This window comes from Taudactylus pleione, unplaced genomic scaffold, assembly GCF_031769625.1.
Source record: "Taudactylus pleione unplaced genomic scaffold, aTauple2 ptg001654l, whole genome shotgun sequence".
NCBI classification, from domain to species: Eukaryota; Metazoa; Chordata; class Amphibia; order Anura; family Myobatrachidae; genus Taudactylus; species Taudactylus pleione.
The window spans coordinates 328,186-400,274 of record NW_028286051.1 but is presented as its reverse complement, the minus strand read 5'-3'; the positions used below and the strand labels follow the sequence as shown (position 1 = coordinate 400,274).

The window sequence follows — 72,089 nt, the reverse complement described above, 5'->3', positions numbered from 1 at the left end:
CCCTAACCCTGCTCCCACTCCCCATACACACTACCCTACCCCTAACCATGCTCCTGCTCCCCGCACACAATACACTACCCCTAATCCTGCTGTCGCTCCCCGCACACACTTCACTAACCCTAACCCTGATCACTCTCCCCGCACACACTACATTACCCCTACCCTTGATCCCACTCCCCGCAAACCCTACACTACCCCTAACCCTCCTCCCACTCCCCGCACGCACTACACTACCCCTAACCATGCTACTGCTCCCCACACACTACACTACCCCTAAACCTGCTCCCACTCCCCTCACACACTACACTACCCCTAACCATGCCACTGCTCCCCAAACAGTACACTACCCCTAAACCTGCTCCCACTCCCCTCACACACTACACTACCCATAACCATGCTACTGCTCCCCAAACACTACACTACCCCTAAACGTGCTCCCACTCCCCTCACACACTACCCTACCCCTAACCCTGCTCCCACTCCACTCACACACTACACTACCCCTAACCCTGCTACTGCTCCCTGCACACACTACACTACTCCTAACCCTGCTCCCGCTCCCCGCACACACTACACTACCCCTAACTCTGCTCCTGGTCCCCACACACACTACACTACCCCTAATCCTACTCCCACCCCCCGCACACACTACACTACCCCTAACCCTGCTCCCACTCCCCTCACACACTATACTACCCCTAACCATGCTACTGCTCCCTGCACACACTACACTACCCTTAACCATGCTACTGCTCCCTGCACACACTACACTACCCCTAACCATGCTACTGCTCCCTGCACACACTACACTACCCCTAACCATGCTACTGCTCCCCACACACTACACTAACCCTTACCCTGCTCCTACTCCCAGTACACACTTCACTACCCCTAACCCTGCTCCCACTCCACTCACACACTACACTACCCCTAACCATGCTACTGCTCCCCATACACACTACACTACCCCTAACCCTCCTCCCACTCCCCGCACACACTACACTACCCCCTAACCATGCTACAGCTCCCCACACACTACACTACCCCTAACCTTGCTCCCACTCCCCGCACACACTACACTACCCCTAACTCTGCTCCCCGCACACACTACACTACCCCTAACTCTGCTCCTGGTCCCCACACACACTACACTACCGCTAACCTTCCACTCCCCACACACACTACACTACCCCTAACTCTGCTCCCACTCCCCGCACACACTACACTACCCCTAACCCTGCTCCAGCTCCCCGCTACACTACACTACCCCTAACCCAACTCCCTCTCCACGCACACACTACACTACCCCTAACTCTGCTCCTGCTCCCTGCACACACTACACTACCCCTAACTCTGCACTGGTCCTCTCACGCACTACACTACCCCTAACCCTGCTGCCGCTCCCCGCACACTCTACACTACCCTTAACTCTGCTCCTGCTCCACACACACACTGCACTACCCCTAACCCTGCTGCCACTCCCCGTACACACTACAATACCCCTAACCCTGCTGCCACTCCCCGCACACACTACACTACCCCTAGCCCTGCTGCCTCTCCCCGTACACACTACACTACCCCTAACCCTGCTGCCACTGCCCGCACACCCTGCACTACCCCTAATGCTGATGCTGCTTCCCACATGCACTACATTACCCCTAACCCTGCTCCCACTCCCCATACACACTACCCTACCCCTAACCATGCTCCTGCTCCCCGCACACACTTCACTAACCCTAACCCAGATCCCTCTACACGCACACACTACATTACCCCTAAACTTGATCCCACTCCCTGAAAACACTACACTACCCCTAACACTTTCGCCATTCCCCGCACACACTACACTACCCCTAACCCTGCTCCCACTCCCCTCACACACTACCCCTAACCATGCTACTGCTCCCCACACACTACACTACCCCTAACCCTGCTCCCACTCCCAGCACACACTACACTACCCCTAACCCTGCTCCCACTCCCCTCCCACACTACACTACCCCTAACCATGCTATTGCTCCCCACACACTACACTACGCCTAACCCTCCTCCCACTGCCCGCACACACTACACTACCCCTAAGCATGCTACTGCTCCCCACACACTACACTACCCCTAACCCTGCTCCTGCTCCCCGCACACACTACACTACCCCTATCTCTGCTCCTGGTCCCCACACACACTACACTACCCCTAACTCTGCTCCCACTCCCCGCACACAATACACTACCCGTAACCCTGCTCCCGCTCCCCGAACACACTACACTACCCATAACTCTGCTGCCGCTCCCCGCTACACTACATTACCCCTAACTCTGCTCTTGCTCCCCACATACACTACACTACCCCTAACCCTGCTGCCACTCCCCGTACACACTACACTACCCCTAACCCTGCTGCCACTCCCAGCACACACTACACTACTCCTAACCCTGCTCCTGCTCCCCGCACACACTACACTACCCCTAACTCTGCTCCTGCTCGACACACACTACACTACCCCTAACCCTGCTGCCACTCCCCGTACACACTACACTACCCCTAACCCTGCTGCCGCTCCCCGCACACACTACACTACCCCTAACCCTGTTGCCACTCCCCGTACACACTACACTACCCCTAGCCCTGCTGCCTCTCCCCGTACACTCTACACTACCCCTAACCCTGTTGCCACTCCACGTACACACTACACTCCCCTAGCCCTGCTGCCACTCCCCGCACACCCTGCACTACCCCTAATGCTGATGCTGCTTCCCACATGCCTGACATTACCTCTAACCCTGCTCCCACTCCCCATACACACTACCCTACCGCTAACCATGCTCCTGCGCCCCGCACACAATACACTACCCCTAATCCTGCTGTCGCTCCCCGCACACACTTCACTGACCCTAACCCTGATCCCTCTCCCCGCACACACTACATTACTCCTAACCTTTATCCCACTCCCCGCACACACTACACTACCCCTAACCCACCTCCCTCTCCCCGCACACACTACACTACCCCTAACTCTGCTCCTGTTCCCCGCACACACTACACTACCCATAACTCTGCTCCTGGTCCCCACATGCACTACACTACCCCTAACCCTGCTGCCGCTGCCCGCACACACTACACTACCCATAAGTCTGCTCTTGCTCCACACACACACTACACTACCCCTAACCCTGCTGCCACTCCCCGCACACACTACACTACCCCTAACCCTGCTGCCACTCCCCGCACACACTACACTACCCCTAACCCTGTTGCCAATCCCCGCACACCCTGCACTACCCCTAATGCTGATGCTGCTTCAAGTTCCCACATGCCTGACATTACCTCTAACCCTGCTCCCACTCCGCATACACACTACCCTACCGCTAACCATGCTCCTGCGCCCTGCACACAATACACTACCCCTAATCCTGCTGTCGCTCCCCGCACACACTTCACTAACCCTAACCCTGATCCCTCTCCCCGCACACACTTCATTACCTCTAACCTTGATCCCACTCTCCACAAAAACTACACTACCCCTAACACTGTTGCCGTTCCCCGCACACACTACACTACCCCTAACCCTCCTCCCACTCCCTGCACACACTACACTACCCCTAACCCTGCTCCCACTCCACTCACACACTACACTACCCCTAGCCCTGCTCCCATTCCCAGCACACACTACACTACCCATAACTCTGCCTCTGCTCCCCACACACTACACTACCCCTAACCCTCTTCCCACTCCCCGCACACACTACACTACCCCTAACCATGCTACTGCTCCCCACACACTACACTACCCCTAACCCTGCTCCCACTCCCCGCACACACTACACTACCCCTAACTCTGCTCCTGCTCCCCGAACACACTACACTACCCCTAACTCTGCACTGGTCCCCACACGCACTACACTACCCCTAACCCTGCTCCCGCTCCCCGCACACACTACACTACCCCTAACTCTGCTCCCACTCCCCGCACACACTACACTACCCCTAATCCTGCTCCTTCTCCCCGAACACACTACACTACCCCTAACTCTGCACTGGTCCCCACACGCACTACACTACCCCTAAGCCTGCTGCCGCTCCCCGCACACTCTACACTACCCCTAACTCTGCTCCTGCTCCACACACACACTAAACTACCCCTAACCCTGCTTCCGCTCCATGCGCACATTACACTACCCCTAACTCTGCTCCTGATCCCCACACACACTACACTACCGCTAACCTTCCACTCCCCACACACACTACACTACCCCTAACCCAGCTCCCGCTCCCCGCACACACTACACTACCCCTAACCCAGCTCCCGCTCCCCGCACACACTACACTACCCATAACCCTGATGCCGCTCCCCGCTACACTACACTACCCCTAACCCAGCTCCCTATCCCCGCACACACTACACTACCCCTAACTCTGCTCCTGCTCCCCGCACACACTACACTACGCCTAACTCTGCACTGGTCCCCACACGCACTACACTACCCCTAAGCCTGCTGCCGCTCCCCGCACACTCTACACTACCCCTAACTCTGCTCCTGCTCCACACATACACTACACTACCCCTAACCCTGCTTCCACTCCCCGTACACACTACATTATCCCTAACCTTGATCCCACTCCCCGCAAACACTACACAAGCCCTAACCCTCCTCCCACTCCCCGCACACACTACACTACCCCTAACCATGCTACTGCTCCCCACACTCTACACTACCCCTAAACCTGCTCCCACTCCTCTCACACACTACACTACCCCTAACCATGCTACTGCTCCCCAAACACTACACTACCCCTAAACGTGCTCCCACTCCCCTCACACACTACACTACCCCTAACCCTGCTCCCACTCCACTCACACACTACACTACCCCTAACTGCTCCCTGCACACACTACACTACTCTTAAACGTGCTCCCACTCCCCTCACACACTACACTACCCCTAACCCTGCTCCCACTCCACTCACACACGACACTACCCCTAACCCTGCTACTGCTCCCTGCACACACTACACTACTCTTAACCATGCTACTGCTCCCCACACACTACACTACCCCTAACCCTGCTCCCGCTCCCCGCACACACTACACTACCCCTAACTCTGCTCCTGCTCCCCACACACATTACACTACCCCTAATCCTACTCCCACCCCCCGCACACACTACACTACCCCTAACCATGCTACTGCTCCCTGCACACACTACACTACCCCTAACCATGCTACTGCTCCCCACACACTACACTAACGCTAACCCTGCTCCCACTCCCAGTACACACTACACTACAGCTAACCCTGCTCCCACTCCACTCACACACTACACTAACCCTAACCATGCTACTGCTCCCCACACACACTACACTACCCCTAACCCTCCTCCCACTCCCCGCACACACTACACTACCCCTAACCATGCTACTACTCCCCACACACTACACTACCCCTAAACTTGCTCCCACTCCCCGCACACACTACACTACCCCTAACTCTGCTCCTGCTCCCCGCACACACTACACTACTACACTACCCCTAACTCTGCTCCTGCTCCACGTACACACTACACTACCCCTAACCCTGCTGCCACTCCCCGCTACACTACACTACCCCTAGCCCTGCTGCCTCTCCCCGTACACACTACACTACCCCTAACCCTGCTGCCACTCCCCGCACACCCTGCTCTACCCCTAATGCAGATGCTCCTTCCCACATGCACTACATTACCCCTAACCATTCTCCCACTCCCCATACACACTACCCTACCCCTAACCATGCTCCTGCTCCCCGCACACACTTAAGTAACCCTAACCCTGATCCCTCTACACGCACACACTACATTACCCTTAATCTTGATCGCACTCCCTGAAAACACTACACTACCCCTAACACTTTTGCCGTTCCCCGCACACACTACACTACCCCTAACCCTGCTCCCACTCCCCTCACACACTACACTACCCCTAACCATGCTACTGCTCCCCACACACTACACTACCCCTAACCCTGCTCCCACTCCCAGCACACACTACACTACCGCTAACCCTGCTCCCACTCCACTCACACACTACACTACCCCTAACCATGCTACTGCTCCCCACACACACTACACTACCCCTAACCCTCCTCCCACTCTCCGCACACACTACACTATCCCTAACCATGCTACTGCTCCCCACACACTACACTACCCCTAACCCTGCTCCCACTCCCCTCACACACTATACTACCCCTAACCATGCTACTGCTCCCTGCACACACTACACTACCCCTAACCATGCTACTGCTCCCCACACACTACACTAACCCTAACCCTGCTCCCACTCCCAGTACACACTACACTACCGCTAACCCTGCTCCCACTCCACTCACACACTACACTACCCCTAACCATGCTACTGCTCCCCACACACTCTACACTACCCCTAACCCTCCTCCCACTCCCCGCACACACTACACTACCCCTAACCATGCTACTGCTCCCCACACACTCCACTACCCCTAACCCTGCTCCCACTCCCCGCACACACTACACTACCGCTAACTCTGCTCCTGCTCCCCGCACACACTACACTACCCCTAACTCTGCTCCTGGTCCCCACACACACTACACTACCCCTAACCCTGCTCCCACTCCCCACACACACTACACTACCCCTAACCCTGCTCCCGCTCCCCGCACACACTACACTACCCCTAACTGTGCTCCTGCTCCCCACACACACTACACTACCCCTAATCCTACTCCCACCCCCCGCACACACTACACTACCCCTAACCCTGCTCCCACTCCCCTCACACACTATACTACCCCTAACCATGCTACTGCTCCCCACACACTACACTAACCCTAACCCTGCTCCCACTCCCCGCACACACTACACTACCCCTAACCATGCTACTGCTCCCCACACACACTACACTACCCCTAACCCTCCTCCCACTCCCCGCACACACTACACTACCCCTAACCATGCTACTGCTCCCCACACACTACACTACCCCTAACCTTGCTCCCACTCCCCGCACACACTACACTAACCCTAACTCTGCTCCTGCTCCCCTCACACACTACACTACCCCTAACTCTGCTCCTGGTCCCCACACACACTACACTACCGCTAACCTTCCACTCCTCACACACACTACACTACCCCTAACTCTGCTCCCACTCCCCGCACACACTACACTACCCCTAACCCTGCTCCCGCTCCCCGCACACACTACACTACCCATAACCCTGCTGCCGCTCCCCGCTACACTACACTACCCCTAACCCAGCTCCCTCTCCCCGCACACACTACACTACCCCTAACTCTGCTCCTGCTCCACACACACTACACTACCCCTAACCCTGCTGCCACTCCCCGTACACACTACCCTACCCCTAACCCTGCTGCCACTCCCCGCACACACTACACTACCCCTAGCCCTGCTGCCTCTCCCCGTACACACACTACACTACCCCTAACCCTGCTGCCACTCCCCGCACACCCTGCACTACCCCTAATGCAGATGCTGCTTCCCACATGCACTACATTACCCCTAACCATTCTCCCACTCCCCATACACACTACCCTACCCCTATTCATGCTCCTGCTCTCCGCACACAATAAACTACCCCTAATCCTGCTGTCGCTCCCCGCACACACTTCACTAACCCTAACCCTGATCACTCTCCCCGCACACACTACATTACCCCTAACCTTGATCCCTCTCCCCGCAAACACTACACTACCCCTAACCCTGCTCCCATTCCCCTCACACACTACACTACCCCTAACCATGCTACTGCACCCCACACACTACACTACCCCTAACCCTGCTCCCACTCCCAGCACACACTACACTACCCCTAACCCTGCTCCCTCTCCCCTCACACACTACACTACCCCTAACCATGCTACTGCTCCCCACACACTACACTACCCCTAACCCTGCTCCCACTCCCCTCACACACTATACTACCCCTAACCATGCTACTGCTCCCTGCACACTCTACAATACCCCTAACCATGCTACTGCTCCCCACACACTACACTAACCCTAACCCTGCTCCCACTCCCAGTACACACTACACTACCGCTAACCCTGCTCCCACTCTACTCACACACTACACTACCCCTAACCATGCTACTGCCCCCCACACACACCACACTACCCCTAACCCTCCTCCCACTCCCCGCACACACTACACTACCCCTAACCATGCTACTACTCCCCACACTCTACACTACCCCTAACCTTGCTCCCACTCCCCGCACACACTACACTACCCCTAACTCTGCTCCTGCTCCCCGCACACACTACACTACCCCTACCTCTGCTCCTGGTCCCCACACACACTACACTACTGCTAACCTTCCATTCCTCACACACACTACACTACCCCTAACTCTGCTCCCACACCCCGCACACACTACACTACCCCTAACCCTGCTCCCACTCCCCTCACACACTATACTACCCCTAACCATGCTACTGCTCCCCACACACTACACTGACCCTAACCCTGCTCCCACTCCCAGTATACTCTACACTACCGCTAACCCTGCTCCCACTCCACTCACACACTACACTACCCCTAACCATGCTACTGCTCCCCACACACACTACACTACCCCTAACCCTCCTCCCACTCCCCGCACACACTACTCTACCCCTAACCATGCTACTGCTCCCCACACACTACACTACCCCTAACCTTGCTCCCACTCCCCGCACACACTACACTACCCCTAACTCTGCTCCTGGTCCCCACATACACTACACTACCGCTAACCTTCCACTCCTCACACACACTACACTACCCCTAACTCTGCTCCCACTCCCCGCACACACTACACTACCCCTAACCCTGCTCCCGCTCCCCGCACACACTACACTACCCATAACCCTGCTGCCGCTCCCCGCTACACTACACTACCCCTAACCCAGCTCCCTCTCCCCGCACACACTACACTACCCCTAACTCTGCTCCTGCTCCACACACACACTACACTACCCCTAACCCTGCTGCCACTCCCCGTACACACTACACTACCCCTAACCCTGCTGCCGCTCACTGCACACACTACACTACCCCTAGCCCTGCTGCCTCTCCCCGTACACACTACACTACCCCTAACCCTGCTGCCACTCCCCGCACACACTACACTACCCCTAGCCCTGCTGCCTCTCCCCGTACACACTACACTACCCCTAACCCTGCTGCCACTCCCCGCACACCCTGCTCTACCCCTAATGCAGATGCTGCTTCCCACATGCACTACATTACCCCTAACCATTCTCCCACTCCCCATACACACTACCCTACCCCTAACCATGCTCCTGCTCCCCGCACACACGTCACTAACCCTAACCCTGATCCCTCTACACGCACACACTACATTACCCTTAATCTTGATCCCACTCCCTGAAAACACTACACTACCCCTAACACTTTTGCCGTTCCCCGCACACACTACACTACCCCTAACCCTGCTCCCACTCCCCTCACACACTACACTACCCCTAACCATGCTACTGCTCCCCACACACTACACTACCCCTAACCCTGCTCCCACTCCTAGCACACACTACACTACCCCTAACCCTGCTCCCACTCCCCTCACACACTACACTACCCCTAACCATGCTACTGCTCCCCACACACTACACTACCCCTAACCCTGCTCCCACTCCCCTCACACACTATACTACCCCTAACCATGCTACTGCTCCCTGCACACACTACAATACCCCAAACCATGCTACCGCTCCCCACACTACACTAACCCTAACCCTGCTCCCTCTCCCAGTACACACTACACTACCGCTAACCCTGCTCCCACTCCACTCACACACTACACTACCCCTAACCATGCTACTGCTCCCCACACACACTACACTACCCCTAACCCTCCTCCCACTCCCCGCACACACTACACTACCCCTAACCATGCTACTGCTCCCCACACACTACACTACCCCTAACCTTGCTCCCACTTCCCGCACACAATACACTACCCCTAACTCTACTCCTGCTCCCCGCACACTCTACACTACCCCTAGCTCTGCTCCTGGTCCCCACACACACTACACTACCGCTAACCTTCCACTCCTCACACACACTACACTACCCCTAACTCTGCTCCCACACCCCGCACACACTACACTACCCCTAACCCTGCTCCCACTTCCCTCACACACTATACTACCCCTAACAATGCTACTGCTCCCTGCACACACTACACTACCCCTAACCATGCTACTGCTCCCCACACACTACACTAACCCTAACCCTGCTCCCACTCCCAGTACACACTACACTACCGCTAACCCTGCTCCCACTCCACTCACACACTACACTACCCCTAACCATGCTACTGCTCCCCACACACACTACACTACCCCTAACCCTCCTCCCACTCCCTGGACACACTACACTACCCCTAACCATGCTACTGCTCCCCACACACTACACTACCCCTAACCTTGCTCCCACTCCCCGCACACACTACACTACCCCTAACTCTGCTCCTGGTCCCCACACACACTACACTACCGCTAACCTTCCACTCCTCACACACACTACACTATCCCTAACCCTGCTCCCGCTCCCCGCACACACTACACTACCCATAACCCTGCTGCCGCTCCCCGCTACACTACACTACCCCTAACCCAGCTCCCTCTCCCCGCACACACTACACTACCCCTAACTCTGCTCCTGCTCCCCGTACACACTACACTACCCCTAACTCTGCACTGGTCCCCACACGCACTACACTACCCCTAACCCTGCTGTCGCTCCCCGCACACTCTACACTACCCCTAACCCTGCTGCCACTCCCTGCACACACTACACTTCCCCTAGCCCTGCTGCCTCTCCCCGTACACACTACACTACCCCTAACCCTGCTGCCACTCCCCGCACACCCTGCACTACCCCTAATGCAGATGCTGCTTCCCACATGCACTACATTACCTGTAACCATTATCCCACTCCCCATACACACTACCCTACCTCTAACCATGCTCCTGCTCCCCGCACACACTTCACTAACCCTAACCCTGATCCCTCTACACGCACACACTACATTACCCTTAATCTTGATCCCACTCCCTGAAAACACTACACTACCCCTAACACTTTTGCCGTTCCCCGCACACACTACACTACCCCTAACCCTGCTCCCACTCCCCTCACACACTGCACTACCCCTAACCATGCTACTGCTCCCCACACACTACACTACCCCTAACCCTGCTCCCACTCCCAGCACACACTACACTACACCTAACCCTGCTCCCACTCACCTCACACACTACACTACCCCTTATCATGCTACTGCTCCCCACACACTCCACTACCCCTAACCCTGCACCCACTCCCCGCCCACACTACACTACCGCTAACTCTGCTCCTGCTCCCCGCACACACTACACTACCCCTAACTATGCTCCTGGTCCCCACACACACTACACTACCCCTCACCCTGCTCCCACTCCCCACACACACTACACTACCCCTAACTCTGCTCCCACTCCCCGCACACACTACACTACCCCTAACCCTGCTCCCACTCCCCGCACACACTACACTACCCATAACCCTGCTGCTGCTCCCCGCTACACTACACTACCCCTAATGCTGATGTTGCTTCCCACATGCACTACATTACCCCTAGCCCTGCTCCCACTCCCCGAACACACTACACTACCCCTAACCATGCTCCCGCTCCATGCACACACTACACTACCCCTAACTCTGCTCCTGCTCCACACACACACTACACTACCCCTAACCCTGCTGCCACTCCCCGTACACACTACACTACCCCTAACCCTGCTGACGCTCACTTAACACACTACACTACCCCTAGCCCTGCTGCCTCTCCCCGTACACACTACACTACCCCTAACCCTGCTGCCACTCCCCGCACACACTACACTACCCCTAGCCCTGCTGCCTCTCCCCGTACACACTACACTACCCCTAACCCTGCTGCCACTCCCCGCACACCCTGCACTACTCTGCTCCTGGTCCCCACACACACTACACTACCGCTAACCTTCCACTCCTCACACACACTACACTACCCCTTACTCTGCTCCCACACCCCGCACACACTACACTACCCCTAACCCTGCTCCCTCTCCCCTCACACACTCTACTACCCCTAACCATGCTACTGCTCCCTGCACACACTACACTACCCCTAACCATGCTACTGCTCCCCACACACTACACTAACCCTAACCCTGCTCCCACTCCCAGTACACACTACACTACCGCTAACCCTGCTCCCACTCCACTCACACATTACACTACCCCTAACCATGCTACTTCTCCCCACACACACTACACTACCCCTAACCCTCCTCCCACTCCCCGCACACACTACACTACCCCTAACCATGCTACTGCTCCCCACACACTACACTACCCCTAACCTTGCTCCCACTCCCCGCACACACTACGCTACCCCTAACTCTGCTCCTGGTCCCCACACACACTACACTACCCATAACCCTGCTGCCGCTCCCCGCTACACTACACTACCCCTAACCCAGCTCCCTCTCCCCGCACACACTACACTACCCCTAACTCTGCTCCTGCTCCACACACACACTACACTACCCCTAACCCTGCCGCCACTCCCCGTACACACTACACTACCCCTAACCCTGCTGCCACTCCCCGCACACACTACACTACCCCTAGCCCTGCTGCCTCTCCCCGTACACACTACACTACCCCTAACCCTGCTGCCACTCCCCGCACACCCTGCACTACCCCTAATGCAGATGCTGCTTCCCACATGCACTACATTACCCCTAACCATTCTCCCTCTCCCCATACACACTACCCTACCCCTAACCATGCTCCTGCTCCCCGCACACACTTCACTAACCCTAACCCTGATCCCTCTACACGCACACACTACATTACCTTTAAACTTGATCCCACTCCCTGAAAACACTACACTACCCCTAACACTTTTGCCGTTCCCCGCACACACTACACTACCCCTAACCCTGCTCCCACTCCCCTCACACACTACACTACCCCTAACCATGCTACTGCTCCCCACACACTACACTACCCTTAACCCTGCTCCCACTCCCAGCACACACTACACTACCCCTAACCCTGCTCCCACTCCCCTCACACACTACACTACCCCTAACCATGCTACTGCTCCCCACACACTACACTACCCCTAACCTTGCTCCCATTCCCCTCACACACTATACTACCCCTAACCATGCTACTGCTCCCTGCACACACTACAACACCCCTAACCATGCTACTGCTCCCCACACACTACAATAACCCTAACCCTGCTCCCACTCCCAGTACACACTACACTACCGCTAACCCTGCTCCCACTCCACTCACACACTACACTACCCCTAACCATGCTACTGCTCCCCACACACACTACACTACCCCTAACCCTCCTCCCACTCCCCGCACACACTACACTACCCCTAACCATGCTACTGCTCCCCACACACTACACTACTCCTAACCTTGCTCCCACTCCCCGCACACACTACACTACCCCTAACCATGCTACTGCTCCCCACACAATACACTACTCCTAACCTTGCTCCCACTCCCCGCACACACTACACTACCCCTAACTCTGCTCCTGCTCCCCGCACACACTACACTACCCCTAACTCTGCTCCTGGTCCCCACACACACTACACTACCGCTAACCTTCCACTCCTCACACACACTACACTACCCCTAACTCTGCTCCCACTCCCCGCACACACTACACTACCCCTAACCCTGCTCCCGCTCCCCGCACACACTACACTACCCATAACTCTGCTGCCGCTCCCCGCTACACTACACTACCCCTAACCCAGCTCCCTCTCCCCGCACACACTACACTACCCCTAACTCTGCTCCTGCTCCACACACACACTACACTACCCCTAACCCTGCTGCCACTCCCCGTACACACTACACTACCCCTAACCCTGCTGACGCTCACTGCACACACTACACTACCCCTAACCCTGCTGCCTCTCCCCGTACACACTACACTACCCCTAACCCTGCTGCCACTCCCCGCACACACTACACTACCCCTAGCCCTGCTGCCTCTCCCCGTACACACTACACTACCCCTAACCCTGCTGCCACTCCCCGCACACCCTGCACTACTCTGCTCCTGGTCCCCACACACACTACACTACCGCTAACCTTCCACTCCTCACACACACTACACTACCCCTTACTCTGCTCCCACACCCCGCACACACTACACTACCCCTAACCCTGCTCCCTCTCCCCTCACACACTCTACTACCCCTAACCATGCTACTGCTCCCTGCACACACTACACTACCCCTAACCATGCTACTGCTCCCCACACACTACACTAACCCTAACCCTGCTCCCACTCCCAGTACACACTACACTACCGCTAATCCTGCTCCCACTCCACTCACACACTACACTACCCCTAACCATGCTACTTCTCCCCACACACACTACACTACCCCTAACCCTCCTCCCACTCCCCGCACACACTACACTAACCCTAACCATGCTACTGCTCCCCACACACTACACTACCCCTAACCTTGCTCCCACTCCCCGCACACACTACGCTACCCCTAACTCTGCTCCTGGTCACCACACACACTACACTACCCATAACCCTGCTGCCGCTCCCCGCTACACTACACTACCCCTAACCCAGCTCCCTCTCCCCGCACACACTACACTACCCCTAACTCTGCTCCTGCTCCACACACACACTACACTACCCCTAACCCTGCTGCCACTCCCCGTACACACTACACTACCCCTAACCCTGCTGCCACTCCCCGCACACACTACACTACCCCTAGCCCTGCTGCCTCTCCCCGTACACACTACACTACCCCTAACCCTGCTGCCACTCCCCGCACACCCTGCACTACCCCTAATGCAGATGCTGCTTCCCACATGCACTACATTACCCCTAACCATTCTCCCTCTCCCCATACACACTACCCTACCCCTAACCATGCTCCTGCTCCCCGCACACACTTCACTAACCCTAACCCTGATCCCTCTACACGCACACACTACATTACCTTTAAACTTGATCCCACTCCCTGAAAACACTACACTACCCCTAACACTTTTGCCGTTCCCCGCACACACTACACTACCCCTAACCCTGCTCCCACTCCCCTCACACACTACACTACCCCTAACCATGCTACTGCTCCCCACACACTACACTACCCCTAACCCTGCTCCCACTCCCAGCACACACTACACTACCCCTAACCCTGCTCCCACTCCCCTCACACACTACACTACCCCTAACCATGCTACTGCTCCCCACACACTACACTACCCCTAACCTTGCTCCCATTCCCCTCACACACTATACTACCCCTAACCATGCTACTGCTCCCTGCACACACTACAACACCCCTAACCATGCTACTGCTCCCCACACACTACACTAACCCTAACCCTGCTCCCACTCCCAGTACACACTACACTACCGCTAACCCTGCTCCCACTCCACTCACACACTACACTACCCCTAACCATGCTACTGCTCCCCACACACACTACACTACCCCTAACCCTCCTCCCACTCCCCGCACACACTACACTACCCCTAACCATGCTACTGCTCCCCACACACTACACTACTCCTAACCTTGCTCCCACTCCCCGCACACACTACACTACCCCTAACCATGCTACTGCTCCCCACACACTACACTACTCCTAACCTTGCTCCCACTCCCCGCACACACTACACTACCCCTAACTCTGCTCCTGCTCCCCGCACACACTACACTACCCCTAACACTGCTCCTGGTCCCCACACACACTACACTACCGCTAACCTTCCACTCCTCACACACACTACACTACCCCTAACTCTGCTCCCACACCCCGTACACACTACACTACCCCTAACCCTGCTCCCACTCCCCTCACATACTATACTACCCCTAACCATGCTACTGCTCCCTGCACACACTACACTACCCCTAACCATGCTACTACTAGCCACACACTACACTACCCCTAACCTTGCTCCCACTCCACGCACACACTACACTACCCCTAACTCTGCTTCTGGTCCCCACACACACTACAATACCCCTAACCATGCTACTGCTCCCCACACACACTACACTACCCCTAACCCTCCTCCCACTCCCCGCACACACTACACTACCCCTAACCATGCTACTGCTCCCCACACACTACACTACCCCTAACCTTGCTCCCACTCCACGCACACACTACACTACCCCTAACTGTGCTTCTGGTCCCCACACACACTACACTACCGCTAACCTTCCACTCCTCACACACACTACACTACCCCTAACTCTGCTCCCACTCCCTGCACACACTACACTACCCCTAACCCTGCTCCCGCTCCCCGCACACACTACACTACCCATAACCCTGCTGCCGCTCCCCGCTACACTACACTACCCCTAACCCAGCTCCCTCTCCCCGCACACACTACACTACCCCTAACTCTGCTCCTGCTCCACACACACACTACACTACCACTAACCCTGCTGCCACTCCCCGTACACACTACACTACCCCTAACCCTGCTGCCGCTCACTGCACACACTACACTACCCCTAGCCCTGCTGCCTCTCCCCGTACACACTACACTACCCCTAACCCTACTGCCACTCCCCGCACACACTACACTACCCCTAGCCCTGCTGCCTCTCCCCGTACACACTACACTACCCCTAACCCTGCTGCCTCTCCCCGCACACCCTGCACTACCCCTAATGCAGATGCTGCTTCCCACATGCACTACATTACCCCTAACCATTCTCCCACTCCCCATACACACTACCCTACCCCTAACCATGCTCCTGCTCCCCGCACACACTTCACTAACCCTAACCCTGATCCCTCTACACGCACACACTACATTACCCTTAATCTTGATCCCACTCCCTGAAAACACTACACTACCCCTAACACTTTTGCCGTTCCCCGCACACACTACACTACCCCTAACCCTGCTCCCACTCCCCTCACACACTATACTACCCCTAACCATGCTACTGCTCCCCACACACTACACTACCCCTAACCCTGCTCCCACTCCTAGCACACACTACACTACCCCTAACCCTGCTCCCACTCCCCTCACACACTACACTACCCCTAACCATGCTACTGCTCCCCACACACTACACTACCCCTAACCCTGCTCCCACTCCCCTCACACACTATACTACCCCTAACCATGCTACTGCTCCCTGCACACACTACAATACCCCTAACCATGCTACTGCTCCCCACACTACACTAACCCTAACCCTGCTCCCACTCCCAGTACACACTACACTACCGCTAACCCTGCTCCCACTCCACTCACACACTACACTACCCCTAACCATGCTACTGCTCCCCACACACACTACACTACCCCTAACCCTCCTCCCACTCCCCGCACACACTACACTACCCCTAACCATGCTACTGCTCCCCACACACTACACTACCCCTAACCTTGCTCCCACTTCCCGCACACAATACACTACCCCTAACTCTACTCCTGCTCCCCGCACACTCTACACTACCCCTAGCTCTGCTCCTGGTCCCCACACACACTACACTACCGCTAACCTTCCACTCCTCACACACACTACACTACCCCTAACTCTGCTCCCACACCCCGCACACACTACACTACCCCTAACCCTGCTCCCACTTCCCTCACACACTATACTACCCCTAACAATGCTACTGCTCCCTGCACACACTACACTACCCCTAACCATGCTACTGCTCCCCACACACTACACTAACCATAACCCTGCTCCCACTCCCAGTACACACTACACTACCGCTAACCCTGCTCCCACTCCACTCACACACTACACTACCCCTAACCATGCTACTGCTCCCCACACACACTACACTACCCCTAACCCTCCTCCCACTCCCTGCACACACTACACTACCCCTAACCATGCTACTGCTCCCCACACACTACACTACCCCTAACCTTGCTCCCACTCCCCGCACACACTACACTACCCCTAACTCTGCTCCTGGTCCCCACACACACTACACTACCGCTAACCTTCCACTCCTCACACACACTACACTACCCCTAACTCTGCTCCAACTCCCCGCACACACTACACTACCCCTAACCCTGCTCCCGCACCCCGCACACACTACACTACCCATAACCCTGCTGCCGCTCCCCGCTACACTACACTACCCCTAACCCAGCTCCCTCTCCCCGCACACACTACACTACCCCTAACTCTGCTCCTGCTCCCCGCACACACTACACTACCCCTAACTCTGCCCTGGTCCCCACACGCACTACACTACCCCTAACCCTGCTGCCTCTCCCCGCACACTCTACACTACCCCTAACCCTGCTGCACTCCCTGCACACACTACACTACCCCTAGCCCTGCTGCCTCTCCCCGTACACACTACACTACCCCTAACCCTGCTGCCACTCCCCGCACACCCTGCACTACCCCTAATGCAGATGCTGCTTCCCACATGCACTACATTACCTGTAACCATTATCCCACTCCCCATACACACTACCCTACCCCTAACCATGCTCCTGCTCCCCGCACACACTTCACTAACCCTAACCCTGATCCCTCTACACGCACACACTACATTACCCTTAATCTTGATCCCACTCCCTGAAAACACTACACTACCCCTAACACTTTTGCCGTTCCCCGCACACACTACACTACCCCTAACCCTGCTCCCACTCCCCTCACACACTACACTACCCCTTATCATGCTACTGCTCCCCACACACTCCACTACCCCTAACCCTGCACCCACTCCCCGCACACACTACACTACAGCTAACTCTGCTCCTGCTCCCCGCACACACTACACTACCCCTAACTATGCTCCTGGTCCCCACACACACTACACTACCCCTCACCCTGCTCCCACTCCCCACACACACTACACTACCCCTAACTCTGCTCCCACTCCCCGCACACACTACACTACCCCTAACCCTGCTCCCACTCCCCGCACACACTACACTACCTATAACCCTGCTGCCGCTCCCCGCTACACTACACTACCCCTAATGCTGATGTTGCTTCCCACATGCACTACATTACCCCTAGCCCTGCTCCCACTCCCCATACACACTACCCTACCCCTAACCATGCTCCTGCTCCGCACACACAATACACTCCCCCTAATCCTGGTGTCGCTCCCCGCACACACTTCACTAACCCTAACCCTATCCCTGATCCCTCTCCCGCACACACTACATTACCCCTAACACTGATCCCACTCCCCGCAAACACTACACTACCCCTAACACTGTTGCCGTTCCCCTCACACACTACACTACCCCTAACTCTGCTCCCGCTTCCGCACACACTACACTACCCCTAACCCTACTGCCACTCCCCATACACACTACACTACCCCTAACCATGCTACTGCTCCCTGCACACACTACAACACCCCTAACCATGCTACTGCTCCCCACACACTACAATAACCCTAACCCTGCTCCCACTCCCAGTACACACTACACTACCGCTAACCCTGCTCCCACTCCACTCACACACTACACTACCCCTAACCATGCTACTGCTCCCCACACACACTACACTACCCCTAACCCTCCTCCCACTCCCCGCACACACTACACTACCCCTAACCATGCTACTGCTCCCCACACACTACACTACTCCTAACCTTGCTCCCACTCCCCGCACACACTACACTACCCCTAACCATGCTACTGCTCCCCACACACTACACTACTCCTAACCTTGCTCCCACTCCCCGCACACACTACACTACCCCTAACTCTGCTCCTGCTCCCCGCACACACTACACTACCCCTAACTCTGCTCCTGGTCCCCACACACACTACATTACTGCTAACCTTCCACTCCTCACACACACTACACTACCCCTAACTCTGCTCCCACTCCCCGCACACACTACACTACCCCTAACCCTGCTCCCGCTCCCCGCACACACTACACTACCCATAACTCTGCTGCCGCTCCCCGCTACACTACACTACCCCTAACCCAGCTCCCTCTCCCCGCACACACTACACTACCCCTAACTCTGCTCCTGCTCCACACACACACTACACTACCCCTAACCCTGCTGCCACTCCCCGTACACACTACACTACCCCTAACCCTGCTGACGCTCACTGCACACACTACACTACCCCTCGCCCTGCTACCTCTCCCCGTACACACTACACTACCCCTAACCCTGCTGCCACTCCCCGCACACACTACACTACCCCTAGCCCTGCTGCCTCTCCCCGTACACACTACACTACCCCTAACCCTGCTGCCACTCCCCACACACCCTGCACTACTCTGCTCCTGGTCCCCACACACACTACACTACCGCTAACCTTCCACTCCTCACACACACTACACTACCCCTTACTCTGCTCCCACACCCCGCACACACTACACTACCCCTAACCCTGCTCCCTCTCCCCTCACACACTCTACTACCCCTAACCATGCTACTGCTCCCTGCACACACTACACTACCCCTAACCATGCTACTGCTCCCCACACACTACACTAACCCTAACCCTGCTCCCACTCCCAGTACACACTACACTACCGCTAACCCTGCTCCCACTCCACTCACACACTACACTACCCCTAACCATGCTACTTCTCCCCACACACACTACACTACCCCTAACCCTCCTCCCACTCCCCGCACACACTACACTAACCCTAACCATGCTACTGCTCCCCACACACTACACTACCCCTAACCTTGCTCCCACTCCCCGCACACACTACGCTACCCCTAACTCTGCTCCTGGTCCCCACACACACTACACTACCCATAACCCTGCTGCCGCTCCCCGCTACACTACACTACCCCTAACCCAGCTCCCTCTCCCCGCACACACTACACTACCCCTAACTCTGCTCCTGCTCCACACACACACTACACTACCCCTAACCCTGCTGCCACTCCCCGTACACACTACACTACCCCTAACCCTGCTGCCACTCCCCGCACACACTACACTACCCCTAGCCCTGCTGCCTCTCCCCGTACACACTACACTACCCCTAACCCTGCTGCCACTCCCCGCACACCCTGCACTACCCCTAATGCAGATGCTGCTTCCCACATGCACTACATTACCCCTAACCATTCTCCCTCTCCCCATACACACTACCCTACCCCTAACCATGCTCCTGCTCCCCGCACACACTTCACTAACCCTAACCCTGATCCCTCTACACGCACACACTACATTACCTTTAAACTTGATCCCACTTTCTGAAAACACTACACTACCCCTAACACTTTTGCCGTTCCCCGCACACACTACACTACCCCTAACCCTGCTCCCACTCCCCTCACACACTACACTACCCCTAACCATGCTACTGCTCCCCACACACTACACTACCCCTAACCCTGCTCCCACTCCCAGCACACACTACACTACCCCTAACCCTGCTCCCACTCCCCTCACACACTACACTACCCCTAACCATGCTACTGCTCCCCACACACTACACTACCCCTAACCTTGCTCCCATTCCCCTCACACACTATACTACCCCTAACCATGCTACTGCTCCCTGCACACACTACAACACCCCTAACCATGCTACTGCTCCCCACACACTACACTAACCCTAACCCTGCTCCCACTCCCAGTACACACTACACTACCGCTAACCCTGCTCCCACTCCACTCACACACTACACTACCCCTAACCATGCTACTGCTCCCCACACACACTACACTACCCCTAACCCTCCTCCCACTCCCCGCACACACTACACTACCCCTAACCATGCTACTGCTCCCCACACATTACACTACTCCTAACCTTGCTCCCACTCCCCGCACACACTACACTACCCCTAACCATGCTACTGCTCCCCACACACTACACTACTCCTAACCTTGCTCCCACTCCCCGCACACACTACACTACCCCTAACTCTGCTCCTGCTCCCCGCACACACTACACTACCCCTAACTCTGCTCCTGGTCCCCACACACACTACACTACCGCTAACCTTCCACTCCTCACACACACTACACTACCCCTAACTCTGCTCCCACACCCCGTACACACTACACTACCCCTAACCCTGCTCCCACTCCCCTCACATACTATACTACCCCTAACCATGCTACTGCTCCCTGCACACACTACACTACCCCTAACCATGCTACTACTAGCCACACACTACACTACCCCTAACCTTGCTCCCACTCCACGCACACACTACACTACCCCTAACTCTGCTTCTGGTCCCCACACACACTACAATACCCCTAACCATGCTACTGCTCCCCACACACACTACACTACCCCTAACCCTCCTCCCACTCCCCGCACACACTACACTACCCCTAACCATGCTACTGCTCCCCACACACTACACTACCCCTAACCTTGCTCCCACTCCACGCACACACTACACTACCCCTAACTCTGCTTCTGGTCCCCACACACACTACACTACCGCTAACCTTCCACTCCTCACACACACTACACTACCCCTAACTCTGCTCCCACTCCCTGCACACACTACACTACCCCTAACCCTGCTCCCGCTCCCCGCACACACTACACTACCCATAACCCTGCTGCCGCTCCCCGCTACACTACACTACCCCTAACCCAGCTCCCTCTCCCCGCACACACTACACTACCCCTAACTCTGCTCCTGCTCCACACACACACTACACTACCACTAACCCTGCTGCCACTCCCCGTACACACTACACTACCCCTAACCCTGCTGCCGCTCACTGCACACACTACACTACCCCTAGCCCTGCTGCCTCTCCCCGTACACACTACACTACCCCTAACCCTACTGCCACTCCCCGCACACACTACACTACCCCTAGCCCTGCTGCCTCTCCCCGTACACACTACACTACCCCTAACCCTGCTGCCTCTCCCCGCACACCCTGCACTACCCCTAATGCAGATGCTGCTTCCCACATGCACTACATTACCCCTAACCATTCTCCCACTCCCCATACACACTACCCTACCCCTAACCATGCTCCTGCTCCCCGCACACACTTCACTAACCCTAACCCTGATCCCTCTACACGCACACACTACATTACCCTTAATCTTGATCCCACTCCCTGAAAACACTACACTACCCCTAACACTTTTGCCGTTCCCCGCACACACTACACTACCCCTAACCCTGCTCCCACTCCCCTCACACACTATACTACCCCTAACCATGCTACTGCTCCCCACACACTATACTACCCCTAACCCTGCTCCCACTCCTAGCACACACTACACTACCCCTAACCCTGCTCCCACTCCCCTCACACACTACACTACCCCTAACCATGCTACTGCTCCCCACACACTACACTACCCCTAACCCTGCTCCCACTCCCCTCACACACTATACTACCCCTAACCATGCTACTGCTCCCTGCACACACTACAATACCCCTAACCATGCTACTGCTCCCCACACTACACTAACCCTAACCCTGCTCCCACTCCCAGTACACACTACACTACCGCTAACCCTGCTCCCACTCCACTCACACACTACACTACCCCTAACCATGCTACTGCTCCCCACACACACTACACTACCCCTAACCCTCCTCCCACTCCCCGCACACACTACACTACCCCTAACCATGCTACTGCTCCCCACACACTACACTACCCCTAACCTTGCTCCCACTTCCCGCACACAATACACTACCCCTAACTCTACTCCTGCTCCCCGCACACTCTACACTACCCCTAGCTCTGCTCCTGGTCCCCACACACACTACACTACCGCTAACCTTCCACTCCTCACACACACTACACTACCCCTAACTCTGCTCCCACACCCCGCACACACTACACTACCCCTAACCCTGCTCCCACTTCCCTCACACACTATACTACCCCTAACAATGCTACTGCTCCCCGCACACACTACACTACCCCTAACCATGCTACTGCTCCCCACACACTACACTACCCCTAACCTTGCTCCCACTTCCCGCACACAATACACTACCCCTAACTCTACTCCTGCTCCCCGCACACTCTACACTACCCCTAGCTCTGCTCCTGGTCCCCACACACACTACACTACCGCTAACCTTCCACTCCTCACACACACTACACTACCCCTAACTCTGCTCCCACACCCCGCACACACTACACTACCCCTAACCCTGCTCCCACTTCCCTCACACACTATACTACCCCTAACAATGCTACTGCTCCCTGCACACACTACACTACCCCTAACCATGCTACTGCTCCCCACACACTACACTAACCATAACCCTGCTCCCACTCCCAGTACACACTACACTACCGCTAACCCTGCTCCCACTCCACTCACACACTACACTACCCCTAACCATGCTACTGCTCCCCACACACACTACACTACCCCTAACCCTCCTCCCACTCCCTGCACACACTACACTACCCCTAACCATGCTACTGCTCCCCACACACTACACTACCCCTAACCATGCTACTGCTCCCCACACACTACACTACCCCTAACCTTGCTCCCACTCCCCGCACACACTACACTACCCCTAACTCTGCTCCTGGTCCCCACACACACTACACTACCGCTAACCTTCCACTCCTCACACACACTACACTACCCCTAACTCTGCTCCAACTCCCCGCACACACTACACTACCCCTAACCCTGCTCCCGCACCCCGCACACACTACACTACCCATAACCCTGCTGCCGCTCCCCGCTACACTACACTACCCCTAACCCAGCTCCCTCTCCCCGCACACACTACACTACCCCTAACTCTGCTCCTGCTCCCCGCACACACTACACTACCCCTAACTCTGCCCTGGTCCCCACACGCACTACACTACCCCTAACCCTGCTGCCTCTCCCCGCACACTCTACACTACCCCTAACCCTGCTGCACTCCCTGCACACACTACACTACCCCTAGCCCTGCTGCCTCTCCCCGTACACACTACACTACCCCTAACCCTGCTGCCACTCCCCGCACACCTTGCACTACCCCTAATGCAGATGCTGCTTCACACATGCACTACATTACCTGTAACCATTATCCCACTCCCCATACACACTACCCTACCCCTAACCATGCTCCTGCTCCCCGCACACACTTCACTAACCCTAACCCTGATCCCTCTACACGCACACACTACATTACCCTTAATCTTGATCCCACTCCCTGAAAACACTACACTACCCCTAACACTTTTGCCGTTCCCCGCACACACTACACTACCCCTAACCCTGCTCCCACTCCCCTCACACACTACACTACCCCTAACCATGCTACTGCTCCCCACACACTACACTACCCCTAACCCTGCTCCCACTCCCAGCACACACTACACTACCCCTAACCCTGCTCCCACTCACCTCACACACTACACTACCCCTTATCTTGCTACTGCTCCCCACACACTCCACTACCCCTAACCCTGCACCCACTCCCCGCACACACGACACTACCGCTAACTCTGCTCCTGCTCCCCGCACACACTACACTACCCCTAACTATGCTCCTGGTCCCCACACACACTACACTACCCCTCACCCTGCTCCCACTCCCCACACACACTACACTACCCCTAACCCTGCTCCCACTCACCTCACACACTACACTACCCCTTATCATGCTACTGCTCCCCACACACTCCACTACCCCTAACCCTGCACCCACTCCCCGCACACACTACACTACCGCTAACTCTGCTCCTGCTCCCCGCACACACTACACTACCCCTAACTATGCTCCTGGTCCCCACACACACTACACTACCCCTCACCCTGCTCCCACTCCCCACACACACTACACTACCCCTAACTCTGCTCCCACTCCCCGCACACACTACACTACCCCTAACCCTGCTCCCACTCCCCGCACACACTACACTACCTATAACCCTGCTGCCGCTCCCCGCTACACTACACTACCCCTAATGCTGATGTTGCTTCCCACATGCACTACATTACCCCTAGCCCTGCTCCCACTCCCCATACACACTACCCTACCCCTAACCATGCTCCTGCTCCGCACACACAATACACTCCCCCTAATCCTGGTGTCGCTCCCCGCACACACTTCACTAACCCTAACCCTATCCCTGATCCCTCTCCCGCACACACTACATTACCCCTAACACTGATCCCACTCCCCGCAAACACTACACTACCCCTAACACTGTTGCCGTTCCCCTCACACACTACACTACCCCTAACTCTGCTCCCGCTTCCGCACACACTACACTACCCCTAACCCTACTGCCACTCCCCATACACACTACACTACCCCTAACCCTGCTGCCGCTCACTGCACACACTACACTACCCCTAACCCTGCTGCCACTCCCCGTACACCCTGCACTACCCCTAATGCTGATGCTGCTTCCCACATGCACTACATTACCCCTAACCCTGGTCCCACTTCCCATACACACTACACTACCCCTAACCATGCTCCTGCTCCCCGCACACAATAAACTACCCCTAATCCTGCTGTCGCTCCCCGCACACACTTCACTAACCCTGATCACTCTCCCCGCACACACTACATTACCCCTAACCTTGATCCCACTCCCCGCAAACACTACACTACCCCTAACCCTGCTCCCACTCCCCTCACACAATACATTACCCCTAACCATGCTACTGCTCCCCACACACTACAGTACCCCTAACCCTGCTCCCTCTCCCAGCACTCACTATACTACCCCTAACCCTGCTCCCACTCCCCTCACACACTACACTACCCCTAACCATGCTACTGCTCCCCACACACTACATTACCCCTAACCTTCCTCCCACTCCCCGCACACACAACACTACCCCTAACTCTGCTCCCGCTCCCCGCACACACTACACTACCCCTAACTCTGCTCCTGGTCCCCACACACACTACCCTTAACCCTGCTCCCACTCCCCACACGCACTACCATACCCCTAACTCTGCTCCCACTCCCCCGCACACACTACACTACCCCTAACCCTGCTCCCGCTCCCCGCACACACTACGCTATCCATAACCCTGCTCCCGCTCCCCGCACACACTACACTACTCATAACCCTGCTGCCGCTCCCCACTACACTACACTACCCCTAACCCAGCTCCCTCTCCCCGCACACACTACACTACCCCTAACTCTGCTCCTGCTCCCCGCAAACACTACACTACCCCTAACTCTGGTCCTGGTCCCCACATGCACTACACTACCCCAAACCCTGCTGCCGCTCCCCGCTCACACTACACTACCCCTAACCCTGCTGCCACTCCCCGCACACACTACACTACTCCTAACCCTGTTGCCACTCCCTGTACGCACTACACTACCCCTAGCCCTGCTGCCTCTCCCCGTAAACACCACACTACCCCTAACCCTGCTCTCTCTCCCCGCACACACTACACTACGCCTAACCCTGCTCCCACTCCCCGCTCACCCTGCACTACCCCTAATGCTGATGCTGCTTCCCACATGCACTACATTACCCCTAGCCCTGCTCCCACTCCCCATACACACTACCCTACCCTTAACCATGCTCCTGCTCCCCGCACACAATACACTACCCCTAATCCTGCTGCCGCTACCCGCGCACACTTCACTAACCCTAACCCCGATCCCTCACCCCGCACACACTACATTACCCCTAACCCTGATCCCACTCCCCTCAAACACTACACTACCCCTAACACTGTTGCCGTTCCCCGCACACACTACACTACTCCTAACTCTGCTCCCGCTTCCGCACACACTACACTACCCCTAATGCTGATGCTGCTTCCCACATGCACTACACTACCCCTAACTCTGCTCCTGCTCCCCGCACACACTACACTGTTCCCCTAACCATGCTCCCGCTCCATGCACACAACACACTACCCCTAACCCTGCTGCCGCTCCCCACACACACTACACTACCCCAAACCCTGCTGCTGCTCCTTGCACACACTACACTACCCCAAACTTTGCTCCTGCTCCCCACACACACTACACTACACCTAACCCTGCTGCCACTCCCCGCACACACTACACTACCCCTAACCCTGCTGCCACCCCCCGCACACACTACACTACCCCTAACCCTGCTGCTACCCCCCATACACACTACACTACACCTAACCCTGCTGCCACTCACTGCATACACTACACTACCCCTAACCCTGCTGCCGCTCCCCATACACACTACACTACCCCTAACCCTGCTGCTGCTCACTGCACACACTACACTACCCCTAACCCTGCTGCCACTCTCCAGACACACTACACTACCCCTAACCCTGCTGCCGCTCCCTGCACACACTACACTAACCCTAACTCTGCTCCCGCTCCCCGAACACACTACACTACCCCTAACCATGCTCCCTCTCCATGCACACACTACACTACCCCTACACACTACACTACCCCTAACCCTGCTGCCACTCCCCGTACACACTACACTACCTCTAACCCTGCTCCCACTCCCCGCACACACTACACTACCCCTAACTCTGCTCCTGCTCCCCGCTCACACTACACTACCCCTAACTCTGCTCCTGCTCCTCGCACACACTACAATACCCCTAACTCTGCTCCTGCTCCCCGCACGCACTACACTACCCCTAACTCTGCTCCTGGTCCCCACACGCACTACACTACCCCTAACCCTCTTGCCGCTCCCCGCACATACTACACTACCCCTAATTCTGGTTCTGCTCCCCGCACACACTACACTACCCCTAACTCTGCTCCTGTTCCCCACACACTACACTACCCCTAACCCTGCTCCCGCTCCCCATACACACTATACTACCCCTAACTCTGCTCCTGCTCCCAGCACACACTACACTACCCCTAACCATGCTCCCGCTCCTTGCACACACTACACTACCCCTAACCCTGCTGCCGCTCCCCTCACACACTACACTACCCCTAACCCTGCTGCCGCTCCCCGCACACACTACACTACCTCTAACTCTGCTTCTGCTCCCCACACACACTACACTACCCCTAACCCTGCTGCCACTCCCCGTACACACTACACTACCCCTAACCCTGCTGCCACTCCCCGCACACACTACAGTACCCCTAACCCTTCTCCCGCACACAATACACTACCCCTAACCCGGCTGCCATTCCCCGTACACACTACACTACCCCTAACCCTGCTGCCTCTCCCCGTACACCCTACACTACCCCTAACCCTGCTGCCACTCCCCGCACACCCTACACTACCCCTAATGCTAATGCTGATGCTGCTTCCCACATGCACTACATTACCCCTAACCCTGCTCCCACTCCCCATGCACACTACCCTACCCCTAACCATGCTCCTGCTCCCCGCACACAATACACTACCCCTAATCCTGCTGTCGCTCCCCTCACACACACTTAACAAACCCTAACCCTGATCCCACTTCCCGCACACACTACACTACCCCTAACTCCGCTCCAGCTTCCCGCACACACTACTCTACCCCTATACTTGCTGCCACTCCCCATACACACTACACTTCCCCTAACCCTGCTGCCGCTCACTGCACACACTACACTACCCCTATCTCTGCTCCCTCTCTCCGCACACACTACATTACCCCTAATGCTGATGCTGCTTCCCACATGCACTACATTACCCCTAACCCTGCTCCCACTCCCCATACACACTACCCTACCCCTAACCATGCTCCTTCTCCCCGCACACAATACACTACCCCTATCCCTGATCCCACTCCCCGCACACACTACACTTCCCTTAACCCTGCTGCCTTTCCCCGCACACACTTCACTAACCCTAACCTTGATCCCACTACCCGCACACACTACACTACCCCTAACTCTGCTCCTGCTCCCCGCACACACTACACAACCCCTAACTCTGCTCCTGCTCCCCGCACACACTACACTACCCCTAACCGTGCTCCCACTCCCCGCACACACTACACTACCCCTAACTCTGCTCCTGATCCCCGCACACACTGCACTACCCATAACCCTGCTCCTGTTACCCGCGCAAACTACACTACCCCTAACCCTGCTCCCACTCCTAACTCTGCTGCTGGTCCCCACACGCACTACACTACCCCTAACCCTGCTGCCGCTCCCCGCACACACTACACTACCCCTAACTCTGCTCCTGCTCCCCGCACACACTACACTACCCCTAACCGTGCTCCCACTCCCCGCACACGCTAAACTACCCCACCCCTAACTCTGCTCCTGCTCCCCGCACACACTACACTACCCCTAACTCTGCTCCTGCTCCCCGCACACACTACATTACCCCTAACTCTGCTGCTGCTCTCCGCACACACTACACTGCCTCTAACCTTGGTCCCGCTCCTAGCACACACTACACTACTCCTAACTCTGCTCCTGGTCCCCACACAAACTACACTACCCCTAACCCTGCTGCCGCTCCCCACACACACTACACTACACCTAACTCTGCTCCTGCTCCCCGCACACACTACACTACCCCTAACCCTGCTGCCGCTCCCCACACACACTACACTACCCCTAACTCTGCTCCTGCTCCCCGCACACACTAAACTACTCCTAACCATGCTTCCGCTCCATGCACACACTACACTACCCCTAACCCTGCTGCCGCTCCCCGCATACACTACACTACCCCTAACCCTGCTCCCACTCCCAGCACACACTACACTACCCCTAACCCTGCTCTCGCTCCATGCACTCACTAACCTACCCCTAACCCTGCTGCCGCTCCCCGCACACACTACACTACCTCTAACTCTGCTTCTGCTCCCCACACACACTACACTACCCCTAATCCTGCTGCCACTCCCCGTACACACTACACTACCCCTAACCCTGCTGCCACTCCCCGCACACACTACAGTACCCCTAACCCTTCTCCCGCACACACTACACTACCCCTAACCCTGCTGCCATTTCCCGTACACACTACACTACCCCTAACCCTGCTGCCTCTCCCCGTACACCCTACACTACCCCTAACCCTGCTGCCACTCCCCGCACACCCTACACTACCCCTAATGCTAATGCTGATGCTGCTTCCCACATGCACTACATTACCCCTAACCCTGCTCCCACTCCCCATGCACACTACCCTACCCCTAACCATGCTCCTGCTCCCCGCACACAATACACTACCCCTAATCCTGCTGTCGCTCCCCTCACACACACTTAACAAACCCTAACCCTGATCCCACTTCCCGCACACACTACACTACCCCTATACTTGCTGCCACTTCCCATACACACTACTCTTCCCCTAACCCTGCTGCCGCTCACTGCACACACTACACTACCCCTATCTCTGCTCCCTCTCCCCGCACACATTACATTACCCCTAATGCTGATGCTGCTTCCCACATGCACTACATTACCCCTAACCCTGCTCCCACTCCCCATACACACTACCCTACCCCTAACCATTCTCCTTCTCCCCGCACACAATACACTACCCTTAACCCTGCTGCCTTTCCCCGCACACACTTCACTAACCCTAACCTTGATCCCACTCCCCGCACACACTACACTACTCCCAACCCTGCTCCTGGTCCCCACACGCACTACACTACCCCTAACCCTGCTGCCGCTCCCCGCACACACTACACTACCCCTAACTCTGCTCCTGCTCCTCGCACACACTACACTACCCCTAACCATGCTCCCGCTCCATGCACACATTACACTACCCCTAACCCTGCTCCCACTACCCGCACACACTACACTACCCCTAACTCTGCTCCTGCTCCCCGCACACACTACACAACCCCTAACTCTGCTCCTGCTCCCCGCACACACTACACTACCCCTAACCGTGCTCCCACTCCCCGCACACACTACACTACCCCTAACCCTGCTCCCACTCCTAACTCTGCTGCTGGTCCCCACACGCACTACACTACCCCTAACCCTGCTGCCGCTCCCCGCACACACTGCACTACCCCTAACTCTGCTCCTGCTCCCCGCACACACAACACTACCCCTAACCGTGCTCCCACTCCCCGCACACGCTAAACTACCCCACCCCTAACTCTGCTCCTGCTCCCCGCACACACTACACTACCTCTAACTCTGCTCCTGCTCCCCGCACACACTACATTATACCCTAACCCTGCTGCCACTCCCCGTACACACTACACTATCCCTAACTCTTCTGCCACTCCCCGCACACACTACACTACCTCAAACCCTGCTGCCGCTCACTGCACACACTACACTACCCCTAACCCTGCTGCCACTCCCCATCCACACTACACTACCTCTAACCCTTCTGCCGCTCACTGCACACAATACACTACCCCTAACTCTGCTCCTGCTCCTCGCACACACTACACTACCCCTAACCGTGCTCCCACTCCCCGCACACACTACACTACCCCTAACTCTGCTCCTGCTTCCTGCACACACTACACTACCCATAACCATGCTCCTGCTCCCCGCGCAAACTACACTGACCCTAACCCTGCTCCCACTCCCCGCACACACTACACTAACCCTAACTCTGCTCCTGCTCCCCGCACACACTACATTACCCCTATCTCTGCTCCTGCTCCCCGCATATACTACACACTACCCCTAACCATGCTCCCGCTCCTAGCACACTCTTCACTACTCCTAACTCTACTCCTGGTCCCAACATGCACTACACTACCCCTAACCCTGTTGCCGCTCCCCACACACACTACACTACCTCTAACTCTGCTTCTGCTCCCCACACACACTACACTACCCCTAACCCTGCTGCCACTCCCCGTACACACTACACTACCCCTAACCCTGCTGCCACTCCCGCAGACACTACTGTACCCCTAACCCTTCTCCCGCACACACTACACTACCCCTAACCCTGCTGCCATTCCCCGTACACACTACACTACCCCTAACCCTGCTGCCTCTCCCCGTACACCCTACACTACCCCTAACCCTGCTGCCACTCCCCGCACACCCTATACTACCCCTAATGGTATTGCTGATGCTGCTTCCCACATGCACTACATTACCCCTAACCCTGCTCCCACTCCCCATGCACACTACCCTACCCCTAACCATGCTCCTGCTCCCCGCACACAATACACTACCCCTAATCCTGCTGTCGCTCCCCTCACACACACTTCACAAACCCTAATCCTGATCCCACTTCCCGCACACACTACACTACCCCTAACTCCGTTCCCGCTTCCCGCACACACTACACTACCCCTATACTAGCTGCCACTCCCCATACACACTACACTTCCCCTAACCCTGCTGCCGCTCACTGCACACACTACACTACCCCTAACTCTGCTCCCTCTCCCCGCATACACTACATTACCCCTAATGCTGATGCTGCTTCCCACATGCACTACATTACCCCTAACCCTGCTCCCACTCCCCATACACACTACCCTACCCCTGACCATGCTCCTTCTCCCCGCACACAATATACTACCCCTATCCCTGATCCCTCTCCCCGCACACACTACACTACCCTTAACCCTGCTGCCTTTCCCCGCACACACTTCACTAACCCTAACCTTGATCCCACTCCCCACACACACTACACTACTCCTAACCCTGCTCCTGGTCCCCACACGCACTTCACTACCCCTAACTCTGCTGCCGCTCCCCGCACACACTACACTACCCCTAACTCTGCTCCTGCTCCTCGCACACACTACACTACCCCTAACCATGCTCCCGCTCCATGCACACATTACACTACCCCTAACCCTGCTCCCACTACCCGCACACACTACACTACCCCTAACTCTGCTCCTGTTCCCCGCACACACTACACTACCCCTAACTCTGCTCCAGCTCCCCGCACACACTACACTACCCCTAACCGTGCTCCCACTCCCCGCACAATCTACACTACCCCTAACTCTGCTCCTGATCCCCGCACACACTGCACTACCCTTAACCCTGCTCCTGTTACCCGCGCAAACTACACTACCCCTAACCCTGCTCCCACTCCTAACTCTGCTGCTGGTCCCCACACGCACTACACTACCCCTAACCCTGCTGCCGCTCCCCGCACACACTACACTACCCCTAACTCTGCTCCTGCTCCCCGCACACACTACACTACCCCTAACCGTGCTCCCACTCCCCGCACACGCTAAACTACCCCACCCCTAACTCTGCTCATGCTCCCCGCACACACTACACTACCCCTAACTCTGCTCCTGCTCCCCGCACACACTACATTACCCCTAACTCTGCTCCTGCTCACCGCACACACTACACTACCCCAAACTCTGCTCCTGCTCCCCGCACACACTACACTACCCCTAACCGTGCTCCCTCTCCCCGCACACACTACACTACCCCTAACTCTGCTCCTGCTCCCCGCACACACTGCACTACCCCTAACCGTGCTCCCACTCCCCGCACACGCTAAACTACCCCACCCCTAACTCTGCTCCTGCTCCCCGCACACACTACACTACCCCTAGCTCTGCTCCTGCTCCCCGCACACACTACATTACCCCTAACTCTGCTGCTGCTCTCCGCACACACTACACTGCCTCTAACCCTGGTCCAGCTCCTAGCACACACTACACTACTCCTAACTCTGCTCCTGGTCCCCACACAAACTACACTATCCCTAACCCTGCTGCCGCTCCCCACACACACTACACTACCCCTAACTCTGCTCCTGCTCCCCGCACACACTACACTACTCCTAACCATGCTTCCGCCGCTCCATGCACACACTACACTACCTCTAACCCTGCTGCCGCTCCACGCACACACTACACTACCCCTAACCCTGCTTCCACTCCCAGCACACACTACACTATCCCTAACCCTGCTCTCGCTCCATGCACACACTAACCTACCCCTAACCCTGCTGCCGCTTCCTGCACACACTACAGTGCCCCTAACTCTGTTCCTGCTCCCCACACACACACTACACTACCCCTAACTCTGCTCTTGCTCCCCACACACACTACACTACCCCTAACCCTGCTGCCACTCCCCGTACACACTACACTACCTCTAACCCTGCTCCGGCTCTCCGCACACACTGCACTACCCCTAACACTGCTGCCACTCCCTATACACACTACACTACCCCTAACACTGCTCCCACTTCCCTCACACACTACACTACCCCTAAGCCTGTTGCCGCTCCCCACACACACTACACTAACCCTATCTCTGCTCCTGCTCCCCGCACACACTACACTACTCCTAAAATTGCTCCCGCTCCATGCACACACTACACTACCCCTAACCCTGCTGCCGCTCCCCGACACACTACACTACCCCTAACTCTGTTCCTGCTCCCCACACACACTACACTACCCCTAACTCTGCTCTTGCTCCCCACACACACTACACTACCCCTAACCCTGCTGCCACTCCCCGTACACACTACACTACCTCTAACCCTGCTCCGGCTCTCCGCACACACTACACTACCCCTAACTCTGCTGCCACTCCCTATACACACTACACTACCCCTAACACTGCTCCCACTCCCCTCACACACTACACTACCCCTAACCCTGCTCCCACTCCCCGCACACACTACACTACCCCTAACCCTGCTCCCACTCCCCGCACACACTACACTACCTCTAACCATGCTCCCGCTCCCCGCACACACTACACTACCCCTAACTCTGCTGCCACTCTCCATACACACTACCCTACCCCTAACCATGCTCCTGCTCCCCGCACACACTACACTACCCCTAACCCTGCTGCCACTCCCCTCACACACTACACTACCCCTAATGCTGATGCTTCTTCCCAAATGCACTACATTACCCCTATCCCTGCTCCCATTCCCCATACACACTACCCTACCCCTAACCATGCTCCTGCTCCCCGCACACACTACACTACCCCTAACCCTGCTGCCGCTCCCCGCACACACTACTCTACCCATATCTCTGCTCCTGGTCCCAGCACACACTCCACTATACCCGTAATCATGCTACCGCTCCATGCACACACACACTGCACTACCCCTAACCCTGCTGCCGCTCCCCACTCACACTACACTACCTTTAACCCTGCTGCCGCTCCCCGCACACACTACACTACCCCTAACTCTGCTTCTGCTCCGCACACACACTACACTACCCCAAACCCTGCTGCCACTCCCTGCACACACTACACTACCCCTAACCCTGCTCCCTCTCCCCGCACACACTTCACTACCCCTAACCCTGCTCCCACTCCCCGCACACACTACACTACCGCTAACCCTGCTCCCACTCCCGACACACACTACTCTACCTCTAACTCTGCTGCCACTCCCCATACACACTACACTACCCCTAACTCTTCTCTTGCTCCCCACACACACTACACTACCCCTAACCCTGCTGCCACTCCCCGTACACACTACACTACCCCTAACCCTGCTGCCACTCCCCGCACACACTACACTACCTCTATCCCTACTCCAGCTCCCCGCACACACTACACTGCCCCTAACCCTGCTCCCACTCCCAGCACACACTACACTACCCCTAACCCTGCTCCCACTCTCAGCACACACTACACTACGCTTAACTCTGCTGCCACTCCCCATACACACTACACTACCCCTAACCCTGCTCCCACTCCCCTCACACACTACACTACCCCTAACCCTTCTCCAACTCCCCGCACACACTACACTGCCCCTAACCCTGCTGCCACTCCCCTCACACACTACACTACCCCTAATGCTGATGCTTCTTCCCAAATGCACTACATTACCCCTATCCCTGCTCCCACTCCCCATACACACTACCCTACCCCTAACCATGCTCCTGCTCCCCGCACACACTACACTACCCCTAATCCTCCTGTCGCTCCCCGCACACACTACACTACCCCTAACCCTGCTGCCGCTCCCCGCACACACTACTCTACCCATATCTCTGCTCCTGGTCCCAGCACACACTCCACTATACCCGTAATCATGCTACCGCTCCATGCACACACACACTGCACTACCCCTAACCCTGCTGCCGCTCCCCACTCACACTACACTACCTTTAACCCTGCTGCCGCTCCCCGCACACACTACACTACCCCTAACTCTGCTTCTGCTCCACACACACACTACACTACCCCTAACCCTGCTGCCACTCCCCGCACACACTACACTACCCCTAACCCTGCTCCCGCTCCCCGTACACACTACCCCTAACCCTGCTCCCACTCCCCCATACACTACACTACCCCTATCACTGCTTACTCTCCCCACACGCACTACACTACCCCTAACCCTGCTGCCACTCCCCGTACACACTACACTACCCCTAACCCTGCTGCCACTCCCCGCACACACTACACTACCTCTATCCCTACTCCAGCTCCCCGCACACACTACACTGCCCCTAACCCTGCTCCCACTCCCAGCACACACTACACTACCCCTAACCCTGCTCCCACTCTCAGCACACACTACACTACGCTTAACTCTGCTGCCACTCCCCATACACACTACACTACCCCTAACCCTGCTCCCGCTCCCCTCACACACTACACTACCCCTAACCCTTCTCCAACTCCCCGCACACACTACACTGCCCCAAACCCTGCTGCCACTCCCCTCACACACTACACTACCCCTAATGCTGATGCTTCTTCCCAAATGCACTACATTACCCTTATCCCTGCTCCCACTCCCCATACACACTACCCTACCCCTAACCATGCTCCTGCTCCCCGCACACACTACACTACCCCTAACCCTGCTGCCGCTCCCCGCACACACTACTCTACCCATATCTCTGCTCCTGGTCCCAGCACACACTCCACTATACCCGTAATCATGCTACCGCTCCATGCACACACACACTGCACTACCCCTAACCCTGCTGCCGCTCCCCACTCACACTACACTACCTTTAACCCTGCTGCCGCTCCCCGCACACACTACACTACCCCTAACTCTGCTTCTGCTCCGCACACACACTACACTACCCCTAACCCTGCTGCCACTCCCCGCACACACTACACTACCCCTAACCCTGCTCCCGCTCCCCGTACACACTACCCCTAACCCCGCTCCCACTCCCCCATACACTACACTACCCCTATCACTGCTTACTCTCCCCACACGCACTACACTACCCCTAACCCTGCTGCCTCTCCCCGTACACACTACACTACCCATAGCCCTGCTCCCACTCCCTGAACACACTACCCCCCCTAACCCTGCTCCCACTCCCCGCACACACTACACTACCCCTAACCCTGCTCCCACTCCCCGCACACACTACACTACCCCTAACCCTGCTCCCACTCCCCAAACACACTACACTACTCTTAACCCTGTCTCTCCCCGCACACAATACACTACCCCTAACCCTGCTCCCACTCCCCGCACACACTACACTACTTCCAACTCTGCTGCCACTCCCCGAACACAGTACACTACCCCTAACCCTGCTGCCGCCCCCCACACACACTACACAACCCCTAAACCTGCTCCCACTCCCCACACGCACTACACTACCCCTAACCCTGCTGCTGCTCCCCGCACACACTCCACTACCCATAACCCTGCTGCCGCTCCCCGCTACACTACTGTACCCCTAACTCTGCTCTTGCTCCCCACATACACTACACTACCCCTAACCCTGCTGCCACTCCCCATACACACTACACTACCCCTAACCGTGCTGCCACTCCCCGTACACACTACACTACCCCTAACCCTGCTGCCACTCCTCGCACACACTACACTACCCCTAACCCTGTTGCCACTCCCCGTACACACTACACTTCCCCTACCGCCACTCCCCGCACACCCTGCACTACCCCTAATGCTGATGCTGCTTCCCACATGCACTACATTACCCCTAACCCTGCTCCTACTCCCCATACACACTACCCTACCCCTATCCATGCTCCTGCTCCCCGCACACAATACACTACCCCTAATCCTGCTGTCGCTCCCCTCACACACTACATTACCCCTAACCTTGATCCCACTCCCCGCAAACACTACACTACCCCTAACCCTCCTCCCACTCCCCGCACTTATCTGGTTTCGTTATGAACATCAAATCCTGACCAATATTCATTTATATATTTTTCTTAAATTTAATAATGCCGTGTAGTACTGTTTCCATGAGTCAACATTAAGTAAATTAATTGATTATAGTAGGGACGGTTTGTGTTGCTATGTTTTCTTTATAGACACTAAACCAGCCCTCAGATGTGTTATTTACTGCGCTATTGGAACATTACTTCCGCAGTTGGCATTGGAGGATTACTCTGTCTATCAGAGCATCCTATCCAATCATGAGATGGCCGGTGGGATTTATTTCCGGCCACAACATCAACACGTGAGCCCTCTTGACAAAGTCTCTCAGGCGAAACGCGCGTCGGGGGCCGGGAGTCCCTGTGCACACAGGCACTCTGGATCACACGGACGGCAGCTCAGGCATTATTTTTCTCTTCCTCTCCCCGCTGATTGCGCTACCAGGTATTTTCTGTACTATCCTCCTTTCACCAGACTCTCATCAGTTGCCAGCTATGTTGTTCCCACCCTGCAATACTGCGGCAACAGGGGGATCCCACTGCCTGCACTGACAGCAGAGAGAGTGCTTTCTATATTTCACTGTGCTTTGGGACGGGGACTCTCATTCCCAGTCCTATGCTTATGTAAGGCTGGCAATAGGAGATCCACAATTCCCTGTAAATGCACAGATACTTTCTTTCTTTTCAATTTCAGCAGGAAGGCCATGTAGATGAAATATGTGTTGGACAAACAACTGTGCCAGGTCAGGGGCAGAAGGTAACTTCTTCAACGGTATATAGTGGACCATCTTAGAAAATCGGTCTATTACAACCCAGATAGTGTTGAAACCTTGAGAGACTGGCAGGTCTGTGACGAAATCCATGGAGAGATGCGTCCATGGACGTGATGGGGTAGGTAATGGAAGCAATTCCCCAGCTGGAGCTTGTCGTGATGATTTATGCTGGGCACAGGAGGAGCAGGAAGAGATAAACTCCATTACATCTGCCTTCATAGAAGGCCACCAATAGTGTCTTTTCAGGAACTCCAAGGTCTTCTGAGTGCCCTGCGAAGCGAGAGGAATGTGCCCAAGTGAGAAGCTGCTTCCTTAATTCCGGGGCCACAAATGATTTTCCCGAAAGAGGCTTTGATTTTTAGATTGATCATCACAGAGGAGATATCTCGATAGGGCATCAGCCTTCTGATTAAGTGCTCCAGACCGGAAGGTCAGGGTGAACTGAAACCTGGCAAAGAATATTGCCCAGCGGGCCAAACGAGGACTCACACATTGGAGGTTTTTGAGAAATAGGTGATTTCTATGGTCCGTAAATATAGTAAATGGAAACTTAGCGCCTTCTAGCAAATATCTCCATTCCTTCAACGCCAACTTTACAGCTAGTAGTTCTTGCTCATCTATGGCGTAGTTCCTTTCGGCAGCAGAGAATTTTTTAGAAAAGAACCCACACGGATGGACTCGGTTGTCCTCATAATGTTGAGACAAGACTGCTCCCACAGCTTCAGATGATGCGTCTACTTCCAACAAAAAAGGCCTGTCCAGATCGGGTTGTCGAAGAACTGGTGCTGAGATAAAGGCCTGTTTTAGAAGATGAAAGGCAGACTCTGCCTCAGGTGACCATTGGGCAGGATTAGCACCTTTGCGGGTCAAGGCTGTAATGGGAGCCAGCAGTGTAGAAAATCCCTTAATGAAGCGTCTATAATAATTTGCGAAGCCCAACAATCTCTGGATGGCCTTCAGTGTCTGAGGTCGGGTCCAATCCAGAATTGCCTGTACCTTCTTGGGGTCCATTTCTAAACTGGAGCCAGATATTACATAGCCGAGAAAAGGTACACTGGGCACTCCAAAGACGCACTTCTCCAGTTTGCAGTAAAGGTGGTTTTCTCTCAAACGGGTCAGAACTTCTTTAACATGTTCTTGATGTTTAGCCACAGAGGGTGAAAAAATCAGTATGTCATCCAGATAGACAACAACAGAAACATATAACAGATCCCGGAAAATCTCATTAACGAAACTTTGAAAGACAGCAGGGGCGTTACACAATCCAAAAGGCATTACTAAATACTCGAAATGTCCATCTCTGGTATTAAAAGCGGTCTTCCATTCATCGCCAGCTCGGATACGAATGAGGTTGTAAGCCCCTCTTAGATCTAATTTAGAAAAAATGACAGAGCCCTTGACCCTATCAAACAACTCAGTAATCAGGGGAAGAGGGTATCGATTCTTTACAGTAATGTCATTAAGGCCTCGATAATCGATACATGGTCTTAGACCACCGTCCTTCTTGCCAACGAAGAAAAACCCAGCTCCGGCAGGTGAAGTAGAGGGGCGAATGAACCCCTTTGCCAGGTTGTCCCGGATGTATTCGGTCATGGCTTGAGTCTCAGGCAAGGACAGCGGATAGGTACGACCACGAGGTGGTATCTTATCAGGTATCAATTCAATTGGACAGTCCCATTCCCTATGAGGGGGTAAGATATTTGCTTGTTGTTCAGAGAAAACATCGGCGAACATCTGATATTCCTTGGGAATGGCAGAAGAAACTAATGGAACTGTCTTTCTCACAGGTCGAATTTTTGGAAGACAGGATCTCTGACAGTCCATACCCCATGACAGAATCTGCATAGAACTCCAATCAATCCTGGGATTATGTTGACGTAACCAGGGTAGACCAAGAACAATTTCTTGAGAGGCCTCTGATATAACCTGGAATTTTAAGGACTCAGAATGAAGTGCCCCAATTCGGACCAATACTGGTTGAGGCTCTTTGGTGACTATCCCGTTAGTTAGTGGGCGTCCGTCTATAGAGGTCAGAGAGATGGCATGGTTGAGAGACAAACAAGGAATCTGAAATTTATCTATGAAACTAGACGTTATGAAATTTCCGGCTGCTCCCGAGTCAAGTAGAGCAGTAGGAAAGACAGGTTTGGGTTTAAGATCCAAGGCTAGGGTAATCGTGAAATCTTTAATCTTTGGAGACGGGTTCATAACTCCTAACTTGATGTCTCCAGGGTCAGTTAGGATTTGGCATTTCCCGGTTTACGGGGGCAGGAGATCAGCACGTGACCGGACTCTCCGCAGTACAGACAGAGGTTCTTTTGCATTCTTCTCTGATGTTCTTCTTTAGAGAGGTGTGTATGATTCACCTGCATAGGCTCCTCTTCAGTAGGGGAAGGAATGGGACGGGTAGAAATGGAGGGGGTAAATGACCTTTGCCGGTCAGTTCTGTTTTTTTCAGCCTGACGTTCCCTGAAGCGTAGGTCAACTTTGATACACAACGAAATCATGTCGTTCAGATTAGTAGGAAGCTCTCGAGTGACTAGATCATCCTTTAGTCGGTCTGACAACCCATGCCAGAAGGTCGAGGTGAGGGCTTCCTCATTCCATTTGAGCTCTGATGCTAAAATTTGAAATTGCACGGCATATTGACTGACAGGACGGACCCCTTGTCTCAGTGTCATGATGTTTGATGATGCTGATACAGTACGCCCAGGTTCATCGAAAATCCTCCTGAAGGATGATGCAAAGCCTGCGTAATTATCCAGCAGCGGATCTGAGCGCTCCCAGAGTGGGGAAGCCCATTCCAAGGCCTGGCCGGATAACAGAGAGACTATATAAGCCACTTTAGTTCTTGCAGTTAGAAAGTTGTCAGGCTGCAGGGTAAAATGTATGTCACACTGATTTAGGAATCCTCGGCAGAGTTTAGGGTTGCCATCAAATTTACTTGGTAAAGGAAGATGTAAGCGGGGAGATGATCTGCCTCCTGTATTCCCAGACGCTAAAGCGGATGTAGATGCTGGTACTCCAGGGGTAGAAAAGGAAGTTTGCAAACTATCCTGTCGCTTGGACATCTCTTGCAGAAATTGAGCCATCTGATGCTACATGTTTTCCAGATTTTCTAAATGACCAGAAATGCACCTGAACAAATCCACTCCTGACTCCTGATCCGTGGCCGGCTCCATGGGGCCAGTGCAAACTGTGATGTTCTGGGTTGTTAGTGGAGCCGGGGTGGTAGCAGGAGTGATCACAGAAGCAAATTTAAAAATAAAACTAGAATTTTTAATAAGTGCTTGAGTAGACAGATAATGGCAGTAAATAAAAGTCCAGGAATATATAATGTGCACAAGAGTTCTGTGGTGGGAGTAAAAGGGTTAATGTCCAAGTAGAAACAATTAAAGCTGTCCAGGTGTGCAGGTAGTGAAACTGAAAATAATCAAGCCAGGTTTGCAGGTAGTGAGCTGAAAATAAACAAGCCAGGTATACAAGTAGTGAACTGAAGCACAGGATATCTGCAGGCTCAGGCACTCAGGTATGGGCAAGGGTGATGGAGGAAGCGGGGTAGTCCAGTGGGAGCTAGGAGCTGACAGGCAGACTGGCAGACAGCGAATTCACAGGAACAGGAAAGCACAGAGAACTCCCTCTCAGCTAGGCTGAGATACACGTTGCACTGGCAAAGAAGGAAGGCACTGACCCTTCCTAAATACCCCATGCCGTGCTGTTACTGGCCGGAGGGAACATGTGACTCACCAGGATTGGCCAGCTGCATCACATGGCCAGAAGGCAAGATGGCGGCGCCCATGCCAAATGGAACGGAGACACCGCCAGGCCTCACCAGCGCAGAGTGACAACAGGGCCGCACAACAACGCGTGCTGCCAAAACCCCCTGCCAGACACCAGCTCCGCCACCAGACAGCCCGCGCCACAACGACCTCACAGGTAACACCTGCCTAGCGCCATGCTGATATACCCTGGCCGTGACATCGGGATCCCGTACCCAACCCACTGTGAGTGACTGTCTACGTCTATCAATGGCCAGCCTGCTGATTGGCTCAGAGATAGTCATTCAAAGCCAATCAAAGGTCTGTTTCCTTCTGCAGCAGCCGTTGATTGGCTGGCGGGGCTCCAAGTGCAGGAACACACTCGTGTCACATTCGGCATCAGTACTGTATGTATAGTATGTACATATATAGCTCTGCTATGTCCGTCTGTTAGGTTTGTTATTTTCTTACCTAAGGATGCTACTTAAGAGGACTAATCTTCACCTAGGATGCTACTGGACAAGGGGACGAACCAACACAAGAGACAAGTTAAGTATGTAGTGTGAGTGCGAGCGAGTGAATGAGTGACTGCATGTATAATAAAAGAATAAAATATTTAGTATGTGTACAGTATACTGTCATTATTTTTATATTTCTCTTACATGGAGACTATAGGTACCAGCGGGCCCTTAATGCCCCTCATGTTGTGCACTTGTGGTTCTATGAAGTACCGGCATGCAGGGGAGGCTGTGGCATTACCCACTCACTAGTGGAGCCTGGTGTTGGTTCTAAAAATACGGGACCCCTGCTCAAAGTTTTCTGCATATTTTTAGGACGAGGGCCAGATCCAAGAGCCCGGTGCTGGGTCAATAAATACGGGGGACCCCTGCACATTTTTTTCACTGTATTTTTTGAACCAAGGCTGGCTTAAAAGAGCCTTGGACTTGTTAGGCTTGGGAGAGGGGACCCAACATCATTATTTTTTTAATTAACACTTTAAAGGCTTTTTTTACACAGAGAAGCATACACGGATCTCAGTAATCTATATTTGCTTCTGATAAACACGCTACTGGAATTTGTGAATTCATGTGTGATTATGGGTCAATACAAGTGAAGTCGCACACACCAGAACATGGTGAGTATCACCATCAAATGCCAGCCAAATACACTCTTTAGTAAATTTGTGATTTACTGTGGAAAATGTTCAGATGAAGAGATGTGATTAGAGATCACACACCAATATGAATCTTAGTATATTTCCCCCTTAGTATAAGATCTGAGTGGACTTTGCAGTCTGAGTCAGATGCTGCTATAAGAGGACCTTCCAAAGCAAGGGATAAATGGCCTGCTTCGTTACGGATTGCAACTGCAATTGCAATAGCGATTACTCGATAGTATGCTAATCCACTGCGATCGCTATGTGGATGCAGCACAACATAAGTACCGTATCTGGACGGCAGTGTGCCCTGTGCTGCACTGCCACCCCTCGCATTCCCCTCCACCCCCTCCTCCCTCTGAGTGCTTACCTATTTCCACCTGGGGTTGGGTGGAGGGTGGGTAACTTCTTCGGCGTCGCTCTGCGAGTTCCAAGCAGCACTGCAGGAGGTCTCTCTACAGACCTCCGGAGCCGGACAGGTTGCGGCTGGTGACATTGGATGCTACCGCCCTGTGCGGAGGTACCAGCCGCAGCACCCTCCCTACGGCTGTGATAAGTACAGCCACTTTACCTTACACACATTCATAATCCTTAGCAAGACCGCAAAACCATTTATAACATCGAGTACCATCGCAGCCTCACGCACTGACCAGTGAGGAGCGCAGAACCGAAGCTGTGTAGGTGGTAAAAGCAGGAGTCAGTAGGATAAGAAAACAAGTGCCAACTAAATCCTAAGTGAAGTTCTGTGACAGTGCACTCAAAGTGAAACATGGGGGGGGTTTGGGACACACGGGGAGGGAGTTGTGTGCAGCTGTGTTTGGAGGTGTCCAGCCTCTCTACTTGTCATAGATAGAAGGAGTGAATCAGCACTGTAATGCGGGGGGGGGGGGAGGGGGGGGTGATTGAAATACTGGTGGTGTTTAATGTGTGTAGAGAGAGAAAAATATATAAAAGAGGGCCTATCACCACCCCCATTGCAGTGCTATCCCACTCCTTCTATATAGATCCTCAGTGGGATTTAAATATTCCTCTCCCTTACCCTGGTGTGTCTGGTTGAAAAGTGGATATGTTCTCCATATACATTTGTGGTCCAGTAATCGGGGCAGAGTGTAAAGATATTTCTTCAGTGTTACAGCCAGTGCAGCACAGACATTTCTTTACTACTCTACACAAAGGCCTGCTTGTTCTGCATCTGTACCCATTGTTGTAATTGCATGCTCAACAAGTGACCTTTGTGTGTGTGTGTGTGTGTGTGTGTGTGTGTGTGTGTGTGTGTGTATAAGGTACAGTATGTGTGATGTGTACGTGTGTGTATGTGCAAATATGTATGTATGTGTATATATGTGTGCTATATTTCTCTGTATATATATATATATATATATATATATATAAGCATGTGTGTGTGTGAATATGTAATTGAGGAGGTGGGGACTGAATTGCCCAAAGTCAGAGATGAAATAAGACTGTTTAATAGCAGCCATCTTGATACCTTGACCACTGATAATACTGAGAGTTCGTTGGTGAAATTGCAAGAACAGACTAACAGTTATCAGAGGAACCTTATTACGTTTAAACATAAAAAAATAGCTACTGTTAATTCTGACTATACTAACCCCCAAGTCTTTCGGTGGCTTAGGGGCGATAATTTTTCTAGATGCCCAGGTGGCACCCCAAAATATACGGTTCCTGCTAGATTTGATATGTCACCTTCCCAATCAAATTCTGAAAGTGAATCGAGTAACCAACGTCCTCCTAGTGGAGTTGTTTTAGGCAGAGGCCAAGGCCTAGGTTCCAGACGGGCCCCCGATACCCAAGCAGGTGCAGGGGTACACAAGAAAATGGGGAAGGGGGCGACAGAAGAACTAGAGCCTATTTATAATCTCTCTAGTAGATCACTTACTCAGGCTGAAACAGAGGTCCTCTCACTTGGTCTTTCTTTTGTACCTACGGTACAACACGATAAATTTAATTGGTCTATAGAACATTATAAATTTGGACGTAAATTACATCTTCGTGAATATTTCTCAAACTCTAGTGAAATGAACACCATTAGCAAATTTAAAAATCCCAGCTCGTTTGATCCTCAGTCAAGTAACGCCAGTATCAAGACTTTTTTACGACTAGTGGAACATGATATGTCCATCTCCGATGTTTCCAAAAGATATGACAATTTGACTTATGTACGAGACAAGCATTACATGGATTGATACATGATGAGTCACTGGTGATACGTCAGGCTGATAAGGGTGGGGCCGTTGTGGTACAAGACTGGTACGACTATGACCGGGTGTGCTTCGCCAGTTGAGTGATACACATACTTAGACCAAGGTGGCTACCAATCCAATGTATAAGATCAAAGGTAGGGTTGATCGGGTAGTTAGTAGGGCAGTGCAAAATAGGTGGATTGATGAAAGTGTGGCAGCCTATTTAACAGTTCCACATCCTATATGCCCGATTATCTACCTACTACCCAAAATACACAAGACATTGGTCGACCCGCCAGGGCGTCCAATTATATCTGCTAGGGGCTCTGCGCTTCAGCCCCTAGCGATTTTTGTTGATGGGTTTCTCCAACCGCGTGTAGTTGCAATGGAGAGTTATTTACGTGATACAACTGATTTGCTTGACAAAATTTTGTTACTGAATGATCTTACTGATGTGATGTGGTTGGCCACCTTGGATGTATCATCCCTTTATATCGTGATACCACACCAGGATGGTATTGAGGCGGTCAGAACCAGTCTTGGTAGTGGTACGCATGTGGGACCTCCAATTGAGTTCCTATGTGAGCTAATTGATCTTGTACTTGGTTCTAATAATTTTTTCTACTGTGGTGATTATTATATTCAATTGTTGGGCACGGCGATGGGGTTGAATCTGGACCCATCGTATGCCAATCTGTACATGCAGCAGTATGAAAATAAATATATTTTGGGCCATTTTGGCCCAAAGATTGTTTGTTATGAAAGGTATATTGACAATCTGTTTTTGATTTGGAGGGGTACCGATGTTGAATTTTTCAACATGGTTTCTGCCCTCAATGCAATCGATGGCCCCATACGCTTCACCACTAATTTAGATAAATATACTATAAATTTCCTTGACGTGACCATTTCACATCATGGTACAGGTGTGAGCTCAACCCTATATCGCAAATCTACAGGCCGTAATACATTGCTGCATGCATCTTGCCATCACATAAGCAACCTGTAGGAGTCACTCCCCATATCACAATTTCTACGTGTTCTAAGAAATAATACATCTCAGGATGTGTCTGAAATACAATTGTTGGAGATGCGTGACAGATTCCTCGCACGAGGGTACTCACCGACAGTAGTAAATAGATGTTTGTCAAAGGCACGCCAGCGTCATTTACAAATTACCACCAAAAGAAATATTAACCCGTCAAGAATGATATACCCTGCTACCTACGATTTGGCTGCTAAGGCTACAAATAAGGCCATCAGATGTCATTGGTCCATTATCACCACTGATCCAGCTCTTAAAAGTATTAACAAACAACCACCCTTGATGGCGTACCGCCGTGGTCCCAATTTGCGCCAACTACTATGCAATAACCGAAGGTGACAGAGACACATTGGTTGTCTATTCGTCGACCCAGCTGCTACAGGTGTCCTTACTGTATTACGTGTCGATCCATGGCCACGGGGACTCATTTCTCCCATCCCCACAGTGGGAAGAATATAGCAATTTGCCATCAGTTATATTGCACTTTGGACTTTGTTATCTATATTTTGATGTGCCCGTGCGGTCTCTATTATGTCAGGATGACAACAAGACCGTTTAGGGACCATATGGCTAACCACCGATCGACAATTCGAGCTGCTTTACAAACAAAGCACTCTGATAAGCCAGTGGCCAAACACTTTGCGGCACTTGGTCACCCTGCGGCTTCATTGAATTGCATGCTAATAGATCATGTACCCCCACCGAGTCGTGGTGGTGATAGGGAGCTTCTCCTGAAGAAAATGAAGGCCAGATGGATATTCAAGTTGGACACTGTGGCACCAAGAGGCCTGAATGAATATCACCCTTATAGCATTTTTTTGTGGTGAAGTGCATGTATATGTGGGTACATGTGTATTCGTGTACATGTATGTGCATATATATGTTTTCCATGATGATGAGTTCTCTATGATATGTACATGCACAAATATGTGATATTCGTGTACATGTGGAATACTTAGCTATGCTGGCACACATTGTTTATTTATTTTTCTGGGTTTTTGTGTTTTTTCAAACAGTTATTTATTATGATTATTGTAATATATGTTTAGTGTATGTTCTTGTCAATAGGTATATCCTTGTCCTTTATTACCTATTTGTGTAGTCACTTATGGATGTCAGGATTAGATCTACATCAGCTCTATTTCCAGTGTTGTTTCAGCAGTCAGATCTGTGGCTGTGTTGTTGCTATTTGACAGTACTAGCAGCGTTTGTGCGTTGCCTAGCAACTGTGCATGGCTAGCCGCGTAATTTCCAGTTGGGATGTGTTCCAATCTGTGGAGCGCAAGGCTCTCCGGTTTGCGGCGCCATTTACAGTATGCTTTATGGTTACTATGTACTAGAGTGCTGCTGCTGACACTCTTGTTGATGGCCATAGATTTCTGATTGTTAACACTAGCAGTATTGGCTTTAGCACGCTGTCTAGCAACCAAGTGTGGCTGGCCGCGTCACTTCCAGTTGGGGTGCGTTCCACGCGGTTCCACGCAGTGGAACGCATGGCACTTCCGGTTCGTAGCGCCACGTGCTTTGCATGTTTGGGGACAGTATGAGCCACAGACACTATGTGTCAGAGCTGCTGCCGATAAAACTTGATGGTGGCCATGCATTTTTGATTGTAAGTACTGGCATTAGCCACAACTGATTTGTTGTATTATGTATATGCTCCTACTTCCGGGTATTGTGTTGGGGGTGGTGCTTAACTAATTGGGGTGGCTATTTAGGTGACTGGAGGGTCATTGGGCTATGGACTTCTTTGGTTAAGGTAGCATTGTGGTGGTTCACTTGTCTTGACAAAGGTCCTTTGGGGACCGAAATGTTGACTAAAGTCATGTACTTTGTAAGTGATAAATTGGAGATTTTTTCTACTGATTGGTGAGTGCCCATTTTTTTTATTTGCACTTTGGACTTTGCGGCCTGTAGTGGAGCACCCTGGATAATACACTCTGAATTGTGAGTGCAGCATACTGGACTATGTGTATATAACTATGTGTATATATATATTATATATATATATATATATATATATATATAGGATAATGAAAAAAAAAGCACTCAGAGTCAGTAGTCACCAAAATCCACATATATATAGTCAAACGTTTTTGGGGTCACAGCCCCGTCCTCAGGACAAAATACATACAACAATATTTTATAATTTATTGTTGTATGTATTTTGTTCTGAGGACGGGCCTATGACCCCGAAAACATTTGACTATATATACGTGGATTTTGGTGACTATTGACTCTAAGTGACAGTTTTTTCATTATCCTGGATTTTCTGTTACTTGTGCACTGGAGCAAGTTGTTTGGTTTATTTGAGTGCTATATATATACAGTGTATATATATTTTTTTATATTACATTGTGGTGAGAGGGGTGGTCTCTCACCTGAGTTGCCCACATTCTGGTGGGATCAGCAGGGAAATATATACTAAAGTGCGGGTTTTCTGAATTGGAGATGTTGCCCATAGCAACCAATCAGATTCTACTTACCATTTATCTAGCAGCGTCTAGAAGATAATAGCTAGAATCTGACTGGTTGCTATGGGCAATATCTCCACTTCTAAAAACCCACACTTTAGTTAATATACCCCTAAGGGAGAAGAAAACAAGACCAGCATATTCTGCAGCTACAGCAGCAGTTTGGAACTTCGGGTTTTCACGGCTGCACAGCTCAAAGTGGAAATATGGAATTCCGGGTTTTCTATGTCACCCAGAGCCAGCATGAAATCAGCAGCAGAGGAGGATTCTGAACCCCCCATTCACCTAGTCTTCCATGCACTGATGCCGGCAAGCAGCCAATTAGTAGGCCTAAGTGGCTGTAGTGCCAGGGACAAAGGGCTATGCTGCGAGAGCATGGCTGATTGTTGCTGCAAGCCACTGCAGTGGACTGACAAGCAAGAGGAGTGCTGGGATCTTTTATGTTCATTTGATTATTTTCTGTATGTACCTGTGCTTCCTTCTTCAAGAAGTCTGTTACCCGGATAAAACGCGTTGGAGACTTCTCTCACCTTTCATGAACTTACCATTGTTTTACCTGATAAGCCATTTTTATATACTTCATGTGATGTGTTATGTACAGTATATTATTAATTTATTTATTTTTTTAACCACTTAACGGGCAAATTCTTTTCCCAAAAACAGCTCCGAAATTGTCGGGTTTTTTATGATTGAATTAGGTCAAAAACATCTAGTTAAAACTTATTCAACACAATTTTATGAAAGAAAATCTTTTTTTTCTGTTTTTTTTTTCTATTTTGAAACATAGGGCCTGATTCAGAACCGGACGCAATTAGCGCTCGCTCGTCCAGAAAATAGGGGTGGCTATTCAAATGAACCGTTCGCTGTTTGCGGTCTGTTCACGCCTCTAGGTCTGAACGAGCGTACAAAACTTGCAGTCGTTTTTTGGGAAACTACGCCCCCTGGCCGCTCGCATCCTACGTCCTGTCCGCTATTTATTAGATTAATCGAGTACATCGAACAGGGTATGAACTGCTCGCTATTCTTGTGGTTGGTTTTTGCTACCACAATTTTGCGAGCAGTTCTGGCTTAAAAAAAACCCAGTGACGTGGTCAATGACGCTGCTGTTTTAAATATGCACACCCCTAAAACGCCCGTTTTGACCTTTAAGCACGCCTGCGATCGGATCTCCACTCCCCATTTTCAAGCACCTTCCCCTGTTACCACCCACATACGCCTCTTTCTGTCACTCAAATTAGCAGGCATTCGCTATTTTGCGAGCACATGAATTTCGGCCGCACTGACTGGTTCGCGCATGCGTATAACGATCCATACGCATGCGCAGTTGGGCAAACATCGCTCAGAGCGAACGAGCTGCCGCTTACGAGTGGCTCTGAATCAGGCCCATAGTACACTGTATACCATAAAATAGCTATTTTTTTTCAAATTCATGAACTTGAACTTTAAACACTTTTAAACTATTTAAGACTTATATAAAACTCATGTAACAGTAGTTTTCAGTGTAATGGAACATTTAGACATTTTTTTCAGTATGAAAGACTTTGAAACAAGGCACAGCACAAAGTCCAACGTCGCACTCTATGCAGTAGAATCGTGTCTCTTTGCGTATTTTTTTGCCACTTTCATCTCTCTTAGAGCAGCAAACAGCACATTTTCTGGCTGCATTGTCTTTTTCTGTAGTAGGGACATACTCTGGGAAGTGCCTCTCTGTTAGCTGTAAGCGGTTTGGGCTAGGTGGTGGCCGGCCATGTTTTGTTGTGCAGGTCTCTGCTGTGTGGTGATTCTCTATTAGCTCCAGTCTAAATTATAGGTGGATTTTACCACCTCCATTTTTTTTAAACAGGATGTAAACATTCCAAATTGCTTGGTCTAATAGGTGGGTAAATATTTTGATATAAAATTTCTTACCCCTTTTACGGCTTATGGGATAATTAGTAATGTGCTGGTCTGCACGGTCTTCCCCACCTATTGTCAAATTATAATCAATAACAGCCTGTGGTTTGATTTTGGTTGTGTAGGATTTTTCAATTTCTACAAGTTCTATGTTGTGGACTGTAGATATGATACAGACATCTTTTTTTTATCTCTCCACCTCATCACACACACTTTTCCCCGTTGAAAGCCTACAATATCTCCCTTTTGCAGTTTTTTCTTCTTCAGTGCTTCAGGGGCATCTTTTCAGGTCAGTCCGATAGGTCAGCAATATATCGGCCAATAGAGGGGATGTATAAAAATTGTCTGTTGTGAAGCAATATCCCTTATTGAGTAAGGGTTTCAATAGACTCATTACTGTTTGCACAGATAATGGTAAACCTTGGTATTATGTGTCCACTATAGTCCCTTTGCCTTTATATATAATGCTGGTGGCAAATGTATCCTGATTTTGCTTCACACAGCATGTACATTTTTATTCCAAATCTGGATATTTAACTTGGAATATACTGCTTCCACCCCAGTCTGCCTTTGTACAGCAGTAGACCTTCATCAACGGAGATGTCTCTGTCACAGCTATAGACACTTGAGGCTCCTGGGAAGAGTCAGGCTTACTAGGAAATATAAACTGAGGTGGTTTTAGGAATGACTTTTTCATGAAATATCACTGACACAAAATAAAAGTAAATAGAAGAACAAGAATTCAAGAACAAAAACTGTATGGCAAAGTTCCACATTAAATCTCAATAACACAAAGTTCATGACATGCACTAACAGGTGCAGGGGAATGCCCCTGTGAGAAACAAAGTTCAAAGTACACATTGAACTGGTGTGGGGTGGAACCCCGAGTTCAACACAAGGCTAGGGCCTCAGGATAGAATGGAGGTCAATAACAGGGTTGAGCCCTGTATCGTGACGGAGGTCCGGAACAATGTTGATCCCTGAGATGTAACAAGATCCGGAATGAGGTTAAGCCCTGAGATGTAATGAGGATCCGGAACAGGGTTGAGCCCTGAGACGTGATGAGGGTCCGGAATGCGGTTGAGCCCTGAGATGTGATGAGGGTCCAGAACTGGGTTGAGCCCTGAGATGTGACGAGGGTCCGGAACAGGGTTGAGCCCTGAGATGTGATGAGGGTCCGGAACATGGTTGAGTCCTGCGATGTGATGAAGGCCTGGAGCTCGGTTGAGCCCTGCGGCAGGATGAAGGTCCGGAGCAGGGTTGAGCCCTGCGGGGTAATGAAGGTCCGGAGTGGGGTTGAGCCCTGAGGCATAATGCGGTCCTGGTAGGATAGACTGTAACAGTGCAGTTGACAACTGTAGAAGAAGTAACCCCAGTGTCCGTATGAGTCAATAATAACAAGTAAACCAAATAGTGTAGCGTAGAATGGAATAGCAGTAATAGAGCAGGATAACAACGGAAAAACAATGGCAATGCTGAGCTCTGTAGTGCAGCTGATAACATGTATCAGAACTTGAACCGGAACACGAGCAGGAATGTAGCGAGGTCCACAGCATACACCAGGCACAGCGGGGATCTGGCAGAGTTTAAGGAAGACCTGAAAGTAACGTTGCACAGACATAGTTGAGGCATATGAGGCATAGTTAGTAACAGGGGTTTATACTAGAGGTCTGTGATCCATAGGAAGTTCAGAACATGTGACCCAAATAGAATCAGGTTTGGAATAATAAGCAATCAAGGAATCCAACAACCTGACGACACCTAAGAAACAGATGATCACTTTAACACTCTGTACACTGGATGTGATGAGCGCCAGTAACAAGGATAGATCCTCCAACGACCACAGTGGAACTTTCGGCAAGTGTAGTTTGTCTTTATGTACTGAAATAGTTAAAGTCCTGACAGTCTCGTTCTGGGGTCAGTAGTTCAGAAAACCTCTTGGACAAGTAGGACTAAACAAGCCATATTTTCTGGTGTTTGGGGTTAGGATGGGCTTTTTCTTCAGCCTGATTATCTACAAAATGTAGGAATTTTTTCAGTAAGATAAACCATCTGTGGGACATTATTGATGCAAAAAATGGTGTCGCCAGGGCATTCCTCTTAGACCAGTACCACTCCAGCAGAGGTTTTTGTATCAAGCCTTGCAGCACTAGCAGAGATAAGAATACCAGTATTTCTGCAGCCCTTGTTGGGACCCAATCATTGCTTCTTGAAAACTGGCGTGGTGTTGCACCGTTCAGCATACCGATTTGTTTCCACAGTAATCAATTCGACCAAGTGTAGGTCAAAAAACAATTTGAAATATCCCAGAATTCCACTTTCTATTGTCACTTGGTGTTCACCCATGAAGGGAAATTGTGGTGGCACTGGAGCACAGTTTTGCGCGTCTAGAGCGCAAAATTGGCGCCCCTCCTCTTGATCTTGCTCTTCGTGAGTGGCATCCAAAAGTAGTTATTCTTCATCACTGGAATACATGTCACTTCCAGAATCTGTATCACTGGTGGACATCGCTGCACTCTTATTGTAGATGATACATGGATAATGGTTTTCACCGTACTTTGATGATCACAGTTTTTATAACTTTTTTATAATTGTGTCAGTCACTGTAATATCTAACAATTGTATCCTTATCTCAATCACTGATGTCTATCTCTCTCTCTCCTCAGCTACACTATCACAGGACTCTCAACAATATGGCCCTCATTCAGAGCCGTACGCTCTGAGCAGAGCGCACGCTCTGAATGAGGGCCGCCCTCCATAATTATGGAGCGTCCTCCTGGACGCTCGTATAGCTGTGGGTCACCACCCACAGCCTATACGAGTGTGCAGTTTGATGGCCGCAATGGTCGTGACCATCGCGACCATCGAAACTGCGAGCCGGAGCCTGCGGTTGAGGTTTTCAACCGCAAGGCCCGGAGTGATTTTGGCTCTATCAGAGCCAAAATCACTCCCACTGACATCACTAGTGATGTCAGTGGGCCGGCTTCTGACGGTAGGCGTTCCCTTGGGAACGCCCCCGTCAAGAGGCACGCCCCCGGCACGCCCACCAAAGGGGGCGTGCTGTCAATCAACATCGACAGCACGCCCCGTTTGATCAGACACAACGAGCGAAGGACTTTCCTTCGCTCGTCACGTTTGGCGCATGCGCACGACGGAGCTCCCGCCGTCGTGCGCATGCACAGTGCACAACATTGACCCACTTGTGAGTGGACAGCCGCTTGCGAGTGGGTCTGAATCAGGCCCTATGTCACCAATATCATGAGGTGAATAATCCTCATAGGTTTGTCCACCCCTGTTGCTGGGAAGATATGGAGAGGTAGGAGTGAACAATCCTTAGGATTGCCCACCCCTGTTGTTTGGAAGAGAAGAAGGAGGAGAAGTGTGTGTAGGTATGAATTGGGCATACTTCAGGGGCCATCATACAGTATGATCTGTGTGGGTCAAGGATGAGCAGTACACACTTCAGGGGCCAGCATATGATCTGTGTCAGTCAGGAATGAGCAGCACACTTCAAGAGCACCAAATATTCTGTAAGCAGGGGAGAAGGGATGGATCGGGGATAAATCACTGTAACCTGCCAATGGCCGTCCTTCTCTTTTTTAGAGCGGCCTCCTGGCTGCTCACATAGCTGTGGGTGACCACCCACAGCTTATGCGAGTGGCCAAAAAGATGGTCGCGATGGTCAAGACCATTGCGACCATCGGCTTGCGATGAGACCCTTGTGGTAGGGTCTCGTTGCCGTAAGCCCTGGAGTGCTTTCGGCTCTATCAGAGCCAAGAGCACTCCCACTGACATCACTTGTGATGTCAGTGGGGCCGGCCCCAGATGGTAGGCGTTCCCATGGGAACGCCTACCTTGGCCGTCGCTATCCGGGTCTCGCGCATGCGCACGACTGAGCCGGCTCCCTCGTGCGCCTGCGCACTGGGCCAACATCGACCCGCTTGCAAGCGCTCAGCGCTCGCGAGCGGGTCTGAATCAGGCCCAGAGTTTCCAGTCTCTGAATTTCCCCGGCAGTGCAGCATCATGGTTACACAGGAGCACAGGCTTCATTCATTCTAATAACCCGGCGTCTGTGAGGAGCAGCGCCAGGTCTAAACCAGGGGGGGGCAGCAGCTGTGTATGTGTTCATTACCCCGGCATCTGCGAGTAGCCACGCTGGGGTTACACAGGAGCACAGGCTCCATTCAGTCTTATAACCCGGCGTCTGCGTGGAGCAGCGCCAGGTCTAATCAGGGGGCCAGCGGCTATATATTCATTACCACAGGAGCACAGGCTCCTTTCATAGCAACAGCCCGGCATCTGCAAGGAGCAGCGCCGAGCTGATCAGTGAAGAGGGGAGCGAGTGGCTGGGAGGGAGCAGGCAGAGGCTGCACGGGGCTTACATAGGAGCAGAGGCTCCATTTAGTTCACTAACCCGGCATCTGCCAGGAGCAGCACCGGGTGTGTGCGTAGAGGGGAGCAGGCGCCGGGCTGGCTGATCCCTGTGCCCAGCAGTGATCAGCAGAAATGATTAGAAAATGTAGTTGCAGAGGGACCGTGGAGGTCCCTCTGGGGCTGGTGGCTGCAGGAACATTCTCCTCCAACAGCCACCCACAGGGCATTTCTGACTAGTTGTATCAGATCAGATACGACCAAGTCAGGGAAAGCCCAGTCTGGTATGGTCGTATCTGATACGACCGTGCCAGGCAAGTGGTTAAAAAAAATGTCCAATGCATGTTGACTTATTGTCTACTCCACCTCTTATGTCTAGATATTGTCTTATTAAATTGCTCTTTTAGCTCAAAGTAATTGTGTATCCATTTTTTGCATATTTATATATATTAATAGGTGATAGTATTGCTGCACAAAATGATAGGTGCTGTGAAATTCTAGTATGCACCTTTTTTGCACAATGCACTGATATAAACAATTATTTTTATCATTGTTTTAGATACTTAAGGGTATATTGTTGCATTTACTAATGTATACATAAACATGGTGCACTTTAAAAGCATTAAGAAAAGTCTATTATGTACTACTTTTTTTGCATGATGCACTCTATGGTATGAATGTACTATAATTTTCGAATACACAAAATACCAAAGATTATTAGAGTTTTATCACATTTTTTGCACATTAGCACATATTGCACTTTGAAATAATTACCTTATTACATGGAATTGAATATTCCTTTTTGTATACACATAAAATATACAAGACATTGGGCGCTCAAATGCAGATTTAATTATTGTATGTTTCCGTCAGCAACAGATCTCCAGTGTTGCACTTCTGATTGAGCCGACACCTTTATTGCTGGGGAGTGCTGTATACAGGTAGCTCACCATCTATACAGGTTTTCTTTCCCATTGGTCTCTGGGCCTGATTCAGATCCGGTCGCAAGCACTGAGCGCTCGCAACCGGGTCGATAGTGGCTGGCTCCGTTGTCCGCATGCGCGAGACCCGGCTAGCGACGGGAAATCCGTCGATCCGGGTCTTGCAACAAAGGGGGCGAGCTGTCGGTGTTAAGTGACAGCTCGCCCCCTTTGGTGGATGGACCGGGGGGTGGCTGCCCAAACGGAGGCGTTCCCATGTGAACGCCTGCCATTTGGGGGCGGCCCCACTGACATCATGAGTGATGTTAGTGGACAGATTCCGGCTCTGTTAGAGCCGAAATCTCTCTGGGACTTGCGGCCACGACACCCTACCACAACGGTCTCATCGCAAGCCCGATGGTCGCGATGGTCTTGACCATCGTGACCATCATCCTGGCCGCTCGCTATAGCTGTGGGTGGTCACCCACAGCTATGCGAGCTTCCAGGAGGCCGCACAAAAAAAAAATGCCCTGATTCAGAGCGAGTGCTCTTTCAGAGCGTCCGGCTCTGAATCAGGGCCTCTATACACTAATTTGTGTATACAATTATACAATTATTTTTTATAAATCAGTGTAAGAGTTTCTACCTCTTTTGGTGCTGCAATTTTCCATCTCCATATATATATTTATGTATATATAAGGGTGTGTGCTATCTACCCTATATAAGGGCGTTATACATATTGAGGTGTGATATTATTTTATATCAATACAACTACGAATTCTTTCTGGCTGTATACTGTTGATTGAAAAAGATTTTATGTATAATAAATATTTTTATATTAATGGTGGCCTTTGGGCCTTCTTTGGGTGTATTCTTGGTGCAAGGGTTTATTTTTAGATATTTATCTCCTTAAGAAGATAAGGAGTTTTTCTTCATATTAAGAAAATCCAATTGTATGGGAGAAAAGCCACACTGAAGTGTTTAGTATACATAAAGTGCACAAGTCGGCCGTAGGATCCATCTCTTCTAAGAATTTATAATACTGCAAATTGGATTACGAGCTTATTTTATATTGGACTTTTTTTTATATATTTAATTGAAGTGAACAATTCGTTATTTGTTTTCTTTGGTGCACATCTTCTATACTACTCTATAAAATATTGTGTTCTAGCCCCTACTAACAGGGGGATTGTTTTAGACGTTTTGTAGCCATTTATTATATACTAATAAAGCTGAGCGCAGGTTAAGGGCATTTCTTTGTGTGTATATATATATATATATATATATATATATATATCCCCACTGTCATATTTCTGCATTTACCCCTGAACCTGTTTCACCTCTCCAGTCATACGGACTTTAGAGGTGATATAGTTGTATATGTATGTATTTTTTGGAGTGCATTTACAATACAGAAAGCATATTTTACACTAACAGAACAGATGTAAGTAATATTCTGCATGAGGCCGAGAGTGTCTCTCACCAATGAGGAGAAAGACCCATCATTGTCAGACCGAGATTGCATCCCAACCTTTCAGATGGTCAAAGAGTGGCAGTTGAGTCTTAGGGGGTCTATTTACTAAGCCTTGGATGGAGATAAAGTACCAGGCAATCAGCTCCTAACTGCCATGTCACAGGCTGTGTTTGAAAAATGGCAGTTAGGAGCTGATTGGCTGGTACTTTATCTCCATCCACTTTATCTCTCTCCAAAGCTTAGTAAATAGACCCCATAAAGTGGAGGAGGTGTGGCCAGTGCTTTGTGGGTGTGGCCAGTAACATGTAGGAGTGTACATTCCTAAACTATCAGCCCCAATGTCTCCCTAAATACATATAAGCAGAAAAATTGCATAATTTTGTGAGGAAAATACAAACACAATTTTATTACTTCTGATTTATGGATGACCATGTGGCCAGCTGGGTGACTGATCATCATGCTGTCATTATGATTGGCCTAGTTTTATGTGGAAGCCTGGGGCTGTAGTCCCATCTGCCGAATTGTTAATCTGGGCCTGCTTGTCCCACTCTATGATTTCCAGCCTAGTAGTAAGGGCTGATGTAATATATACATATGCAGAGCTGGAGCTACCACTGTACCCAGCAGCCGCACACAGAGAAGGCACCAATCATTATTCACAGGGCCATAGCTAGGGTAGTGTGGCCGGTGCCATCGCACAGGGCACCACAGGTCAAGGGGCGCTGTTTGGGCCTGTCAAATTTCTGTTTATTATCATTCTTGCTTGTAGCTTCCTCTTATTTCATCCCCAGCATCTCCTGGCCTTTCCTATCTCTTCCCTTGCCCTTCCCCATGAAGCCATGGCCCTTTTTTGGATGCATTATGTCCCTTTGAAAAATGAGGGGGGCACCAATGCTCTTTCTGGCACAGGGCACCAAAAAGTCTAGTTACGGCTCTGATTATTCATCACACATCTGCCTGGCACAGTGACTACACGTTACTCACCATAGACAGTCAGGGTCACAGAGGCTTGTTCTTGTGGTTTTTCTGTCTGTATTTGCACTGTGTAATCACCGCTGTCTGTTATATGGAGATCTGAGATCAGTAATGAGCCATTAGGTAAAGGCCTGGCCCGAGGGAAGTACTGAGGCCCAGGAATTAGTGAGGGAGTAACATCAGGAATATATGTGAGGATTTGATCCCCAGCACTGGTGTTTAGTCCTTTATACCAAGTGACAGACACAATACTCCCAGTGATCTCAGTAACACTCAGGGTGACAGATTCCTGGATCACTGGATACTGAGGGATCAGCTGAATATTAATCATCCCACTAGTCAAATCCATCCACAGACTGAGGAGAGCTGAAAGAGAAACAAACATATATCAGGTAATAGAATGCTTGCCTACCCTCCCAAATTCCGCGGGTGCCTCCCGAATTGAGGTGGGAGCTCCCGCTACCCCGCAAACTAGATGTAATCCCCCGCTTTCCTCACAGCGCTGCAGAAAGTCCGGACTGCGCATGCGCGAGTCCAGATGTAGACGCAGGGTCAGGGAGTCCGTTTACTACAGAGAGATCCCTCCTGGGTCCACCCCTGCACAGAGCAGCTGACTCACCAGCCAAAGTTCACACAGACTACTGGGAGAGACTGATGCTCCCAGCATTCTCTGCCCAGCCATTCCCGAGGAGGACACATGGAGGAGGAGCTGATGCTGAGCTGTCTGAGCCCGAGGAGGACACATGGAGGAGGAGCTGATGCTGAGCTGTCTGAGCCCGAGGAGGACACATGGATGAGGAGCTGATGCTGAGCTGTCTGAGCCCGAGGAGGACACATGGAGGAGGAGCTGATGCTGAGCTGTCTGAGCCCGAGGAGGACACATGGAGGAGGAGCTGATGCTGAGCTGTCTGAGCCCGAGGAGAACACATGGAGGAGGAGCTGATGCTGAGCTGTCTGAGCCGAGGAGAACACATGGAGGAGGAGCTGATGCTGAGCTGTCTGAGCCCGAGGAGGACACATGGAGGAGGAGCTGATGCTGAGCTGTCTGAGCCCGAGGAGGACACATGGAGGAGGAGCTGATGCTGAGCTGTCTGAGCCCGAGGAGGACACATGGAGGAGGAGCTGATGCTGAGCTGTCTGAGCCCGAGGAGCTGTGTGTGAGTGTTTCACAATTCAGAGGTTGAGCCAAAAAAATCTCCTTTATATCTGTTGTGGTCAGTGTCAGTGCTGCAGGAGAGGTGAGGTGAGGGGAATGTGTGTGTGTGTGCATGTTTGTGGATGGTGGAATCTATTAATGTGAATGTTTATGTGTGTGTGGGGGATCTGATAATGTTAATGTGGTAGGGGGAGATCTAGTAATGTCAGTGTGGCAGAGAAGAGACATATTAATGTCAGTGGGGGGGCTAGGGTGTCAGCATATAGTAAGATGTGTTATTATATTTGTGTGGTCATCTATTGAAGAATTTTAATTAGAATCGTTGTGGGGGAACAGATTCTTATTTTGTCCACATTTCCTTTTGCAAGGCCCTCTTATGCCCGTGTCTATGGGAATGTACTGACATAGGGCCTAATTCAGAGCCACTCGTAAGCGGCAGCTCGTTCGCTCCGAGCGATGTTTGCCCAACTGCGCATGCGTACGGATCGCTATACGCGTGCGCGAACCAGTCAGTGCGGTCAAAATTCATGTGTTCGCAAAATAGCGAATGCCTGCTATTTTGAGTGACAGAATGAGGCGTATGTGGGTGGTAACAGGGGAAGGTGCTTGAAAACGGGGAGTGGAAATCCGATCGCAGGCGTGCTTAAAGGTCAAAACGGGCGTTTTAAGGGAGTGCATAATTAATCCAGCAGCGTCATTGACCACGTCACTTGTTTTTTTTTAACTCAGAACTGCTCGCAAAATAGTGGTTGAAAAAACCAACCACAAGAATAGCGAGCAGTTCATACGCTGGTCGATGTACTCGATTAATCTAATAAATAGCGGACATGACGTATGGTGCGAGCGGCCAGGGGGCGTATTTTTCAAATTTACGTTCGCATGTTTTGCTCGCTCGTTCAGACTTAGAAGCGTGAACAGTCCGCAAAGTGCGAACGGTTCATTTGAATAGCCACCCCTTTTTAGAAAACGAACGACCGCAAATAGCCAATGGCTCTGAATGAGGGCCATAATTTGCCTCCATGTCAGCAATACAGAATATTTTGGTATCACATGCCAAGTATTTACATAAAGTAATTGTAATTTAATTTGGTCCAGAACACACCCAATTGGCAACAGATACGCCCATAGGTGGATCTAGACACGCCTTTTGGGTGGTGTCAGACATCTAGCGCCGCACTTTTTACTATAGTGTGTAATCTCCCTGAAACTACTTTTCAAAAGTAGGCAAATATGGGTAATAGGCAAAGTCAGATGTTACCAAGGCTTGTACAAATACAATATAATATAATACTGCATGATTACATTTGTTGATAAATAAGGACATTTCAGAGTGATTTATACAGTTATGTTGTTATTAGCCTTGTGTCATTGTATAATGCCAAAGGTTTAATACAGGGAAGGGAATTCCTAGTGACTGGCTAGAAGTAATTGATTGTCTACTGCTTTTAGTGATATATTTTTGATGCTATATAACCACATGTAGGGGCTGAGTTGGGTACAATGCTGATGTTTTTTTGCGACTGTGCATCCGTCTAAATCTCTAAAGTTGCACCGCGTATGCGTCACTTGGTCTCTGGGCCTGATTCACAGCTGAACGCTCTGACCAGAACGCTCACTCTCAATCAGGGCCCTCCTCCCTCAACTTGGAGCGGCCTCCTGGCCGCTCGCATAGCTGTGGGTGACCACCCACAGCATATGCGAGCGTCCATGATGATGGTCGCGATGGTCTTGACCATCGCAACCATCGGGCTTGCTACGGAGACCCTGCAGTAGGGTCTCGCTGCCGCAAGCCCTGGAGTGATTTTGGTTCTATCAGAGCCAAAATCACTCCCACTGACATCACTAATGATGTCAGTGGGGCCGGCTTCAGACGGTAGGCGTTCCCATGGGAAGCCCATCGCTCGCCGGGTCTCGCGCATGCGCACGATGGAGCTCCCTCCATCGTGCGCATGCGCAGTAGGGCACAATCGACCCGCTTGCGAGCGTCCTGCGCTTGTGAGCGGGTCTGAATCAGGCCCTCTGTGCAGTGTGCACAGAGATGCAGGATAAATTGAGATGCATAGACTCTGGAAAATGATAGGTGTTCCTGGGCGGTGACTGGGAGGTGGCTATGCAGATGCACAAAGATCTTCCATCTGATAGGCATGTTATGGGAGCATTGGCGTATCTATAATGGATGCAGGGTGTGCGCTGCACACAGGCCCCGGGGTGCAGGGGGGCCCACACTGAACATCTTGCACTCATATAAAAATTATATTTACCTCTCCAGAGGAGTACCACGTTGACCAGTTCTATAGAATTTAATCACCAGGAAAATGACGCTGTGGACATTTTCCCAGTGATTTGCACATATTCAGTAAAGATGTCCCCAGAAATAAGTCACGGACGCCATGTTCCCGGAGACCTGCGCATGTGCAGTAGACTCAGGCACAAAGCCACAGTCTACTGCTCTGCTGAAGAGGAGAGGGCCCATAAGGCTGCACACAGGCCCCTGTATGGGAGTTTTGCGGGCATGTTGCAGGGGTGTACTCTGGTCCTGATTCAGAGATGGATGCTGTTAGCATCCTTGGATGCAGCAGCGGCGCTACCACTAGGCAGCTGTAGAGAGCTACCACAGGTGTCGTCACCTAAGGAGGCCACTGTTGAGGCCGCCTATCAAACAAATGAGGGATTTCTCTGAAACAGACTCCTTTTTTCGATGATGCCTACGACTGCCACAGGTCTTATTAGCTGGGACCGACACTATCTCCTCATTTCTTCCCTGCTTTTGGCCTCAATGGCAATTTCATGTGTTCTGTGAAAAAGCCAGCACAGCTTTTGATTCTGGTCCCCTGCTCAATTTGTGCTACAGTAGCTTTTCTGTGTGATAGGACCAGACAGGCTAGCCTTCATCCCACATGCGCATTAATAAGCCTTGGCGCATATGACCATGTTGCTGGTTTACTGTCTGTCCTTCCTTGGACCACTTCTGGTAAGTTCTAAGCACTGCATACTGGAAGAGCTGCCGTTTTAGAAATGCTCTGACCTAGTCGTCTAAACATCACAATTTGACGCTTGTCAAAGTTACTGAGATTCTAATGCTTGTTCATTTTTCCTACTTCAAAGTTCGGGGTCTATTCTGATCATTTTTATGCCCGATATGTAAAAGGGTGATGCTTTTCCTAGCAAGACACGGCTACTAAAAGCATTGCCCTTTTAAATATTGGGCATAGTCATAAATATGATCAGAAACACCCGGATTTACAACCAGACACTTTGTAAATAAACCCCATCAACTTCAAGAACTGACGGCTCACTTGTTGCCTAATATACTCCACCCATTGACAGGTACCATTGTAACAAGATAATTAATGTTATTCACCTGTAAGGTTATGGCTGATATATATAAATGTGTGTGTGTGCAGATATGTCTGTGCAGCTGTATATATGTGTCTGTACAATAGTGTCGGTGTAAAAAAAAATATATAAATATATATATGTGTGTGTGTTTGTGAAACTTTTTGTGTAGCTGTATATATGTGTCTGTGTATATATGTGTCTTTAACTGTTGGCATGAATATAGGTTGTGCACCTGCACACCCCTTAGCACCGGAGAGCTCAGCAACACCAAAAGACCCGGAAGACCACGGAAAACAACTGTGGTGGATGACAGAAGAATTATTTCCCGGTGCGTTCTTTCTTTTTAAGAATGTTCCAAACAGTTGATTTGGCCACACCTAATGTTTTTGCTATCTCTCTGATGGGTTTGTTTTAATTTTTCAGCCTAATGATGGCTTGCTTCACTGATAGTGTCAGCTCTTTGGATCTCATATTGAGAGTCGACAGCAACTGATTCCAAATGCAAATGTCACACCTAGAATCAACTCCAGACCTTTTACCTGCTTAACTGATAATGAAATAACAAGGGAATAGCCCACACCTGTCCATGAAATAGCTTTTGAGTTGATAGTCCCATTACTTTTGGCCCCTTAAAAAGTGGGAGGCACATATAGAAACCGTTGTCATTCCTACACCGTTCACCTGATTTGGATGTAATTACCCTCAATTAAATCTGAAAGTCTGCAGTTAAAGCACATCTTGTTTGTTTCATTTCAAAGCCATTGTGGTGGTGAATAGAGGCCAAAATATGAAAATTCTGTCAATGTCCCAATATTTATGCACCTGACTGTATCTGCGCTGGGAAACCATTTCAGTGATGTATCACGATAACTGGAATAGGGGTTATGACAACTATATTAATACCAAAGATGGAGAACTAATTGTACTTATGGACCACCAATCCACCATGCAGATGTGCCTGGGATTTGTACAGAGATGCCCACAAACAGTCCCTGACCAAAAGAGGCCCACAAAGTGCTTGCGAGAGCATGGGTTTCACTAGCCAACCCCCGATACGTCCAATAATCATTCACCAACTGTCAACTGTCCCATCACCACTCTAATCTCACTTGCCTCCATCTAATATCTTAATTCTAGTAATGATACTTAATTTAAGTTCAGTCTTTACTTGAACCACTGCTGTGTGAACTTTCATGCTGAATTTCCTGCCTCTCCTAAGAGAGAGGCTTTATATTTTATTTTACAATTCCAATTCCAACTTTCCCATGCACTCTGGCCCAAGATCTCTGATCCCATTGTGTACTGTGATCTATAGTTCTACTCTTCCTCCACGCCTGCCCTGCTGAGATAACTTTCCAGATCAATGAATAGCATATACAGGGCAGTGCAAATATAATTTCAATCTCATTAGATGGAGAAGGTTGAGTTCCCTCATACAGTTTAACACTGGAGATGTTTTCTGAGTCTTCAGTATTCACTCTCCAGAAGCCACCTTCTCCACTTTCTTCTGTAAAAGTTTATGTGAAGAAATGGAAGGTACAGATCACTACAGTGAGTAATCAGAGGTGGATGGGGGTTTTAAATTAAAAATGGCAAAGAAATGCTGATTTCAGAAGAGTGGAGATAGCTACTCCAACATTGTAACACAGCTACAGCCCTGGAATGTTGTCTGGTTTGTAAGTGCCTTAAAATGTTCATACTTGATCACTGAATTTGTAATATCGATTTGAGAGTGCAATTTTTGCGACAGAGAAAACTAATGTCGTGCCCATTTTTTCACCTAGGGTATGTGCACTCCCAATTCCTGCGGTATTCAATTTTAAAAAATCGGGTGCAAATATTTTTATGAAAACATACCCATGCAAAAATTAGAAAAAATCAGTCTGTCACCCCCAAAAATAAAATAAAATATAAAAAACAAACTTTTTCTTGTCAAACATTTTCTTGTTTAATTTTGTACGCATAAAACAAATAAAAATTCTAAAAAAAAGTGATTTCGGGGTAATTTTAGGTCAATAAAAAAATTAATATGTAAAAAATTCTAAAAAAACATTTTAGGTTAGATTCAAATGAAAACACAAATTTATATAAAACATAAAAAATACCGGCACTCACTTTGTTGCAGAGCCTTCCAAATGCTTGCTGGGGTGCTCACCTTGGGGTGTGGTATCCCTCCACATATATATACAAGAGATAAGTGGCATTCCCAGTCCAAATACTCAGAGAAAAAACAGTGCTTTCCTGTACTGTTTTTGCTCTGAGTATTTGGACTGGGAGTGACAGTTATTTCTTGTGTATATATATATATATATATATATATATATATATATATATAAGCAAAAAGGTCCACATTCACGTTTTTGTATCACCATTGCTGGGGTCGCAGACTCGAACGGGCATAGTAGCTCCAAAAGCATAGAAACATATTGAGCGCACTCACCAGACTTGTAGTTGTAGAAAAAGGATTTTATTATCAGAAAGCCATCATAAGTAGTCGACGTTTCAGTCCTCCCTTGGACTTTTGTCTTGACACAGTGGTAGATTGCATTGGTTTAAAATATACTCTATATTTTACGTTGAATTAATATATTATCTTACTACCACGGTTACATCTGTGCACATCTATACTTGATTTATGTTTAAATATTTATTTGTACATGTGAGGATGCATGTGTACATCAAGGCATGCATGTACCCACATGTATATATTTAATTTATTTGTATCTGTTTATTGTTTAAGTTCTATTAGTGTGTATTTTTAATTTTTGTATATATTTTTATATATTTTTTATTGTTGATTTTCTTATTGTTGATCTTGTATTTTTTTTCATTTTTTTTTATTTTTTTCATTTTTTCTTTTTGCACATAGGAGATGTGTGTGGTGTTTATATTTTTTTCTCTCTGTTTTTGTGATATTGTTACTATAGGATGGAATATACCAATGTGTTTACTTAGGCTTTAATATTTTTCCATTGTAGACGTATGTGTAGAGTTTCCATTTATCTCTTCTTGGTATTGACAGCATGGATGGAATCTAACACTGTGTCTATTCAGGCTCCAATAATCTGTCTTCCTCTACATTAATGTACTATAGCGATTAAGTCTATTAAATGTTCGTTTTTATCCAAAGAATGAATGGTTAACCATGTCCCTCCCTGTGAGTAGATATGCAGATTAACTTTGAGTTACTTTAGTCAGTATAGAGTGCGCTATGCCCCGATCGTTTACCATGTATACATGGCAACCTATGGAACGCACCCAGACTGATGGTGACAGACTCTAGTGTAGGGAACTTCAGGCCTGACAGGGAACATGTGACCAGGGGTTGGTCTGTGACCACTTCTGCCGGGATGCGTAGTTGGGCAACCCGGGGGATTGCAAGCAGTTGGGGACACACACGTGTGTGTGTGTTAGTGTACCGGAGTCCCACGTTGCCCATGAGTGGAGATAGCGGAGTGTGGTGTTCATTTGAACCTGGTAAGCGCACGTCTTTTTGTCATATGCTCGCTGTTTAGTTGGATGTTGTATCTAAGGTTGACTATTTAATGTTTCTAGGCTATCAATGATTGTGTGGCAATGTCATCGTTAGCACTTATGTTTGTGATATAATATATATTTCTTTATGTGATTGTGCACACTTCATTGATATTCAACTGTATAGGTATCCATGATGCACACTCGCTGGGACAATTGTGTAACATAGCCCTGATTGGGTTTTGGGTTGCAGCATTTGGAGTTCTGTGATACTCCTAGCTTTTTCTTTTGGAATGCTAATATGTGTAGATATATATATACACATAATCTTCTTGTCCAGTCGTGTATGTGTTAATGTGGTTGGTCTTTTGTGCAGATTTTGTATGGAGCCTGATAGACTGTGTCACTGTGTCTTGTATTTTCTATTTTTCTATTGGTAATTTGAGTTTTCAATTTATATTGATTATATCTTTGTTGTTTCATTTTTAGATGTAATATGAAATATGCACACATGGTGCATTTTTGCAATTTTTTGCCGGTCTTGAAAAAGGTTCATATTCGAACCGAAACGTCGACAAATTATTTATATGGCAATCGTTTGGACAAATTATGCTGAATAAATTGTGTCATTTTTGGATTACATATTGAATGACTTCTTGGAGACTGGATATTGTGTGGATATTAATTGGATCAGTTTAAAATTTGATCTTGGATAGCAACCCACCGATGAATTATTCTTGATGTGAGTGCAGGATTCGATTGTATATATATATATATATATATATATGTATATATATATATGTAACCCCCCTTCAGTGTGCAGTGTGGTACATAGGTGCATTTGGAGTGATACACCTCCTATTGCCTCAGGCTAGCTCTCCAGGGTGTGGGCAATACCTGAGAAGGGGGTCCCTGACCATGCAGGCTTTATAACAGTCACACATATAGATACAGGTATAGATGGACACATGCAGCAACAGTTCTTTTGAATAACTTGGGCGCCAGACCTTCTCTTATAAAAATAAACCAATTTATTTCTCTCCTCCTGCACATGACTACAGGACAAGAATATGGTTACAGCAGCTTCTCCTCTCCCTCCAGCTCATATACTTGGCATGTCAGATGGTATATGACAATCTTATGGATATGGTTACATTACATCACACTCTTTAAGCACAGTCACAATGAATGCTTTGCATTTTACCCACACAGGTCCACCTGGCCCTTTGCTGGCTGGTGCCTGTAGTTCTCCACTTCATATGTGCAGGTCCACCTGGCCCTTTGCTGACTGGTGTCTGTAGTTCTCCACTTCATACATGCAGGTCCACCTGGCCCTATGCTGACTGGTGCCTGTAGTTCTCCACTTCATACATGCAGGTCCACCTGGCCCTATGCTGGCTGGTGCCTGTAGTTCCACAGCTTCACACACATCTCACATAACGTCCTTTTGCACTCTGCCTCTCCTTTGTCTCTTCTAAGACAATATACAGAGTGTCTCATACACAGTCTGCCTCTCTCTGCTCCCCTGCTCTTTCACATGGGACAGCAATATACAGACTTTTCTATTGCAGCTATCAAACTCTCAGCTGCCGTCCATCCCTATCCTACAGGGATGGCTCCTATAGCCACACTGCTACCACAGTGACCCCCCCTTTAATGGCTGCTGGGGGGCTTTTATGCATAAGGGACTCCTCTGGTACCTTAACAGTAAAAGCTCCTGGGAAATTCCTCTTCCCCATCTCTTCAACACATATACTTGCGTCTCTTACCCCTCTCATGGGTGCTGAACACTTCACTGAGCGGCTCACACTGCAACCTTCCAGCTCTTTCTCTGTGGACTCTCACAGACTTTATCTCAGTGGTCTCACTCCAGACCTATTCCTCCTTTGGCGTTAGATGGGCATCGTGGCAGTCACCACGGCCCCGCCAATCTCCCCCTGCCAGGGGAGCACGAGGGCTACATTTTTGCTTCCAGCTCTGAAGCTTCCCAAAGATGTCTGCTCTCTCCCAAATTCTTCTTCTCCACTCCCTTTGTTCTCTCCCCCTCCTCCCTCTGCTCTGCCAGCTACACACCCAGTCTTCCCACCCCTGCGTGTCTATCTCTCCAGCCCCTCCTTTACCTGAAAACTGATCCGGGTCTCAGGCATGTAATATCTACAACAGGAAGCAAGCTCTAACACTGAGAGGGGTGTATTTACAAATACCATCCCTTAGAGGGTGTTACATATATATATATATATACATATATATATAAAATGATGATTTTTGGGTAATTTATTTGAAGCCATTTTTAGTTTTGACAAACAATAATTACATGGAATTGTTGGACTAATTAAGCTAATTGGAAACTTTCCACAATTAGTCATGGGGGAGTGTCTTAGAGGCACGTCCTGACAATATTTCCTAAAAATAAAGATTTTAGAAATAAGATTTGGTTTGGAGGTGTTCAAATAGAATTTGATAAAAATCACGCACCCTATTGGATAGGAAAAACCTTATGGCTGCAGGTAAAACCCATCGCTGCTGTGTTTTTCAAAATTACGGTTGCAATTGGATATGCCCCAATGTGAGTAATGACTAGGACCATTGACAACATCTGTCTGTCACTCGTAATTTTGAATTACTCCAAGGGCTTATGTGCTAATAATTTCTTAATTAGTGCCAGAAAAACTAGCACTTTATTTCAGTGATGATAAGATAATGGCCTGATTCAGAGGTGGACACTGATGCAGACGTAAGGACTGAGATGCCCACTCGCAGTATCGTACAATGCTGCATTACTGGCTGGTGCATCTTTAGACACACCATCGGTCTCACCTTGAAACTTGCACCAGCCCTTTGTCAGGGTAAGTTTTCCATTGGTGTACGGCCTCCCATTTAAGCAGCTGTATGTCTGAGTATAGCCGCTTTCACCTGCAACACTCGCATAGCATGCTACCTCTGCGTGCGCCGGATTTGGCACCCCTCTGTTACCTCCCGATCTCTGTCCAGGAATGCCCCATACTGCCTATACACTTCCCTGTGCATGCACTGGAATCTGTACTGTGTCATCTTAGTCAGACCCTGTACAATAACCTCATTATCATTATCATTTTTTTTTCACATGAGGCTGCCTGTTTAAACAGTATCTCAAAGGGGGGACAGATAAAAGAAATGACAATCTGGAATGATCTTGGTGTTATTACCATCACCTTACACGTGTTCTGGGAAACGTCACCTGTAAAATGAGTCCCCCTATCACTTTTAATAATTGTAGGGATATAGTATCTGCATACAGGTTCCTGCAATTAAATCTTGTTATTAATAGCTACTGCTCTAAATAATGCCTGGACCCCTGGGTTGGACAGTATTCTGAGTATTTGACCTTAGCCTGGCATGGCTGCCATTTATCCTTAGCAACCTTGTGTCTTGTGGGTGGGAGATAAAGCACAACAGTTTAATATCATTTAAACATGACCTAAATACAACAATAAATCATCCACATTTTACATTAGAACAGATCCATTGGCAGATTGAAAAGATTGTAAACAGTCATATAAGGCCTGGGAGAAGATACTGGGGTTGCCTATGAACCCATGGGAAACCTGTGTTCATGTGTGGTGTTCTTTACTTTGCAGTACATACTTATGTGTCCCACTTGGTTGCAGTTAAAACATGTTTTTGAGTGGGGTGGATGAAAATATTGTTGTGGGATTTGAGCAAGAGGGAAAGGTGGTGGGTATGGGTAAGGATATTGAGGGAAAGGATTTTGTGGGGGGTATGGAGTTTGTGGGTAGTATGGGACTTGTGGTAGTGCGTGATAAGTGGGATAAGGCTGTGCGTGCAGTGGTGTGGGATTGGTGAGGACGTGTAACTGTTCAGGTGTAGGTGTGTGTGGGTGCAGGTGTGTCTGCTGGCTGTGATGTTACCTTCATTCCTTCCAGAGCTTGGATACTGACAGCCATTAGTTTTTCGCTCTGGGTCTCTCTCTTCTTTGGGATGTTTTTATCATGTTCTATGGCAGATTCTATGAGGGTATCTATTGTGACTCCCCTCCACCCAGGTTGTGAGGTCTGAACCCGGGTCTTTAGATT

General features: G+C 51.0%; 1 protein-coding gene across 1 annotated transcript; it reads right to left on the bottom strand.

Annotated features, from left to right (window-relative positions):
• Positions 1-60,048: 60,048 nt before the first annotated feature.
• On the bottom strand, positions 60,049-65,737 carry LOC148442033 (cell adhesion molecule CEACAM4-like). The gene is made up of 2 exons (XM_088464334.1): positions 65,656-65,737; positions 60,049-60,413 (listed from the first exon to the last, which is right to left on the bottom strand). Exons 1-2 carry the CDS (start codon positions 65,735-65,737, stop codon positions 60,049-60,051), a joined length of 447 nt encoding a protein of 148 aa, XP_088320460.1.
• Between the last annotated feature and the right edge of the window lie 6,352 nt (positions 65,738-72,089).

Coding starts and splice junctions, on each gene's coding strand:
- LOC148442033 (XM_088464334.1), bottom strand. CDS start 65,737: ATGAAAGTTCACACAGCAGTGGTTCAAGTAAAGACTGAACTTAAATTA. Junction 60,414..65,655: donor AATTAAGATATTAGATGGAG/GCAAGTGAGATT, acceptor TTTCTCTTTCAG/CTCTCCTCAGTCTGTGGATG.